The 72,089-nt window shown below is 35.5% G+C and overlaps 3 protein-coding genes across 6 annotated transcripts in view; 1 reads left to right on the top strand and 2 right to left on the bottom strand.

Annotated features, from left to right (window-relative positions):
- The window catches only part of MS3_00002702 (uncharacterized protein), a 16,520-nt gene extending 3,599 nt beyond the window's left edge, over positions 1–12,921 (bottom strand). The window contains exons 1-6 of one of the 3 annotated variants that reach the window (XM_051210310.1): positions 12,796–12,914; positions 12,644–12,752; positions 12,421–12,610; positions 11,095–11,217; positions 5,123–5,274; positions 4,356–4,508 (exon numbers count right to left, since the gene is read on the bottom strand). In XM_051210310.1, the coding sequence (XP_051070298.1) occupies positions 4,356–4,508; positions 5,123–5,274; positions 11,095–11,217; positions 12,421–12,610; positions 12,644–12,752; positions 12,796–12,822 (754 nt within the window). In that variant the 5' untranslated portion in view covers positions 12,823–12,914. Of the gene's footprint in view, positions 1–4,355; positions 4,509–5,122; positions 7,657–11,094; positions 11,218–12,420; positions 12,753–12,795 lie in introns of all 3 variants that reach the window. The other 2 variants (XM_051210311.1, XM_051210312.1) reach the window with 2 other exon arrangements.
- A 5,173-nt stretch (positions 12,922–18,094) lies between these two features.
- On the top strand, positions 18,095–47,634 carry MS3_00002701 (uncharacterized protein). Of its 2 annotated transcripts, XM_051210308.1 has the most exons (14): positions 18,095–18,456; positions 18,489–18,823; positions 22,369–22,560; positions 23,650–23,794; positions 24,905–25,198; positions 29,669–29,875; positions 34,606–34,792; positions 35,327–35,499; positions 36,590–36,841; positions 38,810–39,063; positions 40,377–40,485; positions 43,319–43,576; positions 45,798–46,004; positions 47,371–47,634. In XM_051210308.1, the coding sequence occupies exons 1-14, from the start codon at positions 18,313–18,315 to the stop codon at positions 47,548–47,550; spliced, it is 2,937 nt and encodes a 978-aa protein (XP_051070295.1). In that variant the 5' UTR covers positions 18,095–18,312; the 3' UTR covers positions 47,551–47,634. The 2 variants fall into 2 exon arrangements, with proteins under 2 accessions (XP_051070295.1, XP_051070296.1); XM_051210309.1 differs by lacking the exons at positions 34,606–34,792; positions 35,327–35,499; positions 36,590–36,841; ... (3 more) ...; positions 45,798–46,004; positions 47,371–47,634 and having other exon boundaries at positions 22,369–22,583; positions 29,669–30,385.
- A 2,257-nt stretch (positions 47,635–49,891) lies between these two features.
- MS3_00010294 (uncharacterized protein) lies at positions 49,892–71,113 on the bottom strand. Its single transcript, XM_051218654.1, has 18 exons — positions 71,054–71,113; positions 69,565–69,833; positions 67,851–68,084; positions 67,270–67,489; positions 65,445–65,814; positions 63,894–64,161; positions 62,758–62,925; positions 61,893–62,092; positions 60,536–60,698; positions 59,542–59,878; positions 58,230–58,325; positions 56,739–57,155; positions 54,179–54,471; positions 53,515–53,636; positions 52,765–53,047; positions 51,662–51,957; positions 50,899–50,980; positions 49,892–50,142 (listed from the first exon to the last, which is right to left on the bottom strand). Exons 1-18 carry the CDS (start codon positions 71,097–71,099, stop codon positions 50,086–50,088), a joined length of 3,921 nt encoding a protein of 1,306 aa, XP_051070294.1. The 5' UTR covers positions 71,100–71,113; the 3' UTR covers positions 49,892–50,085.
- Positions 71,114–72,089: the final 976 nt, after the last annotated feature.

Raw genomic sequence — 72,089 nt, 5'->3', positions numbered from 1 at the left:
TTATTATTATTATTTATTTCTTAATTATTTGAACACATAGATATTGGTACGAGGCACCAAATACATATACGCCATACACATCTCATTGGATTTGTGTGAGGGCTGTGATACTGCCAGGGTGCCCGGACAGAAGCAGTTGGTTTTCTTAGGAGGCCACACCCCGAGCTTTCGACCTAAAGGTCTAAACCACAAGGCAATGGAGCAACGTCAGGAGATGCAGTCCCACAGCAGCCGGTGAACAAAGAATGGTTCATACACCATATGTTCCCTTAGGATATTGGAGCCCATGTGCACCATTAGTTGGAATCAGGGTTTTCCAACTCCCCTAGATGGACTCTCCATGTCCATTAGCCCGGTTAATGCGCCGGACATTCGCTTTTCGTCCTGTCAATTTCGTAAACAACGCTGCCGCCACGAGGAGGCAGTGAGTAGGACTTTCCTGGCAGAGGCTATATACGCGTGGCCATGTGGGCATTTCGAGAGGGTGAGCGGACTCTCCCCACTCTCTGCCGTATCAGGGCATTTGGGGGCCCAAAAATCAGAAAACGTCTTTCCGTGAGAAATTTAGAGGATTAGCTCCGCGTTTCAAAAGACCACAGAAATCCGTGAGGTATGGGATTTATGGAGCTAACCTTTTAACGCCATCTTTTCGTTGTAAGAATGAAGTATGTATGCAGATGATGCTTATCTGAGGGAAACACCTTACTGCTTTTACCCCTCAGTACAGTCAGCAGTGCGATTTCGCCTCCAAATCTTAAGTTTTCTGCTTTTCACCTTACTGCTCCCCAACCGACCTGCTCGGAATGATATGACCTAAAAGAATAAGTGTTCCAGGTAAAATAGCTCAACTGCGTCATTACGATAGGTAATTCCGACCACTACTTCGAGGTAGTAGTTACGGTCGGAAACACTTCATCGAACAAGGTCAAGTTGATCAGTACAATATGTTTTGAAACCTTGAAGATTTATTAGGCTATCACATAAAATCAAGTGAAATCTATTCCATGAAGTATTTTATTATTAGTTTCATCATCAAATACCTGAATTTACCATATAATCTTTCTTGGTCAATGAACATTTTTTAATTTTACACGAAAATCATTCGTAACTTATTGTGTAGAGAAAAGATATCAAATATCAAGTTAATTTAACAGTCAACTTTGTTAGAATCTTCAAGATTTATTTTAACAAGTTAAAATATTGTACAAATAAATGTATACAATGGTACATTAACGTACTTTTAATTGTATACGTATTATTTGTTTTTGAACTAGTTTTAAACACATTGAGAGCAATAAATTAAGAGATCACTTGACAGGAATGTTATTGTTTTTTTCTTGATGTATAATGGATGGTTTTAAATACTTTTATCCCTTTCACATATATATACTATGATATGTTAGTACGATGAGACTAGTGTCACGATGTTATATCAGATCCAGGATTCATAAACCAGAATAGAAAACCTAAGTACAATCTAGATAATACTTGATCCAATAAAATTACAAGTAATGTATCTCAATGAGTTCAGAGTAGTAAATCAATGAAAGGAAAGGAAATCACATATATTTGACAGTCTATAAGTTAAGTGCATATTTATCCACGCTCAGTGAGCAATCATATATGAATTTCAGTATCACATATCGATTTTTCGCTTTAGCTTTTGGATTAATATTATGAAACTCGACCGTTGTTGCTACCTTGACGTGGTGGTCGGGTTTGCCTATCGTAATGAAGCGACCGAGCTATATTGCCTGGAACAACCGTTCCTCAAGGTCCGAAGGCGAAGTCGTACTGCCGACTGTACAGAGGTGTGATAGCAGTAAGGTGTTTCCTTCTGTTAGCGGGACATAGACTGGATTAAAGCATACCCAATTCACGATTGCTTTGGTGCACGCTGATTGGCTAATTCTTATCCTATCAGCACTAGTCGATAGTTGGAGAATACTCTAGAATCTTCTCATGTAAAAAAACTATAAATATACTGACGTTTTCTCTATTGTGCTTCTGGCTTGCATCTTACTTCCATCTAACCTTGTTATTTGAAATATAATCTCTTTCCTGTTCAACCGTGTTCTGATTTGGGGACTTGTCGACTGAATCGGTATCCGAGAATACTAAGCAATAGGAATAGCTGGGTCATAACCGTAAGAAAAGCGATTTATAACACCTTCAGACAACCACCATGACAGCGATGCTGCCTTCCCACAAGGAGAGGTGGGGTTAGAAAAGGTCGACCCTAAAAATGCACATCTCGCCTTATTCCATGGATATCCGTCTCCAGCGGTAAGGTCTCAACAAGTACGGAGCTAACACAAAAACTACTCATAAAACGGTCGGGTGTGACGGACCTCAAGCAGTTGTCTCTTGGGCACTGCGGTCACGCTCCCGGGTCACTAGGACCACCTCTAATCCAATTTCCTTTTCAGGCACCTCCAGAAGAACCCTCCCACGGTGTGGGCAATCGGGAAGTGATAACCGCCCTCATACCTCTAACAGCACTCAAGACCACTGACTGAATACTATGAAACACTATAACAATACAATAATTTTAATAGACCGAAGGTCCTGGATTTGAATCTCGCGTGCGGGATCGTGGGCGCGCACCGCTGAGAAATCCCATAATACAACGGAATGGCCGTCCATCGCTTCTAGGTTTTCAATGGTGACCTAGCTTACATCGATTCACGGATTCAACTATTAAAATTACTGCAATCTCCACAAACCCTATTCTGATTATAATACGATAATTATCATTATGATTTTTTCCATAATACTGTCGTGAACGAGAACACCAATGAGGACAATTAAATGTATTTTAATACATTACAAAATAACTTGGTAAAATCTGAGAACCATACAGTAAATACTTCATTTCCAAAATATCCATCAACTGTCTCAGACTTTGTTATTCCTTCATTTCCATATCAATCACTCTCTGTTCTCGTTTTCTTCTCTTCGAATTCTCTTAACCTTTGCCATCAGGCATTCCACTTTCGATTGGTAATACATGCTACTTATATCTGTCGTCATCAGTAACACACACCACAATACAATCAACTGTTTTTATATTAACTGTGATACATAAAAAGAGTATATTTTTAACTGGTTCAAACACATTTATGATTAAGAGTAGATAGAGTATATTAGTGGTTAAAATTTATTCAACTTTCAATAATTAACTCTTAAGTTAAATCTCACAGATAACACTGATTTTGATTTAAAACATTTATGCAATCGTATCAACAACTCTTAAACCAAATATTTACAAATATGCACGAATCTGTACTTAATTATTGGAGAAAAAGACTAGTCGAGAGAAAATTGTTCAATATGCTTAAGCTATTTAAATGAATAAGGTCACAAACCAGAAAATTACATGTGATTGAGAAAAGTCAGTCGATTATAATATTAATGTGAAGCCTGACATATTTTTAAGAAAAAAACACAACAGAAATGCGTGCATTTATGTTTGATGAATTGAACATTTAACATAGACTAGTAATCAGCGTTAAGTCTAAAAGGAGAATAACTGGAACATAAAGCTTAGGATAGAGTTAATTTGAGATTTTTGGTTGATGATTAATATTCAACGAGGGATAACAGACGTAAGTAAATAAGCAATGACAGAAAAACATCCGAAAAATGTTTTTTTTAAATAAAACTGAGCTAAATAACTAAACTCTTGAAATATCTAATTTATATTATCATTTCAGTTTATAATCTAATCTAATGATTAGAATAATAAAAAATGTATAATTAGTTAAAATGCATCAATATTCGCAATAACTTCTAAAGAAAATATACATTACACGATAGATTTCTAAATGATACATTTTTTTCTCATTATAGTATATTTTTAACTGAACAAATTTTATAATCTTAACCATTTTTTTTTCATTTCGGGGACAAAAAAAAGATTACTTTGATTACTAGAACAAACATACATATATGTCAGCTATGGCACAGTTATTCACCGTAGGGAATAGATGAAGACTGCGCAATATCATGAGTTAATTGAAGTTATACATTAACACTGTCGGTTACCGGTTCAATGATCTATAGGTTAAATGTTCGCACCCGAGACTGAAAGTCCTCGATCTGATTCCAGGATGCGCGGGTATGTGAATGTATATTGCTAAGCAGTCTTATACTAGGACGAAACTGCCGTTCAGTTCCTCCAGGGTTTTCAATGATAGTCTGGCTAAGATCAATTGATGATTCAAAAACTATAATCATTAAGAACAATCACATGTTTAACAAGTTCAGCCCTTCATTAGATGTAAGGCGGTGAGTGGATTTATCAATAACGAAACAAAATGAAAAAGAAGAAAATAAAGGTATACACAGCATACCTGTAATATTAGCAGTTTGCATTCTTCGTCTAACAATATCTAGTGGATAAGAAGCAGTTTGTCCTAAAATTCCAGCCACTGCACCGCAACATAAATTTTCAAATGGATACAGTTTTTTAGGCCGTTTACCAGTGATGGGATCTTTGTTTCTGTCTGAATAGAAAAGTAAATAAACATTATTTATGTAAATATATACAATACAGATTCTTACGACCAATTTATAATAATTACCACACATGAAAATCATAAAGTAACATCTGAACAATTGACTTGCATCAGTTAAACTTAAATATTTCAGTTAGAAATAAACATGACACTGAATAACACAGACAGAAAGAGAAAAAACAGTGGTGTTATTAGTAGCGATGACGTAATGTAAGATGCTTATGTTATAGGTGTTCTTATCCTTTACAAACTGAAGTCATACCATAATGGTAGACATCTTTAAATCATAGAGGATTCATTTTCTTGACATTGTGTGAGAGAAAACAATACATTATGGTTAGGTAAATCATAAAAAATGGATTTAGACGCAAATAGAAGACAAAACTTGGTCGAAAACTGAGTGATTAACTGATTTAGAGTTACCTACAGTGTGGTGGACAACACCAACAAACAATGAACCATTACACACATACACGTAAAATAATTTTAAAACAATAGTTTTAGAAGAACAAGAGTTAAAATAAAGTGCTTGATAGGGAGGAATAAAAAGAGACGATCAATCGTAAATAGGTAAAGAAATGATATAAAAAAGGACTTCTTACCTAAACAAGTTTCTTTCAGTGTTTCAAACGTAAAGAAAGCTGTCCCAGCATATGGGATAATACCGAGGAGAGCAGGGGAAAAACCACGATACAATGCACTTAATCCTTCTTCTGTATAAAGAGCTCGTATAGCATGAAAAAGACTAGAATATCTGAGTAAATGAACAAAAGAAATCATATATGGCGGGAGTAACGAAATACAGATCCATAATAATGAAGTATCAAACTAGGGATAGTCTTTGCTTAGACAACAAGCAAAAACAAAAGGGTACTGACACAGCTAGTGTGAGACTCAGTAACAGTAAACATCCACAACCCTAGCTGGGGTCGAGCACGGGGCCTTCAGATTTCGGAGCGCATGCTTAACCTTCACACCACTACGTCGATAACCCAGTGGTTGACATTTTTAACTTCGGTTGCTTCGCGATATAGTGCAATTATTATCCACTGCCTAAACATAGCCAGTCAGTAATAGGAAAATTCAAAAATCTTCACAGGTCCCTACAATAACGGTCATCATGTGATTACTGGTGACTAACCTCTAGGTAATTCCTGGAGTTTAAATGGAAAGTAGTAACCAGTAGTGTTCAACCTTGTTAGTAGTGAGACATATCAACAAAGGCAGTGCACGATAGTTGCGTAAGATCGTGAATTGTTTAACGTCAGAAATAAAAACCAGTGGATATAAACTTAGTGATTCTGCATTCAATCACAGGTGGGGCTGTGTATGTGCACTACTGACGTGACCTACACCATGACGAAACAGCTATTCAATGCATTCTGGTTTCAAATGGTTGTTTAAACAGATATTTCATAATGTGAAACTTCAAATTCAAAAGTCTTAACAACACCCCACAAAAATAATAATAACAATAATACTTTTATAAATAACTAGTTTTAATGATAAATAGAATAATTTGACGGTAGAATTAACTCAACTAACGATCACAAGTACATCTACTAAAAGAAGTATACTGTTAAGTATACAGGTTCACAGAAAGAATCATGATAATTCATAGTTTTATTCCATTGACAAAAATGTAATTAGATCCTATAGATTTATGCTTATTCCATTGTGATCAAAAGTTAAGTTTTATGAGTAAATCTCCATGTTAACAGGATAGAGCATTGATTAGTATATGTCGGATCATGTTAATTGTTTTATTTTCAACCAGTCAGGTATTACTGGATAGATTAAAAAGATAGAAAATTCCTATGTAAGTCATACTTAACATTTTACTACACAATATTTTCTTGTTTCAATTCTCAAATAGACCCCTGTCTGCTTACAAGTTTCATGATGATTTAAGACTAGTCGAGTAAAGTATTTTGCTCAAAAAATACTAAGTAGTAGAGTAATCACAGTCCATTTAGCACTAGTAATATTTATTTTTCATAGATGGTTTCAAAGTTTTATTAATCAATTATAAGTAACTTAACAACACAACCGTTCTGATTGTATTTTGAAGTTGTTTGTAAGGTATTAGATTGAGACATAAAGTTTGTTGATCAGACTGAGAAGTTGTATCAACTTGTCAATTAGAATTTGTAGTACACATCCTCAACACACTATACTGGCTAACATATAAATTGGTAGAAGAGTTGGAACAAAATATCACAATAATTCACAAATTCATTTAATATTGGTATAAAATATGTTGAGAGATACAGACGTTCATGTTAGAATCCGTTAGATAATCATAATCTATATTTAGAGACCTTGGATGATAGTGGGTCGATATCAATCGCAGTGGTATGGGTCTATTCATTTTTCATTTTCCTGTAGATTATGAGTTTAATATTACAATTTCATCCGTTTTGTTTCACAAACTATGTATTCGTCATGCTTGATAATTTATTTGTTATGAATGGCACAACTATTGTTTCAACTCATCTAATTAACATTTCCATAGCTATATATATATACTAATTTAAAATAAGTTAGTGATTACATACAAATGAAAGCCAGTATACCACTAGATTTTAATAAATGTGGTTGTATTTTGTCTGGAGAGGTTTTGGGAATTAATTTAATTTATAGTTGGTACTGATCATGAATTAACTTCAGTTCGAATACTTTTGGAAAACTAAGGAACACTAGCTTACTGAGACTACTCAGAAGTGTATATTATCCACTGTTTCGTTAGGGTTAAAAGTTAGAAAGTTCAAGTTTTGTATCTTAGATGTAGAATAACTTTCGAATGGTTACCAGTTATCAAAAAAAAAGATAATTAAAAGCAGTAATTAAAGGATAAAAGGTTGTTTAAAGATCTTGTAAACAGTAGTGCACATGAACATATGGTCAGTAAAATCTTAATGCTTTGAGAAATTTAGGAAGATTATAATCTGAATAATAGGTTCCAAAGATATATCTTGTTGTGTATGGAATTAGTTAGGTTAGTCAGTCAGCTACAACGTAGGAATTGAAGAGGGAGATTGATTATGAATACAGTGATCTTGAGTGCTGTTGAAATCATGAGGGCGGTTATCACTTCCAGGTTGCTCACACCGTGGAAGGGTTCTTCGAGAGGTATCTGAAAAGGAAATCGGGTTAGAGATGGTCTTAGTGACCTAAGTAACCTAAGATAGGTTAGTGGACGTGGATTAATTTAATTTTATCCTAGCTTTAAATATTTGATCAGTTTATAGTAGTTAAATCAGTGTCAAATTAATCTGGATATCAAATAATCATAGTTCACCGGGGTGATGGCAGTAGTGATATTGGTTATGATTAAAACACTTGACTTTCAACCAATAGATTCCGCATAATAACCCCCCCATTAGCATTAGTTTGAACAGTCAAGTAGTATTATTAGCTCCCGTACAAACAGTGTAGGTCAAAGTTAAGTAAATACTTTTGTACTTGATAAATGAATAGCAAGAGAATCATGCGCAAAAATCAATGTATCTCCATAAAATAACTGGGTAATTTTGAAAAAGCAGTACATGGTTGGATTTACTACTTATCCTTCTCTAGATCCTGAGTTTCAATACCTTTCCGTACATACCTCTGTTTGGACTGTATTCTCAATGTTCAGTCTTTATCGCAATCACTGTTACTATTATTACCTGCATGGTTATTTTATCTGATTGTGTTTATATTGTATGGCAACTTGAGTCAACATGAATCTGTACTAGGTTCTGAGTTTTATGGCCAACTCCCCAAGGTAGTTGAATCGGAGTTTGAATCTATAATCGAATCGAGTGATTAAACCATTAAGCCATTGCGTCTTACGTTAATCAAGTATCTTAACTTATCCCGTTAAATCTTTAGCAATAAGTTACTACAAGTTGGAATTTAGATATCATGAGTTCATGCAAATGTACCATAATTTTAAAAAATCAGCAACGTTTAAACAGAAAACACTACTAAATTTTCTCGTGACCTTATATATATATAATCACGTGTTTATCATATGCTTATACGATCATTGATATATATTAAAATAGGTTACGAATAAAGATAGTGAATAGGATAATCTGTTGTAAATATAATTACGATGGTGACTGAAAGTAGATCATTTAATAAGTTGAAAACCTTATCATACTAAATTAAGTGATTCTGAAATAGGTTGTCAGCAAGAAAATACAAACATGGCTTCATTTTTAGATTGACACCGAAGACCACTGAACAACATTTTGATTCTAGGTTGAGACTTTTTAGAAATTATGTACACTAGCGATCCTGATATGTTATCACAACTTCTCGATACCAGAATACAACTATTACGCTATCGCATAGCCCCGATTACTCTAAAACACAAATCTTATGGGGAAGATTAGTTTGGTGAATACTAACGAACAATACTTCACGTTCGAATTCATCCTATTATATACCTATCGCATTCAGTGATTATTAGTTAGAAAGTTTGTCACATGAACAGAAATCACCTTTAATAAATGTATGAATCTTAAGATTGACTTCATAGTACGTTACATTTGAAAATTTAACGTGTCCTAACAAACCCAAGGCACGAGTGCCGAACTCAAGATCTTCATGTTTTGCTGAGACCATAATATAATTATTGTACTACTGAGTCAGTATTCAGCAGTGTGCACACATTTTGAACAAGCTCAATTCACAATTTATAGTGATTTCATCATAATAAGTAACACCGGCGATATTGTGTCCCATCCATATATCTAAAACCTATGTTCCTGGATATGAGCACAACTAATATCTAGTTATGTTAAATTCAATTGAAAATGTACACCTCAAACAATAAGACTTATCTAAACCACAGCTATTTACAGTTCACATACAACTCTGTATGACAATTTTAGACAACTGATAGAATGAGTTAGGCATCTCGACAGTATTCTCATTTGCCATAAATAAAAATTTGAGTAATAATTCTAAATAGAAGAATCACAAACGGTCGATTGGTTGATCAGCTTAAAAAGAATCCAGCATAAATGGTTGGAATAATGACTTTACTTAGGCAATAATTCTATGCATAAATTAACATCTATATTGGAGCCGAAAAATGAGTATTTAGGAAGATGTCAATCGCTTTAAATTCCCATTAAGTTCTAACTTTAAATATGCTACACAAACCAGTCGGTAAGACAACTTTAAAGATTACACAGTGGAGATAACAGTGCGTTGAATAATGATAAGTGAGAGAAAAATACGTCAAAGTCAAATTGATCAATTAATTAATTTTTTTCGCTGTATAGGGTAGTAATACGAAGAGTTGGATAAGCTTACAATGAGGAAATGAACTAAAAAACCTTTACCGAACCGAATATTTATTCACTTGGATATTTTGAGTTGACTATCCACCCCTCTCACACCAGTGAATAATAGGCGAGAAAAACCTAGTTTCCTAGTGATTTCTGAGAGAATGATATTATCAAGAATGTTTTGATTTAAATTGCCCCCGAATGTCGGGTTACGGCCAAGAGTAAGGAGAATCAGCTCTCCCTCTCGAAATGCTCTCACATGGCCACGTACATACAACCACTGCCAGGGAAGTCCTACTCACTGCCTCCTCGTGGCGGCGGCGTTGTTTACGAAATTGCGAGGACGAAAAGCGAATGTTCGGCGCTTTAACCGGGTTGGTGGATATGGAGGATCCACCTAGGGGAGTTGCGAAACCTTGATTCCAAACCAATAATGTACATGGGCTCCACGTTCCTGAGGGAACAAATGGTATATGAACCAACTGCTAGTCACTGACTACCATGGAATTGCATCTCTTGGCGTTGCTCCATTGTCTTGTGGATTAGACCTTTAGGTCAAAGGCTCGGGGTGTGGCTCCCCGCTTCGGTTTGTGTAGCCGGCCAGTATCCCAGCCCTCACACAAGTCGAGTGATTTGTGGGGCGCATATCTATTTGGTGCCTCCGTGTACCAACATTGATGCTTAAATAAATAAATAAATTCAACTAAAATTACTCAAGAAGACGTATCTATCGAATATTTATGAATAAACAAAGAAAAAATATCAAAATCGAGACCCGATTTAAGTTAAACCACCACTGAAAACCTGGCAGCACTGGACGGCTGTTTCGTCTTAGCATGTGATTCTTTAAAAGTGCGCATTCACGAACCCATCACAGGCTATAGAACCCAGGAACTTCAGTGTCGCGCTCGAGAATTTAACCCCTGAACCACCAAGCCGACATTCGGAGGTGTTAAGCGTTTGTGCACGAGATCGGAGGTCCTGAGTTCGATTGCCGCGTATGTAGTTGAGAGTGGACACAACTGGGGAGCCCCATACTAGAGCAAAATGGACTTTCGGTGTCCCCACATTTTAGTGAAACCCTACAATCTCCATATCCAAATACTGGCGAAAAAATACATTATATCCCAAGGTGGGAACTCTGAACCATTTGTGAGAGTTTTCTTTCTATAAACTGTGGTAGTATATTGCGAAGAAGGTCAATTACATTAAAGCACAGGAGCTTAGAAAAAAAGGGTTTGTAAACATGAATGATTTTAATTTCAACAAAATGTCAATCAACTAACTTGGAAGCAGTTGTAACTGCCATACGTGCTCTAGCAACATCAAGTGGGTATGTACAGGTAACCGATGTTGTCCCAGCTCCAACACCAGCAAGAAATCGCCGTAAACGTATATACGAAATATCTCTATACATCAAAGGAAAAATAAAAGCTAACGAATAAATATAGCAAAACTAAAAATGTACGGAGCTAGGTAGAAATTGTATCACGAATCAAACTGCATAGACTCGTCTACATGCAACCTTGAACGACCTTTATTCATGGGCATAAAAACTCATAACAAGTAGACCAGAGCAACGAAAGACGTTAATTGGCGAGAAACAAGTAGTTCTCAGCATTAATTTTGACATTTCGTCAGCTACCAAGCTATTAAGGTTCATTCGAGTATAGAGAAAAAGCAAACAATCGACATAACCTTTCTTCTCATAAATAAACTAGGCAGTGACATAAAGCAGTTGCGAAACAATATTTTGCCATCAGATCCAGAGAAATAGATCCTAAAAATTCCCTGGTTATAGAGTAATGCATTTAAATGATTCTACATTTCACTAGCGTCTTATTCAAAACAACGTTATTTGTTTACTCGTTGTGTAAATGGCTAATGTTTGAGAAGTTGAACGAAGTACCATTACTTCCAGAAATAAATCAAGATGAGAAAAATCTCCAGACAATAGAAATTTCTGAAAGAAAAGAGATAGAACGACTAGTCCTAGAAGCATACCAATAATGGTTATAAAGTGAAGTTAAACAGTACGCGAATTGTGATAAGGGCCGGGGAAAATCTTGGGAGATTGGACGATTCAAAGTCAATAAACTGTCCGTCTTTCTTTTGTAGACCCTTTGAAGTAAATACGCAGCCAAAAGATTGTACCGAACTGGTTTGAAATTACATTTTCCAGAACTTCAAACAGATACACTTCTTATTTCCATAGAATTTATCTGTCATAATTACATCTGTAGAGGACCAGAAAACGAATTTTCTGACGTAGATATTACTATTTCAGTTCTCCAATGAGGATCTCATCAACAACTGGAGAGAAGGGAAGCACCCGGTTTCAAATATGAGGATGGCATCATGCGCATTAGTGTCCTGTGTTCGATTGCGGCTAGAACTACTTGAAAATAAGTAGATGAAAGGCCATTGCTCTTATAACTGTCGATTTGATCGAACTTCACAAACATAAGTTCACGTGTGTCGACTTAAGGCATACTACCGGGCGAATAAACACTTGAGTAATATGGATATAGAGATTAGCAATCGAAAGAATACTTTATTTATTTATGAGACATTCACAAGGAGCATGTTGTAAAAGACATCAGGAAACTCACGAATGGCTAGTTGAACCAATCCCAAGTAAATGTTTGTAATGATCATGAGCAGAGTACTGAATAGCAGAATAAGGAAAAATTCTGGCAAGAGTTGCAGTGTGACCACGCCATAAGCACATGAAACCTTGTTCTTGGTAAGTGTTTTTGAGAAACTGAATAAGACTCCGAACATTAAACGGCATTCGAGTAGCTAAAAAGACCAAAATAAGTACGAGAGCCTTACACTGAAAATTTATCTTGGCTCTGTCTAGTGGAGCAATTGCTGTCTTTGCAATACATCCTGCTAAACCACCTGTCAAAATATTTATGCCGATTGGGACTCGATGACTTGACTTTATGTTATTCGTAAATAAAAAAGTAAGGATTAAAACTCACATCTTCAGGCTTAGTAGCAGGATGCATTAATATGTTTGTTATGAGCTTCCTATGTGAGACGTAGAAACCTAAAGAGTCAACCAAACATCATGACCTTCAGTTTCAAATATTGACCAGTCCTACAATGATGAGTGTTTCAGTTGACTTTCAATAATCTTCACAGTTTATTTCACTGTCAATAGCCAGGTTATTACTGAAGACGCTGGTAATTGTTACTGATAACATGTGTTTCAGTTACCATTCAAAATGACAAGTATGAGAAGGTAGGACCAGTGAAATGTCACTGAGCCCTAGACAAATCATCCGGCAGTTGGATCACTGAATGTCGAACAGATCATCGCTCCATGCCAAAGTCAAGTACAACCAACGCGCATTAGTTAATCATATGCCATGGACTAGCCCATGCGGCATTGGTCTTACTTTCGCTTGTATCTACTTTAACTAATATATTTCTGTAATAACGTCCTCTGTGTTGTACAGGCTTCAAAACATCTATGGTACATTGATAAGTCAATTGGGGTAGTTCACGTAAAGCGCTGACCACGAGGTGTGACTTCGACGTTAGCTAGTTTGTCACACCATTCACGTCTAACTCGAGTAGGCGTCCAATCATTCAGACATACAATCACCTACGTTGGTGATCTACAAGAATAATCACGTGCTTACAGTTAACAGGATTTAAAACAGGTGTCCAGTACTTTGAGATTTTAATTTAAGGAAGAAACATATGATTATAGTCTCCACGAAGATGGTAGCCCATAATACCAGACGATCCCCCGAACCTTAAGATGATATTCAGTAAACCTTAACAGTAACAGTGGCATTCATTATTTTGGAAAACAATACATACAACTTATGTATACAAGTGCAAGTACAGGCAGTTATCAGGCAAATTGAATTGATCTACTCTTTATGTTAATAGAAAGTTGTTCTTCGTTCGGTAGAGACATTTATTATATTTTAGTTCGAATTCTTTACAGTCTGATCGTTTAATGCCGTAAGGTTTGGTTTTACCAGTGAAGATGTCACTGGTATTTGGAGTTTGACAAGGCTTTAACCATTAACACCCTCTACTACGAATCGTATCCACCAAGTGAAATCAAAAGATAGAAGCGAGGAGGTTTGATGATATATGTGATAAACTATCAATATAACGATGATCGGCAGATCTAGACTGGCTAGCGATTGCAGGGGAAGTTGAGTACGGCTTTCCAACTCGTGATTTGGTGCAGATGCATGATCGAGCGCCTTTAGTTAGGTGAGTCTGTTAAAAATAATGTGGTCAGCATCTAATGTCGAAGACTTACAGAGCTATTTATTTTTGGGATTTATTTACCGCTACAGATCACTGCCGCCCCCTAGTGGGATAGTGATGAACCTAAGATGTGGCCAGCCAGAAGTTGGTCTTTGATAAACACTATTTTCCAAAGGAGCTGGAAAAGAATAAAAATATGTAATTGCATGTCAAAATACACTCGTACGTGCGTAAAGACACAAAGCAGGCGAAAAAAGGAAAGTAAACTCATACCCATGCAATAGCGTAAAAGCGATTTTGAGGAAATTTCTTGGTTTTTTCTAAGGAAAAAATTAAATGTGCATGTATTCGCAAAAAATTTTGTTTATTTTTGGAATAAATATATAAGTATAAGCATATTAATCTTTTTATTATATATAATACAAAGGAAAATCGAGATGGAGTAAACTGTTACCTGGTGTCTCACGTGCAATAATCGTTCAAAAAATCTGGAAACCTTACTCTTTCCAGAACGCGTTGTTTTAGGTTTATTTTCAGATACTGCCGAAGTGTGAACGTGCGTGTTGGCTGTCGGATGATGTTTTATAAATGTCGGAGTTGTGTCGTTCGATTATATCGAAGAAAAATCGACGTGGGTCCGATTTTCTTTTAAATACGTTGCTTTGATGCAGCCGATGCTGATGCTGTCGTTAGTCCCATTCTTATCGACTATTTAGTACTTAGGTTCGCGTCGAAGTTCTTTGAAGGGTCCTTCGTATGCCGATTTGAGAAGTCGTCGGTGTGAGCCTCAACGAACAAAACGTGTGTACTATATCGTAAGTCATGTTGAAAGAAAACGTCAGTTGATTGCGGTCGAGTGGAAACGGGTTTAACTGAACGCACTGCGTTTGTAAGCCTGTTCCTGTAGGAGGGTAGATCCATGTTCATTGAAGAAGATGAAGGATCCACGAATTCTCCTGGAAGTCGAAGTGTCGTTCCATAAACGAGTTAAGTCGCAGTGTATCCAATGTCAGCTTTCACTGCATTGTTAATACCTATTAGGACGAGTAGAATTGCGTCGATCTGCTGTGAAACGTTTGCAGCTGATAGTGAAGATTTTAATTGTCAGTGAAAGAGTCCTACCAACCCGTCTGTTTGTGAGTGGTAGGCGATTGTTCGAAAGCGAGTGATCCCTATTAGTGTGATTAGGCAACGGAAAAGTCCAGATTCGAACTGGCGTCCACGATCTGTAGTGATGGTTGAAGGGCAGCCGAAGTCTGCTACCCATCGTTCGACGAGGGCGCAGGCCACTGTTTCAGCAGTGATGTCCTTGATAGGTACTGCTTCTGGCCATCGAGTGAAACGGTCTACGCAGGTTAAAAGATAAGTGTATCCACTTGAGTCTGGTAGTGGTCCTACTAAATCCAGATGAACATGGTCGAATCGAGCATCAGGAGTTTTAAATAAGCCTAAGCGTAACGACCGAACAACCAATATTCGGTTGGAACACCGGACCGATGAACCAAAAATTTATTCGATTAGACCAGATCATGTTCCTCTTTATAGCGCACAAAGCGTTTTTGAGATACTCGTATTATATATAAAAACACAAACTCTGTGCTCTATATAAATGGTCCTAATTTAGAAAACAGAACAAATTATATCAAAAGTCCGAAACACCACAAACGGTACAGCCTGTGCTATACAGTCAGAAATTTCTCTAACGCAATGTAGCGCACTAAACAATGAAGGAAACAGTCAATACCAAGAGGCTCGATACCTGAGAATCAATAAAAATATTCCCAATAAGACGGGATCAAATATCTATCCGCAGGGATTCCAGCAATCCTCCCAGGCAGAGAGTCAAAAGGTTAACAGTCACACACTGAACCACGCCGACCTTGAGCTTAGTCAAACATGACTTTACTGTCAATAGTCCGGCAACATGCAACGGAAGTTTGGGTAACAAAAGATAAGTCTTTAATCAAAATCACATAATAAAGGCTCAGACGAGGAAGACTGAAGGACAAAAGGTGTGGTTAAACGAGATCTGAATAAAGGTTAAAGTACACGACCGGGAGAAGGAACAAATAAATGACAATACTTTTCAACGAAGAAGCTGCGGAAGGATTTTCATCGTTTTCTTTCTGTCACACTAAGGGACATTTGTTGTGCCTAATCAATTTAGATTTCTGGCAGCTTATACAGGAGGGTGCCCATTCCCTCACGTCTTTATTCATACCAGGCCAGCAAAGCCGATTTGCTATGAGCTTGATGGTTGCACAAACACCTGGATGAGAACGTTTGTACAACGTTTTGAAGAAATTGCGTCGGCACGATTGGGCGATCCCTACCTGTAGATGTGTCACATAGTAAGGTTTCCTTACCTGTCCCTATCTATTTAATAGGCAGTTTAACGGTTGCTGAAGATAACTCGTGCTGAAGACCGATGTCTTCTTTTTGAAGCTGGGAGAGTTTAAGAAAGTCGATTCCTTGGAAACTGTTCAAGGAAGTTATGCGAGACAAAGCATCTGCAACCAGATTGTTTGCTCTAGAAATAATTTGAGTGTCTGAAGTAAACTGCGAAATGTAGTCTAGTTGTCGAGACTCACGAGGTGAATACTTGTCTGAAGATGAGCTCAAAGAGGAGTTAGGAGGTTTATGATCACTGAAAAAAGTGAAGTCTCGGCCTTCGATAGTGTTGAAAATGTCGTACAGCTAGCTAGCTAGGAGTTCCCTACCGAAAGTGCTATACCTCGACTCGGTGTCTAGCAACCATGTCGAGAAAAATGCTAAAGCTTGCCAGTGGTGGTTAACCCATTGTTGTAAGACTCTTCCAATTGTTGAGTCGGATGCTTCTACTGCGATACTAATGGGTCATTTAGTGTTCTGATGTGCGGGCATGGTTCCCTTTGTGATGGGTTCCTTAACTGTGGAGAATGCTATTAGCGTGGTATCGTCCAAATTGATGGATTTCGCATTTCCATGAAGTTGGTCAGTTAGCGGTTTCATAAGTGACGTGCAGTTTGGTATGAACCGTCTATAGAAACTTACCAAGCCGTTAAATGTGCACAATCGCTTAATGTTGGTCGGTTCTGGGTAATCCAGAATGGCCGCCACTTTGGTTCAGAGGGGTCGGATGCCTTGCAGATCAATAGTGTCCTAGGAAATCTAAGGAGTCAGTTCCGACTTGGCATTTTTGAATGTTTATTGTAATGCCATGTGTTCGCAGTTGTTCAGAAACAAGGTCCAGATGCTGGAGATGGGATTCTCTGTCAGGACTTGCTATCAAGCAGTCATCAACATACACATGTACGAAGTTGAGACATAGAAAAACGTCATCTATGAACCTTTGGAATGTATGGGCAGCATTTCGTAGGCCGAAAGTCATGCGCATTAATTCCCAACGACCGAAAGGAGTAATGATGGCGATTTTTGGGATGCCGTCAGTGGTCATGGGAAGTTGGTTATAAGCTTTAACAAAATCGATTTTCGAAAAGACAGTTGTACCTTTCAAGGTAGCTGTCAAGTCGTGAATATGAGGCAACGGGTAACGATCGTAAATACTTTTGCATTCAACCGCCGATAGTCGATAGTTACTGTTGGTCACAGTGTCTGTGCTTATACTTACTTTTACAGTATCGCTTCCCCATCAGATTTACGCCCTTTTAAATCATCATTCAAAAACACTCACCGGTATCGTCTTTTGATATGCACGAACGAAAAGGCTACGAAAACCAAACTAGAATGTCTTTATTTAGCAGTTTGATTGAACTGACGTTCCTACGGACGTTGGTGCTAGGAGAAATCATATGTAGCAACTTAATGCGGAGAGATTGAGACCTTGGTTAGGCGAAATGAGGGTCACGAGTAAGTTAGAAAGTTAAAAATTATGAACTACCTACCTGAAACACCCGAGACCGACTCGCTCTTGAAGTTTGTGAGTTGAATGTCGGTATGAGGTGATTATTTCTACAACCCAATTTTTTTTATATGCTTTCCATATGCATCAAAACCATTTGAAGCAAGTTCAAATTATGCAGTTGAATTAAGTTGTCTAAGTTATATTTGCTGTTTGACATACTGCTATAGACCTGTACCCTACTATAACGTTGAGAAGCATGAGGAAAGAAATAAGCTAGTTTATTCAACTCGTCACAAAATTATTGGATATTGGAAACGAGGGGTATTTGGTCGCCGAAGGTCGTCTACAGCTGACCTTCATCCACTACGGAAGTCACACCTGCATACTACGTGTATTTTCTACTCAAATAGTCCCCACAATGAACAATAAAATCACTGCAAAGGAGTTACGACAACAGTTCTTCGATTTTTTCAAATCTAAAGGACATGTTTATGTCCATTCTTCTTCTACTATCCCTCATAATGATCCCACACTCTTGTTTGCAAATGCTGGAATGAATCAGGTAACTGCTCATTGAATTTTGACTTCGCTCAGTACAAACCGATCTTCCAAGGAACTGTAGATCCAAATAGCGAACTAGGCCGACTCAAAAGAGCATATAATTCTCAAAAATGTATCAGAGCTGGAGGAAAACATAATGACTTGGATGACGTCGGACGTGATGTTTACCACCATACATTTTTTGAAATGCTTGGAAATTGGTCGTTTGGAGATTATTTCAAAAAAGAAGCTTGTGAATGGGCTTGGGAATTATTGACGGAAGTGTGGAAAATACCGAGTGAACGTTTGTATGTTACATACTTTGGTGGTGATATCTCAAATGGTCTACCTGCAGATGAAGAAGCGCGTGACATTTGGATTTCAATTGGGTACTGTTTTGCACCAAAAATTCTCTTGTTTTTTAAACCATCCTACGTGAAACTTGATATACCTGCAGATCTTCGATATTAATGTATTATTATGAAATATACACGTTTATCGCGTGATAACTACCTTGAACTGTGTACCGTAATGGTCTTTCGAACATCTGGTAGTTATTGTAAAGAAGTGTTACTCAGATATTTGGCATCCTACTAAGAACTGAATCAAAAGCACCTCCCACTGACACCTGAGCAGATAGTGTCATCGTCTGCCTCCACAGGTATAGTCCATTTAATTGTATAGTGACAAAAATTAGCAGCCACATGTTTCCGGACTATTTTATTTGGGTGATTGTGTCTGAGTTAGTTTATTTAGGAAAGAGTTAACGCCAGTTCCTGAAGTTGCTGCAACACGATGCTTTCTACTTGAATGTTCTAGTTTGAAAGTTTTACCAACAGTTCATTTCTATACTTGATGTTCAGCATTTTGCAGAACCGTACATTTAATAGGGAATACTAGTCAGACACAAGGAGCTAGTTGAACAAAATTTTGAATTATCGCAGATGTAGATACTGTTTTAGTACTAATCAATTATTGAGGTCTAGTACTCAATACGCCACTTTGGATGGCCCACGAAAATCAATTATGAAATTGTCCAACTACTCGCGAATTTTGTCTTGAACAGTCAGACAGGCCGATTCAAGGAAATTATCGAGGCATTCATTACAGTAGTCCATCTACACTTAGTATTCGCTGATTACGTTTCGGAAACTCATTACGCGCCACTTGTTTCTGCTTCTCAGTCCATTTATTACTAGCAGTTATTTATTTATTTAAACACAAATATTGGTACAAGGAGGGACCGAATATATAGACACCACCCTTCGTCACTCGACATGTGTGAGGGTTGGGATACTGTTCAGGTACCCAAACCGAAGCACGTGGTTTTCTTAGGGAGTCATTCCCTGAGCCTTTGACCTAAAGGTCTAATCCACGAAATAGTAGAGTAACGTTGGGAGATGCAGTTCTATGATAGTCGGTGACCAAAAGGGGTTCACACGCAATTTGTTTCCTCAGGATCGTGGAGCCCATGTGCACCAGGGCATTTGGGTGCAGGTATTTGTCTTTCTGCTACTGCAATTCAGGTTCAAACGCTGCTTTGCTCTCTTTAGCTTTGACCATCTGATAGTATCACTGGCCTCGGAGTATGAGTCAAAGTCAAGTACACGAATCTGTAATTTGTAGTTATTGACAACAGTGGTAATAATAATAATACTAATGGCCACGTCTTATTTACTCCTATATCTTTCTATTTCTGTAAATTTTATTAGGTAGAAAGTGTGGTAATCAAAAATAGAACTTTTATACCAGGTTTTTTATTGCCTTGTTGGTTTTTCATAAGTTCTGTTCACTTTCGAAAAAAAGATAACGAGTTGTTAAGTTTCTGCAATGAGAATATTTCATCCTGTGATCTTGAACTTTGAGATTAAGAAGCAATTTCAACAGCATGAAGAACTTTGACATAAGTTTGATGACCGTACCATCCACTAAACCTTGGAATTAACAACAACCCAAGCAGTTACTTACTGCGCCTGTTACTCCCAATGGAGCATAGGCCGCCGACCAACATTCCCTCTGTCTTGAGCCTTTCTTTCTAGTCCTATCCAATTGTTGTTCATTCTTCTCACGTCTGTTTCCATTTGTCGACGTAATATGTTCTTCCTTTGGCCCTGAGGGTCCTAGGTGGATGCTTGCCTTGTGACGCAGTTGGGTGCTTTCTCCTATCCACTTCCAATTTTTTCTTCCTGATTTCTTCCTCCACTGGGATCTGGTTTGTTCTCTCTCACAGTAGGTTGCTGCTGATAGTGTCTGGCCAACGGATTCGAAGTATCTTGCGTAGACAACTGTTAATAAACACTTGTATCTTCTGGATGATGACTTTCGTAGTTCTCCAGGTTTTCGCCACATACAGTAAAACTGTCTTGACATTTGTATTGAAAGTTCTGACTTTGATGTTGGTTGACAGTTGTTTTGAGTTCCAGATGTTCTTCAGTTGTAGATATATTGCTCTTGCTTTGCTGATCCGCGCCTTGACATCTGCATCAGATCCACCATGTTCATCAATGATGCTGCCCAGTTATATACAGGTTTTTACACCTAAGTAGTTATTAGTATAAATATATGACTCCTCACATATTTTTTATGATTGTTTCCTAGATTTTATTAGATAAGCATTTTAACTAGTGCGTTTCCATGGTTCAAACATAATAGTTTGTTCTTGAATATTGATACTGTGTAATACTGGTTAGTTGTGTAGTTCCTGGTTCAAGCCACTAAATGCCCTGGTACTGCCGAGAGTGGGGAGAGTTAGCTTTCCCTCTCGTAATGCTCTCACGTGGCCACGCATATATAGCCGCTACCAGGGAAGTCCTACTCACTGCCTTTTCGCGGCATTACTGTTTTTCACGAAATTGAGAGAACGAAAGGCGAATGTCCGGCGCTTTAACCGGGTTGGTGGATATGGAGGATCCACCTAGGGGAGTCGCAGAACCTTGATTTCAAACCAATAGTGTACATGGGCTGCTGGATCTTGAAGGAACAAATGGTGTACGAACCAATCGTTGGTCACCGGCTTCTATGGGACTGCATCTCTTGACGTCGCTCTACTGTCTTGTGAATCAAACCTTCAGATCGAAGACCTCGGGTGTGGCTCAAGAAAATCACCTGCTTTGGTTTCGGCACTCGGGAAGTATCCCAGCCCTCACACAAATCAAGTGACTTGTGTGATGCATATGAATTCTGTGTTCGATCATCGCTGTCTCCGAAGGATTGCTGACATTCAGTGGCAACACCATGTCAGTAATGCAGAGGTTCGGCATCGTGTGTTCGGGCACAGAGATGATAATTCAATTGGTGTCACCATCTTGAAACACCGACTTCGGTGGCTTGGACATGTTCTACGAATGTCGTCCCAGAGAATTCCACGTCGTGCATTATTTGCCGACCCTGGGACTGGTTGGAAGAAGCGGAGAGGTGGTCAGTGCATGACATGGTGTCGTGGTATGAAAGAAAGCTGCAAAGGACTGGCTTGTGTTGGTCCTTCACGACTCCCTGGTTGGGGTCCGAGAGATGGTGCTACACAGTGGCTAGAGACGTTATCAGATATGGCTCAGAATAGAAGCCAGTGGCGATCCTGCTGTAACCTTCTTTTACTTTCTTCATAAAAAGTGGTTGTGTCTCCCTTACCTGAAAGATTTCTTCTGATTGTACCTTTCCGTTCCCTCATTACTACCACACTACCTTACACCAATCTCTTCGTTATTGTTCTCTTTTTTTTTGCGCTCCTTAGCTTTTTTTTCTATTTCTCTTCGAATTCTCATTGTTTTGTGTGGCGCATATATATTGGCGCTCTCTTGTACCAATATCCATGTGTTCAAATAAATAATAAATAAAATTAAACAGATTCTACATTGTACTGATGTTTTTGTTTTGTATTATCCTTGAGAATATACTTAAACTCGACTTCGACATTCTTAACTTTTCTGATTTCAAGATTACCTAAGGATCACGTGCTTCCGTTTGGTATGAAAGAGAACTTTTGGGAGATGGGTGAAACAGGTCCTTGTGGCCCTTGCTCTGAAATACACTATGATCGTGTAGGAGATCGTGCTGCTGCTCATTTGGTTAATCAAGATGATCCAGATGTACTGGAAATATGGAACCTTGTGTTCATACAGTTTAACCGGTATTCTAACATAACTTTTAAGTGTATGTATATTTATGTTTGTTTTGTCCTTTAAAGTTGAAGATACGATAATAGATCATACTAAATGCAATTACGTGAAAAATGACCTAACTTCTGTAAGGTACATTTGTTGTATATTGCCAGCGTTTCTTATGAGGGATCTACATTTTTCGTCCCATCGAGCTTTGATGACGTGATCTAAGCTTACAAATCCAAACCAAGTTATGTGTTCATGTTAACTCCAACCAGTTTGTTTGCTATTCCTACAATATTACATTCAATCACTTTCCTTCACAAATTTAAATGAAACAAAAATGACTTTAATTGTGGATTACGATAAATTTATTGTATTTGGTTGCTTGTTCTTCGGCCACATGCAAAATAGTATGTTTAATTCCAATTATTAACATGATTTAAAAAAAAACTAATTGTCAGTCAATAACAATTGTTTGTAATATGAAAGAAGTTAGAAACCAAAGTTTCTTAAAAGAGGGTTATTCTTATAATTGTCTAGAGTGCTTATCGCAGAATATTAAGATAATTTGATTACGTAATGTAGCAAAGTTCTAGAGGTTTAGAATGGGCTTTATACAATGGTTATGACTCATATTTTGGTATACGCATTCTTATTTAATTAATAAGTTATAAAATCAAAATTAGTTCGAGCATATTTTCATATCACACATATCCAATATTTTTGGAATGTTTGCTAAAGCTGGAAAAAATCTGTTCCGTAAGAAAACACGGACGAAATACTTTAGAGCGAACAATATAAGGCTCTACTGATTGAGCTACAAAACGTAACTACGTATGTAACTTCTATTTCATGTCTTAAAAATACACCTTAGAGATAATCTTTATTTCGGTGGTTTTAATTCTTTTCTCATTTTCTCTTAGGTCTTATCATTCTTCTGTACACAAGGTTGTGTCGTGTAGCATAAGTACTTGTATATACTCGGTGACTACAATATACGATAGGTTTTGGCAAAAATCTGAACTATGAATAAGACGTTATTTGTGTTTAGTAACCCATCTTTTCAACATTTACAAGACAACCTGACATTTCTATTTCTATAACTTTTGTTTAAGGGAAGAGGGTGGATCTTTAAAACCTCTACCGGCAAAACATATTGATACAGGCATGGGATTTGAACGGGTCTTGTCAGTTCTTCAGAACAAACGATCTAATTATGATACAGACTTATTCGTACCTTTATTCAAGACAATCGAAGCTGTAAGTTTTGTTTTGAATATTAGAAATTCGTTAGTTAAGAATTTAGTAATTTATTTAGGGCTTATAAATTGTAAACTTCACGATTATAGAGAATTCCTCATTTCTTTAATGAACAATACATGTCGAGAATATTCACCCCTTTCTAAAGTATTTATATTAGTAAGTTCTTAACAGTAATATAGCTTTTGCTAAGTAGATTTTGTCCTATGACTAAGTAAAAATATTTTACATTTCATCTCAACTTTTTATTCACTAATAAAGTTGCTTAGAGGCACTTAATTAAGTTTTCGCTAGAAAAAGTTTTGTTGACCAATAACCCGGCTCAGAAGCCGTATGTGTGTTCATCTATTAGACTGTATGCTACATCTGTTTTGTCAGCTTACTGAACTAACTGACTATCCTCACCACTATTGATATCGAAATCCTTAAAATACTGTTAGATAAGAAAATATTCAAAATGAATGTTCATCAACTTTACGGGACCAAGAAATGTCTTATTGTATGCTGTCTATTACGCTAATTAGCTTAATATTGCTTTATCCTTGTATGCGTAATTTTTATGCGTGTTCATGAGTCATCTCACTACAGGTAAACTAACTTTTTCAAACACAATACCCTTGACGTTTTCTCTAGTCATAAAATGTAAAGTTTAGTTATGTTCTCCTAGTTATTTCTTCAGTCTGGAGCCATATACATATGTGTCCAGGTTGTTACATTCTTATATCAGTCAATCATCTTGTAATATTGTTTTTCAGGTCATAAAATAATTTTAAGCATTTTCAGAGTAATACTTTAGTGGTGTTTTCCATAATCGACCCAAGTTTAAACCACCATTAAAAACCTGAAAGCAATGGGCGGCCGTTTCGTCGTAGTGTGGGACTCCTCAACAGCGCAAATCTACAACTCCACACTTGAGGATCGAGTTTAAGACCTTCGGTCGCGCGCGTAAACGCTTAACTTCCAAACCACTGAGTCGGTATCGAACGATGTTAATGTCTTAATCACTTTTTTCACCCCACTTTTTAGTGTTCCTTATTTTTGGTTTTCTGGCTGTATACTTTTTGCAAATATTTAACATTTATTTATTTGCCTTCTCTCTTTATCTTGTAGGGCACTAATACAAGACCCTATACGGGCAAAGTGGGAGTTGAAGATACTGATAAAATTGATATGGCTTATCGTGTACTAGCTGATCATGCTCGAGTTCTGACCATTGCTTTAGGCGACGGTGGACGTGCTCAGAACACTGGTCGAGGATATGTGATCCGTCGCATTTTAAGACGTGCTGTTAGATTTGCTATTGAGGTTTTAAACGCGAAGCCTGGGTTTTTAGCTACTTTAGTTGACGTTGTGATTGAGACGTTAGGAAATGCTTTCCCAGAAGTAACCCGAGATCCGGATACAGTACGTTTACTGGTTTACCTCTCGAATTTCTCAATGACACTGAAAGGACATTTGTAAATTGTACACATCTCTATTTTGTATATTTATTCATTTATGTAAACACAAATATTGGTACAAGGAGGGTCCGAATATATATGCAACACCCTTCGTCACTCGATATGTATGAGGGTTGGGATACTGTTCAGGTACCCGAACCTTTGACCTAAAGGTCTAATCCACGAAATAGTAGAGTAACGTTGGGAGATGCAGTTCTATGATAGTCGGTGACCAAAAGGGGTTCACACGCAATTTGTTTCCTCAGGATCGTGGAGCTCATGTGCACCATTGGTTTGGAACCAGAGTTCTCCAACTCCCTTAGGTGGATCCTCTGTATCCATCAACCGAGTGAAAGCACTGGACATTCGCTTTTCGGTCCTCTGAATTTCATAAAATCACCCTGCTGTGAGAAGGCAGTGAGTAGGACTTCCATGGTAGTGGTTGTGTACGCGTGGTCATGTGAGAGCATTTCGATAGAGAGAGAGAGCTGACTCTGCCCACCCTCGAGTGTATCAGGGCATTACATGTGCAGGATAACTTTTTCACACCTGTTTTTATGAGAAAAGGATTATCTAATTAGTACTTACTTCACCTAATTAGTGTTTTTAGCATAATCGGTGGAAAGCCTGCTTTAAAGTCCATACCTTGTTTATATTGAATTAAATTGTTACGATATGCACATATCTAATATCCATCACCTATTAACCTATTTAACTGGTTTAAAATATTTACCTAATTATCTTTTACAATACAATGGACAGCTCGAAATCAATTAGACGATTTGGGCTTCGCAGATGACCTAGCCCTCCTATCGCATCCACACGAACAGATGCAGACAAAGACAGCCAGTGTAGCAGCAGCCTCTGCATTAGTAGGCCTCAGCATACACAAAGGAAAACCAAGGTCCTCAAATTCAAGGCGGAGAACAGCAATCCAATCACTCTTGATGGCGAAACTCTGGAATATGTAGAATCCTTCACATACCTGGGAAGCATCATCGATGAACAAGGAGGCTCAGATGCAGACGTAAAGGCAAGGATTGGCAAAGCAAGGGTCGCATTCCTACAATTGAAGAACATATGGAACTCAAAACAACTTTCAACCAATATCAAAGTGAGAATCTTCAATACGAACGTCAAGGCAGTTCTACTGTATGGAGCTGAAACTTGGAGAACTACAACAACCACCATCAAGAAGGTACAAGTATTTATAAATAGCTGCCTTCGCAAGATACTCAACATCCATTGGCCGGATACCATCAGCAATAGCTTTTTGTGGGAGAGAACAAATCAGCTTCCAGCTGAAGAAGAAATTAGGAAAGGACGATGGAAATGGATAGGACATACATTACGCAAATCATCAAACTGCATCACGAGACAAGCCCTAACTTGGAATCCTGAAAGGAAGCGGAAAAGAGGAAGGCCAAAGAGCACATTGCGTCGGATAATAGAAGCACATATGAAAAAGATGAATAACAACTGGAAGGAGCTGGAAAGGGTTGCCCAGGACAGGGTTGGATGGAGAATGCTAGTGAGCGGCCTATGCTCCTTCAAGAGGAGTAACAGGCGTAAGTAAGTTATTATAATGTTCTGCTGTGCGATGATCATACAATCCATTTCCATCAGTAAAATATTATCACAGCTACTGATAACCTGTAAGCAACTTGTAAGAATTCTTTTTGGAACCTCAAAGCTAACCTTTACATCTCAAAAACCTGATTTTGAATGTAAAGTAGCCATCGAAAACAGACAAGTTGCTATAAATGCATTACTGTCGATCTTCTAGTTCATCTCTTGTGTATATTACAAATCACTTGCTGTGATTTTATGTAGCGCGTGGTACATACTTCTTTAAAATGAAGTCCGGTTAAACGAGGAGGGTTAGCATGAGGTCAACAACCCTACCCCGTAGAAAACAAATTCACTCAGGAAACGCTAACCAGAATAAACGATTCAAGCCATTTAAACTCTGTCCTGGAAGTTGAAGGATATTCATTTGGAATAATCATAACGCCTCATACTGAAAGTCGAAATTCTTCCTAAGTCACAAGACCGATACCTCTTCTGACAACCAGAGCAACAATTAATATAGGTACATGGAATGTTCGGAAAATGTGTGAGACCAAGAGGACCAGTCAAATAGCTACAGAGATGAAGAGATACAACATGGTAGTGCTCTGAATAAGTGAAACTTATTGGACCCAGACCGGGCAGAAAAAAAACAAGAACCTGGAGGGATGCTGTTGTACTCTGGTCATGAAAAAGAAACTGCTTCACACACACAAGGAGTTGCACTGATGCTGTTCAGAGAAGCACTTATAGGATGGTAATCTCATGGATCAAGGATCATTAAAGCATCCTTCGAAACAAAGAAATTTGGGATTACAATGAATGTTGTCCAGTGTCATGCTTTCACCATTAAAAGCAATGACGACGTTAAAGTTCAGTTTTACGAGAGGCTATAGTCGGTCGTGCCCAGGAAAGGATCTGATCATCGTGATGGGAGACCTAGACGTCAAAGTCAACACCAGGTATGAATATATCACTGAACGACATGAACTGACTGGAGGAAATGAACGAGAACGTAGAGATATTTGCAAATCTATGTGACTCCAACAAAATGGTTGTAGCTGGCACTATATTCCCTCATAAACGCATATACAAAGCTACATGGGTCTCACCGGGTCACATTACAGAGAACCAGGTTGATCGTATCTTTATTACTAAAAAATTCAGTAGGTCAATGGAAGACGTGAGAATCAGAAGAGGAACTGACATAGCTTCATATTGCCACTTGGTCGTCGTCAAGATGAAACTCAAGCTAAAGAAGCAATGGACAACCCGAGAAACAGCATTCAGTCAGTCAGTAACAGCATAGATATTCGTACGTCCGTACATCAGTTCGAGTTGCCATACCACATTAGCACAGAGATACAGTTGTCGATTCAAATCCCGTAGTGGTAGAGGTAGTAAGAGTATAAGCAGTAATCGGAAAGATTAGGGTTTGAAGATGTTAATTAAGGAGTATAATCCAGTGAAATAAATTTGGAAAGAGAAGAAAGGGACATGAAGAAACATCATTACGGATGTTTAATATAGCCTTCCATCGAGATACTGCTAAACTCAACGAATTCAAGGTAGTTCTCAGTAGCAGGTTCCAAGTCTTAAAAGATTTATTCAGAGAAGAGGAAACTAGTATGAAGCACAACTGGAAAAGAGCCAAAAAGCACTAACTTCCACATGTCAGGAGGTGCTGGACCGCAAGAAGCATCATCATAAGGAATGGGACAAGAAGAGAGCAATTAACAACAGTCGAAGAAGAGCAGAGAAACTCAAGGGACAGATTGAGTGCACAAAGAAGCAAACAAGAGAGTGGAGAGGAGCATTAGAGCCAACAAGCGGAAACACGTGAAAGACCTATCAGCGACAGCGGGAAGAGCTGTAAGAGTAACTAGCAGGAAATATTAAGATCATATACATAACACTAGATGCAGGTGAAGACAGCCAGTGTAACAGCAACTTCTGGAACAGTAAGCCTCAACATGCACAAAGGAAGTAGCGAGATCCTTAAATATTATGACACGTGCACTGACCAAATCATACCTTATAGAGAAGCTAAAAAGGAGGTGGGAAGTTTCATATACCTGAACAGTATCACTGGTAAACAACGGGGATCTGATGCAGATATGAAGGCATGGATTGGCAAAACAAGACCTGCATTCCTACAATTGAAGAACATATGGAACTCAAAACAACTGTCAGCCAACATCGAAATCAGTACCTTCAATACGAACGTCGAGACAGTTCTATTGTACGGAGCTAAAACTTGGAGAACTACTACAACCATCGTAAAATATAAACAATTGTCTACGCAAAATACTGAATTTCCATTTGAGCGGATACCATCAGCAATAGCCTATTGTGAGAGAAAACAAACCTGCTTCCAGCTGGAGAAGAAATGAGGTAACGTCGCTGGAGGTGAACAGGACATACATTGCGGGAATCAAACTGCACCACGAGACAAGCGCTAACTTGGGATCCTGAAGGGGAACAGAAAATAAGAAAACCAAAAAACACTGCGTCGGGAATTGAAAACAGACATCAAAAGGATGAGTAGCAACTGGAATGGATTTCCCAGGACAGAATTCGATGGAGAATCCTGGTGGGTGGCCTATACTCCTCCACGAGGAGTAACAGGTGTAGGTAAGCAAGTAGTTTTGTTTGGATTAAGAATCGGCGAAGAATTAGCTCAGATGGATCGAAGCCAAATCACTCGAATTTTAACCAAACGCTGATTAGTTTTCGTACCATTCACAGAAAGTATGGCTGTAAGCCGAGCTCATAAATCTGTATGTGACTGTTAGATCATGTTTCATTTTATCGTTTTACCCAGTTTAATTTAAATATATTTCTATTCTATTCATATTCTTTTTAGATAAAAGAACTTATTAATGAAGAAGAAGGACAATTTTTAGTTACTTTAAAGCGTGGCCGACGTTTCCTTGATCGTGTAATCAAAGATTTAGAAGTATCAGGGAGTAACATCACTACGTTGTCCGGTGAAGTTGCTTGGGGTTTATATGAAACCTACGGTTTTCCTTTGGATTTAACACAAATACTGGCTGAAGAACACCATTTAAAGGTACTTTGTTCTGTCACAATTTTTTTTTAAGGCCAGATACACGAATCTTTATCTAGTAGATGAGTTCAAAGCTTACTTAGAGTATTGTTCAAAAAATTTAGTAAACAGCTGTTCTTTTTAAGGGCTTATCACAATATATGTATACGAATATGTAAGTCAAAGATGCATCTTGTAAGTGGGTATTGTACATAACTACATGAAATATGACAAACAGCCGATTGTTTTGCTGAAGTTTTTTGTGTGTGCAACATTATGATCTAACTAATAATCCAACTTTATGTAAATCAATGTAAAAAAAGTTGGCTGATGTTTACTACCTTCCCCTCGTAGGTATATAACTCATCCTTGACGAGACCATGACTTCAATACTCTAATATTTATTCCACTAACTTGTTAGAACTATAAGTTAATGGACTGTACACTTAATAAAAGCTCTGTTATTACAAATATTGCTTGTGAATTTATTTTTCTATGTAGAAAATACGATTTCAATACATACTTAAAGATTTGGATTTTTATGTTTACAAGTAAAAAAAATCAGTAGTATTATTTTACAGACAGAAGTTCGTTTAAGTAATATATAAAATGATAGAAATGAACATCTAGTACTGTTAAATAATAATTGCAACTTGATACATCTGTTTACTCTCAACACACTTGTATTTGCCCTAATAATTTTATTAATACATTCTCTTTTGGTAGAGTTTTGTTCTCTGAGCTGGATGGTTTGGTCGTGGAGCTTTCATCGTTCTTCTGAACGACATCATCAGCACAAACTTCAAATAGAAGTGAAGTGTTTGAATTTCTCCATATGTGTTTCAAAGCTTGTTCTGTACACCTCGATGTTTCTTTTGCTAATTTTGGTTCAATTGAGGTGAATAGTGCTGTTACGTCGAAGGATATCATCAGTTCGTCGTTGTTGGTTTGGATGTCCTTAATTTGGTCCAGGAATTGTGTAGGGGATTTGATGGAGTGGTTGGCTGAATCTACTAAATGTTTCAGTATTCTTGAAATTTCTTTTGACAAATTGTACGTTGGTGTTCCGGGGAGTGCTACAATTGGACGTAGTGGGATGTTTGGTTTGTGTATTTTGGGTCTGCCGTAGAATCGAGGGAATACTGGTCCGTTGGACTTCATTCAAAGAAGAATACGTCAAAAAAGCCGAAGAACTACTGGAAGATAAGAGTACATACAAACTGATGGATACAAATCCCGTCAAAAAATTAGACAACCAAATCTCAAAGACCTTAAACAAACTAGTCAAAGCAGGAGAAATAACAAAACAAGAACAATGGAGAATGAAATCCAACGGACCAGTACTCCCTCGATTCTACGGCAGACCCAAAATACACAAACCAAACATCCCACTACGTCCAATTGTAGCACTCCCCGGAACACCAACGTACAATTTGTCAAAAGAAATTTCAAGAATACTGAAACATTTAGTAGATTCAGCCAACCACTCCATCAAATCCCCTACACAATTCCTGGACCAAATTAAGGACATCCAAACCAACAACGACGAACTGATGATATCCTTCGACGTAACAGCACTATTCACCTCAGTTGAACCAAAATTAGCAAAAGAAACTATAACCCTGCTGCTCAACAACGACACAAACCTCACTAAATACACGAAGCTTCAAATTCAAAGTCTACAGGAACTCATCAATTTATGCTTAACAACATATTTTCAATTCAACAACAAAATCTACGAACAAACGAAAGGGACACCAATGGGATCACCAATATCAGGATTGATCGCAGAGGCAGTGATGCAAAGACTAGAAGCCGCTATATTACCAGTGATCAAACCAAAAATTTGGATTCGTTATGTAGACGACACCTTCTTTATCGTCAAAAAGAATGAACTAGAAAACACTTACAAACTGATCAACAACGTCTTCGATGACATCAAGTTCACCATGGAACAGGAGTCAAACAACAAACTACCATTCTTGGGTATATTGATCACTAGAACCGACACAAGAAAACCGGAAACTCAAGTATATAGGAAACCAACCCATACAGATCAAATTCTCAACTACAATAGCAACAACGTAAGAGCTCACAAAATCAACTGCGTACACAATTTGTTCAAGAGGACGAGAACACACTGCAGCACACTGGCAGCACGAAGAAATGAAGAGAAATACCTGAAGGATGTATTTCAGAAGAACGGCTACCCAATCAACTTCATCGAAAAGTACCAACCGCACGCAGCATTAGAACTCAAGTCAAGCACAAAAGTCAACAAAAGGATCACCCTACCATATATACAAAGAATATCAGAAACCGCAACAAGACTGCTGAAAACCTTCGGAATAGGTGTAGCACACAAACCGACAAAATCACTACAATCAATCCTATGCAAACCAAAAGATGAAATAACAAAGGAAAACAAATCAAACATCATCTACAAAATAAATTGTACCAACTGCGACAAACACTACATCGGACAAAGCGGACGCCCCCTCCACCTACGCCTACATGAACATCAATTAGCAGTCAAACGCCATGATATCTCTTCACTTATATCAATACACGTGGATAACTACGGACATTCATTCGATTGGGAAAATGTAGAAATATTAGACAGAGGAAACTCCAAAAACACCAGAGAATTTTTAGAAGCTTGGCACTCAGGTCAATCAGCAATCAACAAGCATATTGAAATCAATCCAATTTATCAACCAATCAGAAAAATCATGCGCAAACATAAGAACAAAAATCAAAACAATGGGAGACACAACCAAAACAAAGAAGTAAACAATGACAAATTTAAGGTCAATAAGAACCAATCAACATCGAGGTGCACAGAACAAGCTTTGAAACACATATGGAGAAATTCAAACACTTCACTTCTATTTGAAGTTTGTGCTGATGATGTCGTTCAGAAGAACGATGAAAGCTCCACGACCAAACCATCCAGCTCAGAGAACAAAACTCCACCAAAATCATCCACATGAGCTACAAATCTTCTCCACCATCTCAAAATACATTCTCTGTTATCTTTCATGGTGCTTCAGATAGAGATAGTAACTTTACACGTATTCTTTTGCTTTTTCTGCTTACTCAATTAACTGATATCGAATAGAGTGTACTTGAATAGTATGTTCGTTTTGGGTGATTCATATGTCGTCTAATTAAATGTTATTTCTTTTTAGTAACCAGAAGAAGAAACTAGGTTCGTGATTCTATACTTTTAAACTTGAAAACTTACAACGTTATAAGTGATAAAATATGAGAGCGAAAGAGAGAGAGAGTGGGGTGTCTAATCTGTTAAGTTAGTTATAAAGTCGATATGTGAATCGTAATTAAATGTATTTCAGAAAACGAAACCACCTAATTACTAGCTGGATATATATTATAACATTTAAACTGTCATTAATGTACAAAATAAAAATTAGCATTGAAATGTAACTAAACAAAGTTATACTTTTGCTTGTTGTATATCAAAGAATTAATTTCATAGACCAATAAACAGTAGCTGAAGGCTATTAACACACTAAAATTAATTCCTATAAATCTCTTTCTCTGTCGTGTTAACTTTCTCTCATATTGTGTAACTGACAATTTGAATCAACGAATAATTCACAAATCTTACATTCATAATAATCAACTGACTTACTAGATATACTTTTATAGCAAAAGTTCCAAATAGTCTCATTATTATCAGAAGGGGTTTTGTGGAGATTGTAGTAATTTCAACAGTTGAGATCATGAGTCAATTGGTCGTGTATGCGCACTTCTGAGGAGTCCCACAATAGGACGAAACGGCCGTCCAGTGCTTCCAGGTTTTCCATGGTGGTCTAGCTTCAATTGACTCATGATCTCAACCGTTGAAATCTCATTATGTTATTTGGAGTTACTTTTCGTAATTACATCTTAATTATTTTAATGATCTTGTTTGGACGATTATAATTCTAAATGATTTTGTTTTCTTCTTTACATATCATCTTGTTGTATACATGAACTTATAATGTATGGTACTACGTCAAGCCCATATAGGTTACTGTGGCTTCCGAACAGACCGATTTATTCATTATTCTAGAGTAACATTTGACCTTGTCACTTAATCGCTTATTAATTTTGACCATTTTTATATGAATGTGTATGTGTGTGTATCGTCTACTCTATTCATCTTAGGTCTTTAGCTTATTTTTGTCTGTCTATAAATATTGAGTCACGCTTGATCAAATCTAGTTGACTTAATCACCTTCTCCACTTCGCTTCCCGACCATTTACTTTGAATTTCTGTCTGGATGAGTGCTTGAAATAAATTCACCCAAAATAACCCGTATTTGGATTCTTATTACTGCCATCACAGAAACGGGGTTAGCCTAGGTAATACACGGAGTTAAATGGAAGATTTATGTTTATAGCATATTCATCGTACGTCCATCTAAATCAGAGTCAGGTCAGCGGAGTACAAAAAAAAACTTAATACTGTCTGTAAGTATCTACCAAGGTTTGAATTGATAATTTCGAATAAATTGAGCATTATTAGATAAATACATTATAAATACATTAATATATTTGTAATATCCCAATAAGTAGAAAAATCAGATTTTCTGACGTTTGTTGACTCAATGTAAGCCACTTCTTCAGAGAATAAATAATCATTATTTGGAATGTTACAAATATATTAATTTACTTAATACTGTCTGTTCAAAACCAATGAACTGTATTATTAATGTTTCGTCAATCTCCTGTTTTGTTTGTTTCAGATTGATTTAAATGGATATGAAAAAGCTAAAGAAGAAGCTCAAATTCGTAGTCAGAGCAGAAAATGTACAGGTGGTTCAATTGTGGATCTTGATGTACATGCATTAGCTGAACTAAAAAGTAAAAATATATCAGTAACAGATGACTCAGACAAATTTGTCTATACATCAGATCTTAATGGAAATTATGGTAATTTCTTTTACTTTCTATGAAACATTTTTTTTTCTTTTTTATCGACAGATTTGACTTTTCGTGACTTAATGTAATCCACTTCTTTAAAGTAAATAAATAATCGAATTTACTCTGAAGATTAGAGTTACATGAAGTCACGAAAAGTCAAAAATACAATTTTTCTACTCACTGGGATATGACAACAAAAATTATTATTATCAATAATATAGTTACAGGTTTGTACACTCTTTTGCCTACTTGAGTTTGCTTAGTCACACAATATCACCAATAACCTTCCTACAAATAGTTTGACTCGAAAGTGATTGTGTATATATTTTGAAAGTATATTTAGATCTTTAAAAAACTCATGTTCAAGTTTGTTATTCAGCATATTTATAAACCATAAACTGGTAGATTTTCATAGTGTTCATTAATAAAACTTATATTTTCATATTTCTAAGGAAGTGTTTTTTTGTTTGTGATTATTTTCACACAAAATTGTTGTCTCATCTTCATAATCAATATTTTTCTATTTATATTCTGTCAATTTAGTTTTCCCAGATTCTGAAGCTACAGTTTTAGCTATTCGTTATGAAAATAAATTTGTCGAGAGTGTCGATTCAAGCAGTCAAATGTGTGGGATTATTTTGAACAAAACTATATTTTATGCAGAATCTGGAGGACAGTTATATGACCATGGTTTTATAACAAGTTTAACAGATGAGGTAACTAGTCACAATTATTTTTTCTTCTCTCACGAAATAGTGTTTTATTGGTTACATCGTTCGATCATCAACCACTAAGTCCCAGGTCTGAATTCCTCTCCATGTGTTCCACTTCGGGTAACAGGGCAGTGTAATCAGCCTCCACATTTAACGTGTGGCTCACACCCAAATACCTGGCAAATGAATTAATTTATGTATTTTCTAGGTGTTCTCCTTAAAATTAAGATAAATTTACCTAATAATATGGTTCGTTTTTGTTGGGGTGATCCAGAAAACTTGCAAAAGACAAGAAAGGATCAGGAAAACATTAAGAAGCATTTTATCCAATCAGCCTTCATTTGAAGTTTAGCCCGAAACATCAGGAAAGTGAAAAGTCACATGTAGAGTTTCTGATTGGCTGATTACTATACTTCTACTATGTTTAGTAGTATTCCAGAATTTTCGGGAAACCCAAGTACATCTAAAATACCATAAAATCCTATATTTTCTGTACTAAAACGAACCTTTGGAGTACAGTGCTTCTCATATATTTTGCGCCTTTTCTGTCGTGTTCAGATCGCTGTGTAGTTCTAGCTTAAGGGTTATGAGAATAGCTTAGGAACCGAATATAGCGTTCACTTAGCAAGACTTATCAGTTTTATGATTAGTGGAAAAGAAAGGAACATTGGTTTCTGATTATTGTCAACTGATTAATTGACTGGTCGATCATGTACTACTGGTTGGATATTTGTATATAAACAGTAGTGTTAATTGTCTAGTATATATATTTATGAAATAAATGAAATATGTAAGAAATTTCGTCTAAAATAGTTTCACAGTATTTGGGCGCCGAGTTGATATGAGACATTAAAGAGGAAGAATGTATTTGTAAAATCTCAGCGAAAGAATTTGAAGTAAATCCAAGAAAAAAGCTTGGACCAGAATGCCAGGCGAAACGTTGGATTTACTTCGAATTCTTTCGCTGAGATTTTACAAATACATTCTTCCTCTTTAATGAAAGATGATTTGTGCAGAAGTTGGTCATTTTTATTTTTTAATGAATTATACTTCTTGTACAATCAACAGATATCATTTTAATTTATTGTTTTAGGTTACTGAATTTAGCATTTTAGATATACAATGCCGTGGTGGTTATATCTTACATATTGGAACTTTACATGGCAAATTAAATGTTGGCAGCAGAGTACTTCTTTCATTAGATACTGTACGACGTACAGCTTTAATGCGTAATCATACTGGAACTCATGTATTAAATTTTGCTCTTCGTGAATTAGTAGATGAATCAGAACAAAAGGGTAGTTTAGTTGCACCAGACCGTTTACGATTTGATTTTACCGCCAAGGTAAAAATATAAAATATTTGTAAGATACTTTTTCTGGACATTTATTATAAAGATTTATTCAATGCTTTCATTGATTCATTATTAAATGTGTAATAATTATTTACCATTAGAGTAGTCCTAATAGATAGGATAAATTTAATAAATCATTCTATTGGATGAGAATAATCATTAAAGTTAAATGAAGACATAAATTTTTATTGAATTTGCATATTTCCTTCAGGAACTAACCGAACCTTAATCAACATCTAAATTTTAGCACTGAACTGTTAATCTGTTCACAATAGTAGTTAGGTTATAAACTTATTATTATTCTAAAAGAATATGATTTTACTCGGCAATTAGATGTAATAACAAACTAATACTTTAAAACTATTGATTGACATTAATACTGGAACTGTGTTTTTGTTTCGAATCTCAATTTAATTTTGAAATTATAAACTAGCGCTAATTATTTTTGTTTTGATTTAATCTACAGTTAAGATTGTTTAATGTGCATTAGTTTTTACGCCTAGGAATTTCATGAAAGTGTTGTGTAGCAGACATAAACTATTTGTCTCTAATATTATGATAATTATAAGATTGCATTTACTGATACTGATTTCATTGCCTTTTTGAGAATAGGTTGAGATGTATAGTAGTATTCAAAAATTGTATCACAGATTTGATTAGTCATTCTACAAAGTTTTGTCATCGGCTAATGGGATTATCTTCATTTTCTTATTTGATAATTGTTATGTTATTCAATCGTCCCACTCTGATACTGGTAAATACCTTTTTTTATGTGCATACCCCAACCAAATACTTAACATAAAGTGAATAGTAATGTTTTTATTTCTCAATCGAATCAAGAATATACGTACAATTCATTTATAAATATATATTTTTCCTTTAGGAAATAAAACTACATTTTCAGTCAATAGCGTATATGTTCTTCTTTAAAAAATAAAATCGAACATTGAACAATAGCATATACCTGTTAGTTAGTCAGTCAGCCAGCTACAATGTAGGACCAGGTACATATATGCATCGGTCCAAGTTGCCATACCTCATTAACACAACAAGATGAACACCGGATTCATAAAAGTAGTTAATTCAATGGTGGTAATATGTAAAAGAAAGATTGCATGTAAGGAAGAAAGAATTAGTTCGTAGAAAGAAAGATATGAAGCAATTTTAATATCTGAGTTTAAGGGAAAACAGAGAGTGTATACACCAACGCCATTGTGATCGATTCTGAGCCATGTCACCAAGAGTTTCCCGACCGTTGTTGCTACCTTGATGTGGTGGTCGGGTTTGCCTATCGTGATGAAGCGACCGAACTATACTGCCTGGAACAACCGTTCCTCAAGGTCCTAACATGTCAGACAGGTCGGTTGAAAAGCGGTAAGACTAAGAGCAACAAACTCAAGGTCCGAAGGCGAAGTCGTACTGCTGATTGTATAGAGGGGTGACAGCAGTAAGGTGTTTCCTTCAGACAACCACCATGACAGCGATGCTGCCCTCCCACAAGGAGAGGTGGGGTTAGAAAAGGTCGACCTTAAAAATGCACATCTCGCCTTATTCCACGGATATCCGTCTCCAGCGGTAAGGTCTCAACAAGTACGGAGCTAACACAAAAATTACTCATAAAACGGTCGGGTGTGACCGACCTCAAGCAGTTGTCCCTTGGGCACTGCGGTCATGCTCTCAGGTCACCAAGACCACCTCTAATCCAATTTCCTTTTCAGGCACCTCCAGAAGAACCCTCCCACGGTGTGGGCAATCGGGAAGTGATAACCGCCCTCATACCTCTAACAGCACTCAATATACCTGTTAATATCTCATCATTTGGCATATAAGGTATCCTTTCAGACATATTGGTATGTGTCAATAAAACTTCTTGCTTCAAACGTTGTTATTCATATTTTTCTCTGAATTTACAAATGGATATATGTTTTAATCCCATAATCTTCTTTTTTTATTTTTAAGCGGGGTATGACTCGTGATGAATTAGCTAAAGCTGAGGAAATCTGTGATACGATGATAAGCAAACGTTTAAATGTCTATTCATCAAATGTTTCACTGTCATATGCTAAAACTATTCAGGGAGTGCGTGCAGTGTTCGGTGAAGCGTATCCTGATCCTGTTCGAGTCGTTTCTATTGGAGTTCCTGTGACAAGTTTAGTAGCTGACCCAGAAAGGGGATATGGTAAAACTACCTCAGTTGAATTCTGTGGAGGAACGTACGTAATGTTCTTGTTCATGGTTTGTCGTAAATTTGTGTTAATTAGACTAACAAAATTGATTTTTGTTCTATAAATTAGCTGTTGTGAATATAATTGAAAGGGTATTGTTTATAGCTAAATAGTTCACACAACATTGTTTAAAAGATTAAGCTAATCAGTGAATAAACAACTTAGTGGATCAGTGCAGACAGAATAGGTGAACAAGATCCATAGGAGATAATAGAAGTATCCTTTGTATACATATAAATATGCATATAAGGACACAGAGAATAAAGTCCGGAAAGAACCAATGAGGTTCAGAATTTGGAAGTTTGCAATATTTTTGCCACAGAAGAACTAGAGTAAGATAAAACATGGAATGCATCTGTAAGGTTGCGACCAAAATCTTCAACAACTGACTACCACCATGCCATGTACCATAACATGACATCAATTCTTAATCTTCCTTTAGATGTTAAGTGCCAATGTTCCTTGATATGTACGTTTACATTCAGCCATTTCTAACTATTCTTAACATTCGGTCTTCCTCATAATTTTTATCATAATTCAACCGGGTCTGTTGTGAGATAGTAGCTCACTTAAGACAATGTTGGACGGTGGGGCAATTTCGTGGATTGGTTGAAGTTAGACATTAACACCATTGGTTAAGCGCTCGCGCGCGAGACTGGTAGGTCCTAGGTTCAAATTTTGCGGGGCGGGATCGTGGATGGGGATTGTTGGGGAGTCCCATACTAGGATGAAACGGCCGTCCAGTGCTTCGAGGTTTTCCATGGCGGTCTGACTTCAACTGACTCATGAATTCAATTATTAAATTATCTAGACTCCTTTATTATTGATCTTTTTGATTTAATCTTATCGTTTTGATCTAGTAGTGGCAATTTGGACTAAAATACATTTCTACCAGGCTCTATGTTGTTTACAACTGAGTCTGCTTGTGTTTAATGACTAATGAAGTTACTGGGTCGCCCAGACTGAAGTTTGTAGGATAGAGTTTACACTTGTAACCGGTTAGTTGTAATAATTTAATTATTGAACCACTTTGTGTCGAGTTTTGTCTTGATGCTTAAACATTGCACTGTACCACAATAAAATTCAATGTACAATATCCCACTCACTCGATTTTAATCTGAACAACCAATTACTATCACTAACCTTGACTCCATGGTCTGTAAACTAAAGTAAGCTAATGATTTATGACTGACAATTCACTTTAATACCTTTTATGAACTGAGTGTTAAATTTGTTTGTGAAAACAGCAAATCATTAACAGATTACTTTTTTCATCTTCTGGTATTTTTCTTTCTCTACAGTCATGTTCTTAACACTAAACATATTGGAGTTTTAGTGATTGTTAGTGAGGAGGCCATATCTAAAGGTGTTCGACGTATTATAGCTCTTACTGGTCACGAAGCTGAACGTGTAAGTGCTCACATCAAGTTGCTTATTGTCATTACTATCGCATGAAATTAGTGTTTTTATTGTCGTGTTTTTGTGTGGATATTTGCTTTAAATATGAGGCTATTTAATCAATGAATCAGTGGTGGGTATTGGGTCATAACGTAGAGATATGTTCGTATCTCTCTGTATACTACTCAGCTACCTTACTCGTTTAAACCTTGAGTCAGAACACGGTTGAACAGAAACTAAATTATATTCCAAATAAACAAGTTAAATGAAAGTAACAATCACAGTGCGAAAACTTTTGGTTAATCTATCATTTACACGCAAGAATATTCTCAAGTCTTCTAGCGATGATTAGCTCATTCTTAGTTAATCAGTGTGCCCCTATATTATTCCATCTATGATCTGCTAACAAGATGTCTCTTTGTGACTGTGTTTAGAGTTCTCGGAATTTGTATTCAATAGTTTTTTCAATCTCTCTTGTTATCCTTATACATTGGAATATATTTACCATTGTTAGTTTAAATATGGGTTGTTATTTCTAAAAAGAGTTTGATCAACTGTTGCATTGTGGTGTGTACTACTTATGTTGACGGACATAAGTGGTTTGTAACATCAGTCAGAAATGAAATGCTTGGGAGCAGAAGATTGAGAAGATTGAATTGAAGAGAACAGGAAGGTAAACAGAGAGTAACTTTAATAACAAAAGAATTGAAAGAATCATGAAGCATGCAAATGACAACTGAAAGATGTGAAAACGAGGTTTTTAATGTATGGTTTCCATACTTTTACCAAAGTATTCTGTAATTTTACATTAAATAATAAATTGATCTTCCACACCTTCATTCTCATTCACTACATTATGAATAGTGCAAAGTTAGCAAACAAGTTTGTGTATAGCCTTAACCTACCTATTAAGAATGTTCGCAATTTTTTTATACAATGTACTTGGGTCAATATTATGATGGTGACCTTCAGAGAAAGTAAAGATTTTTAACTGAGCTTGGAGATTATTGAGATTTTTTTTCTATTCAACAAAATGTCTTTTTGTATAGTTCTTTCAACTTTCAATGTTTCTTTTGAGAATAAAATTTTCCTTTTTGTGATACTATGACTCTCAACGGAGTCAATCTGTACAGATCGTTTGATCAAAAACGAATTTTAGGTTAAACGGGAAAATCACTTTGTTAAATGTGTAAGTGGCGGTAATGTCTCTTACGGGCAACTAATAACCCCACGTTCTGACAACTGTTTTTCTTTTCATCCAGTACCCACTTCAAATACCAAAGACATCAATTGTCTTGACAACTTTCGGCATTAATAAAACGTTTGATTGTATAAATGGAGTATATCTTAATCAGCTACTATTAAAAAGAATCCATTGACCAATATCGCTATCTTTGGAGCTTAAAGATGAAAACATAAATTGTTAGTTTATAAACAACATCGAGTGAATCACTAAACCGATTTCCATACCATGGTGGCTCTTAGGCCTATTTTTTTACTGTTACAATATCAACATAACCGGAATCGAAATATTTAGAAAAAACCATTTAACGCAAACTAACATAGAATTTATTCAGTGAATTTAAACAATCAATAAAGATGTGTTCGACTGGAAATGCAATGATGAAATATTACAATAAGGAGTGGCTTTAACACCTGTCAATAAGGGGGAAGAAGTTATTAAGATTATGATGGAGAATGATCGACTAGTGATATATTTTTAAACAAGTCGATGGATCAATGAGTTGTGCATTTCCAGAAACTGATTAACAGACCATTTCCTTCACCGGAGCCATCGTTAATCACTTAGATCGGGTCAAACGATGAGATAATGCAAAGAAAACTATGTTCAATGAAAATACAATAAATCATATTTTAAGAATATCTAACTATTATCAAAGTAATCATGAAAATATCTTAACATAGTTTATTGTAACTCATTTACCAGGCACAGTTTTATGAAATTGGGTTTAATAGACACTTTTTATGTGAAGGCTAATAACACATACATTATTTGATTATTGAGTTGTAGTCGGTGTCATGTTTGCTTAGTCTTTAGCGTCAACTAGATTCTATTTGTAAAGTTCCAGTGTCGCCACTCGTGTAAGTGAATCGAGATCACGTGCACTATTTTGATATATAAGATGGTGGTTGGAGGTAGTCGATAAAAATCGATAGACCTGGGTTTCGTGCGACCTGACATTCGTTAACAAAGCATAATTGGGATTTAAAGGGAACCAAAACTTTCTGATGGTTCTGGACTTCGGTCACTCAGTTTCGAAGTTTTAACAGTTACAACTAAAATATTCGGGCCTCGATTGACTGTGAAGCTACTGAAACTAGTGACTATATTGAAGCTTGGTCCATAGGGGTCAATCAGTGTTAAAGAATAGACAAAATTGACATTAGTCACTGCTCAACGACTAATCAGTGCAAATATTTCAGCCCCATAGGATGTCGGTCACGGTTTAAATAGCTCATTAGTAATATCTCAGCCTAATATTAAACCTAAATCTATGTTTTCTTGCTAATTACCTCCAACTACCTATCCCCATGTCTCGTATTACTAACTGTATGTTTATGCAAAAAATAAATGGAATAGTATTACAACTGGCTACCTGTAGGTTAAAAGACGCATACTTTAACCACTACCCAGAATTTTGAGAAATTATATATCGGTTCATTCTGTTTCCTTGTTATATTACCAAAGGTTTGTTAAATGAAATATATATCCTACTTAAATATACTTTGTAATCAGTTCATTTTGTAATGTTTACATTTTATTATTTTATAAAATTATCTCACACATTTCTTCTCTACTAAAATCCAATTCATCATTTTAAAGGCACAAAAAGAAGCTTTACGTCTTGATAATGAAGTTAATGAATTAATTCAATTTGTGAATAAATCAATTTCTCTTAGTCAAAATAATAATGTAACTGATGACTTCAATATTAATCGACAAATATCCAATTTATCAGAACTTGTTTCACGCGCCGTTATCAGTCAACATCATCGAGAAAATTTACGTGAAAAATTGTTTGAAGCAAAAAAATTATTAGATGCACGTGATAAAGCATCGAGAACAGCGACTACTTCTAAGGTTCAAGTTCCTTTTTTTTCTAAAATCCCCTTGTTATTGTGTTTTTCTTTTGTTATTATTATTAATATTATTTTAATGGTTGAGATCATGAATCAATTGAAGCTAGACCACCATGGAAAAACTGGAGGCACTGGACGGCCGTTTCGTCCTACTGTGGGACTCCCCAGCAGTGTGCGTCCACGATCCCGCCTCGCGAGATTCGAACCGGGGACCTACCAGTCTCACACTCGAGCGCTTAACCGTTAGACCGCTGAGCCGGCTAGTATTCAACGGTGTTAATGTCTAACTTCAACTATTCCATGAAATTGAGCCACCGTCCACCACTGTCTTCAGTGAGTTGATATCTCACAACAGACCTGGTTGAACTCCACTGGTAACGGCTTCTCACTAGAACTCTAGGAAATGCCTCTTGAAGTCAGTCACCAGTGAGCATATGTTGATTATTATCAGAAGAGGCTTTGTGGGTATTATAATAATTTTAATAGTTGAGATCACGAGCCCTGGGTTCGAATCTCGTGAGGCGGGACCGTGGATGCACATTGCTGAGGAGTCCTATACTAGGACGAAACGGCCATCCAGTGCTTCCAGGTTTTCCATAGTGGTCTAACTTCAATTGACTCATGATCTCAATTATTGAAATTTCTATAATATCCACAAAAGCCCTTCTGATATTATTATTTAAAAGTGTTCTAGTAGAGTTTTATGGAAGGTTTTATTTTATTTTTTAATGACAATGTCCATTACAATCTAACATCAACGGAAATAGTATTAATTTTAACATGAAGCACATGGACTAACTATTTCATTTTAGATTGAAACTTCAGTATCGCGTATAACTCACTTTCATGTTTTGCAGTGCTACGTTCGAAGAGATGACGATATTACTTAAAACAGGCGAACGGAACGACATCAGCGACACAACTACAGAATAAGCTAAACTATTCCACTCTGCCCCCAGCCCTGTTAACTAGAGGGAGAAGATCAAATTCAACCGAGGGAAAAATATGTCCCACATGCAGTAAGAAGCACGAACGAACCAGCACACAACTCATGCGTATTTATATAGTTCAAAAGTGTCCTTCGAAAACGTCACAAAGTAGCGTACTGAAAGAGGGAACGAACGAATGACGTTTGAGGTCATTCGAAGTGGGAAATATAAACTAAAGGTAAAAGTGGGTGCTTTAGAAGCAAAAGTGAGAAATTCAGATTTCAAAAATGAGAAGTTCACTAAGTAATTTCTGACGATTTAGCATCCCCAACACACTGTGAACCCAGCGTTATTTCGTCAAAATGCAATAGTTTCTCACATAAAGGTTAGTTGTAGGGGAAATAGAATAAGAAGATACTAGGTAGTAATTACGTGTTGATTCTCATCTACTTGAAATTCAGCGCAGGGACACAATTTTATCACAAGAAATAGAATCCAGCTACTGTTGCTAATACGGTACTTTAAAGCTTACTAATCAGATCCGAGCATGTCAGTTCTTCAGCTGTAGAAATTTTCGCTATTAATATAGGGTGTTGTTGGACTTGAAACTTGATATTACGGACGAACTTTAGTCTAAAGGCAAATCACCTACTGCGACTCCTAAATGTCATTGTATCATGTGAATTGTACTTCAGCATTACTGCGGTGTCCCAAACTAGAACGGAACAATTGTCTATCTTTTCTTGGTTTTCATTGGTTGTCTTTCCGTGATGCAAAACTCCAAATTCTCGTTACAACACGACTGTCATTCAGTAGCATCAGGAAGTTACTGATTCGCTCCTGAACTATGTCTCAATGTTGTATGTAGTAGATTAAAACTAAACAACACAGTTTGCTATGAACATTCTAATTGATACTGATAGCCTTGATATCCTAGCCTGTTCTCTTTTACAGCTATAAATATGAATGAAAAAGATATTCAAAGATTGGAGAGTAGAACGCGTTATGCTTTTTTTATCTTGCTACTTTTTCAAAATTAACATTGATCATTTCGTTTGTAACAAACAATATCTGTGGCAGGAAGATCCGTATAATTGGAGTACCCCATTTACGGGATTATTTATATTTGTAATGATTAGTGCTCAAGTAACAAAAGAACACAACAGTCATCATCAATCTTTTTGTACATTTAATTTGTGGCGTGTAATTCAACTAAGTTGTGCTATTCAACTACCTTACTAATTTTTAAGCCTAAAATTACTCACTTAATCTCTACCTTCTACATCATTCTAGGTTTTAGAAGAGGCTCGATTATTAGGTGAAACTCTTTCTAACTCTCCCAGTAATTATATCATTCATGTGTTCGATGCTCAATCGAATACAAAAATTATGAATTCTGCTATAAAAGAAATAGAACGAATATGTCCAAATAAAGCTGTAATGGTAATTTCTTCAGATCTCATTTCAAAGAAATTGACTGTTCTTTGTCAAGTCCCAAAAGTAAGCGATATTTTAAATTTAAAGGCCTGAACCTATGCGTTAATAAGGGTTAGATTAGAAAAATTTATTATGTTCTGGGTCATACAATTCAGATTATCACTTTTCTTATACGCTTACCCATCCACTTATGTAAGTGAAGTGACTGACAATTGACTGGAAAACTTAAGTCAGTGAACAGAATAAACGGATAAATAAATCATTAGTGTATTATACATTTGTCCTTTTGACTCGGACAAGGATATATAGACTGAGATCTCTATTAAGAGTATAATTGGCTCCGTCCAATAGCGTGTCTTATCCATAGTATGACCCTGAGATGATATGTAACTAGACTCAGTCTAACGTATTGAGAAGAAAAGAATTTTCATACCATCTATATCACCAGTAGCTTCATTCTGTTGTTGTTAACATTGAAAAGTTATCTGTTCCATCACCATGTAGGTCAACTTTTGATAGTTTATTGTACTCTTAAGTAATGGTGATATTTGACTAACTGAAAGGATGAAACGTGATTACACGATTACAGTATCACTAACATATCAACTGTAAAAAAACAGCACTGCGCACATAAGCAGAGAGAAACAGACCAGTTTTAATGGGAATGATTTTATTGCCCTAATAAAGAATCGAAATAATTGTATTACCAATGATAGTGAAAAAGACTGAACAGTTCGAAAAGAATGGATAAATTTGATGGGTAAAAAATTACGAAATAATATTAAAGCTCACTAGGGGGGGGTAGTTGAAGAAAACTCTGCATTATGTCAAGGTCTTCACCTAAGAGAATTTGATTATTCTAAATGAATAAGTCAATCTCATAATAGAAGGCCGATCTATAAAATCCAAGCATAGAAAGCATTATATTTCTAAACGGATCTGTATAAAGAAGTTAAATAGAACTCGAGAAATATCGGGATTCCTGACGAACACGAAATATAGGGAATGGAAAAGTATTTACTTCACTTCAATTTACAGGGGGGATTATTTAAGTCATTAATCTTTTCACATCAATCCCCATCTTATTAAGAACATTTTGGCTTGATACAGTGACACCAAATAAATGTAATCTTAATAAAGCACTGTGAAATAAACCATAAAATCTTCTTATGTTTAATGATTATGGTTGGTAGTGGAATCCAGGATAGGCGTTTTATCCTAACTAGTATTCGTTATCTAGGTGTATGTGCACCTCAGTGTTAACAAGTCAAAAATAGAGAAGCAAAATTCTCCTTGGTTTCCACTTCTGTTCATAACCTAATTTTACCATATATATAATGATTACAGTTAACATAATTACCTAAACAAAAAACTTGGATAATACACTGAATTTTTCATATCTTTATTTTTCTGCTCTCATTTTACATAGGTACTTGTTTCACATGGTTTAAAAGCTAATGAATGGGTTACACATATTAGTAAAACAATGGATGGAAAAGGAGGTGGTAAAGAAAGTTCAGCTCAAGCTGTTGGCAGTCGTATTGATACTTTAGAAGAAGTAATTCGTCTAGCTGATATATTTGCTAGTACAAAGTTAACTAACAATTAACAATGTTTCTATTGTAGTTATTATGTGTATACACATATCTATATTTATAAAATATAGGAATTTATAAATGTATTTATATGATGGAAAAGAAAAGAAAATTTGTTTTATAAAAAGACGTACCAGTGAATTAGTGACAAAGTAAACTAGCGTAAATAGTTTGTTATCATTTATATCGGATTAATTTGACTTAGTTTTTCTTTTTTCAAACAGACTGAATATAATAACATGGGAGCTTCACAATTTATATATATCACTTATAAAGTTGTGACAAGGTTCTAAATACATTTAAATCTATACGAACAATTTCTACTGTACTGTTAAAATATGTATAAATGTAATGCATACTGCATTTGAGATGAGATTGTCATGCCATTTCATTTATACTAATCTTTAAAATCCAAACATAGAAAGTATTCTATTTCTAAAAGGATCTATATGAAGAAGTTAAATAAAACTCCAGAAATATGGAGATTTGCACCGTTTTTCAGATGATATTTTCTTCAGAGTGTAACACTTACAGAAGAATGATGATATTCTGTTGTATTGTTGAGGAGCGACTGAATAATGATTACAGTGTTCGTCATACGGTCATTATGGCCTTTAAGAGTAGAAGACACTCGTAAGTTACTAGTATTTGACCACAGATGCCTTAGAAATATTGCTGACGTCTGCTGGGATAACCGGGTAAGTAATAGTGAGGTTAGATGCAGGGTATTAGGGAATGATGGTAAATCAGTTGATGAGGTTGCGAATCTCGTGTTGGAGACAGATGGAGGAAAGTTAGGAGCGACGAAACCAAAACGTGGCGTCATTGCTTGAAGTCACTAACCTCTGATCTGAACCATGTTGCTGAATGCAGACTACTTGGCTGGGGTCCGCGCGACTATCGTAACCAGTGGTTGGAGACATGCTTAGAACCGATCACAATGTGAGGATTTGTCTGATGGCGATCCTGATTTCTTCGACTGTTAGTGGCGTGACCACTATGGTAAGGTCTGTGTGTGTTGTTTCAATGTCTGTTGGTTTGGTCTATTTAGGAGTTTCTCAGTGTTCTACCCGCATGTTTGAGACCTTAAGGGAGTTTAAAGCCTTACTAATTTACAGATACGCGAAAGAAAAATGAACTATATGGAGTGACCAATCATATACATGACTTTCGAGTCAGTGATTTAAGAATTTTTAATTGTTTGCAGAAATATCATTGAAAAGTTTTGAGATGGCTTTAAAGTTGCTTATGAATGTCATTATACAGGACGCATGGTATATCTACGTTTTGAGATGCGCAAACGCGTTTAGTGAAATGAAAGATTTTGTACTTTCGAGCCATTATCAAGTGCTAAAAACCCCTCATTAATAGTTTCTAACTTATTTCAATTTCGTCGAAATTTATGGTTGATTTTGCTACTGTTGTCAAGTCATTTAATTCGAGCTTCCTAATAAATTACGATATTTAACGGATTTAAGTGTTTCGCTATGCTTAATAGTCCTGTACGTCTTGAGAGATGCACAGCAAACTAAAAACGAGTTTGTGATCTGATAGAATGTGTCAGTGGTATCCACAAAACTATTACTTAAAAAGGTATTTCAATCAGTAACTTACCATAGTATGCAGAAGGTCCCAGTCAGAATCCCTATACAGTGGATTTTTGTATGGGTTGGTTATGAGAGGGGCAGATATGGAGAACACTAACTACTATTTTATGCTCATTGCTTTCACATTCATTGTATACTTGTATAGATAGTGGGATATCTCGTTATAAAGTGGCAGCTTAGGCAGACGCACATTTGTCTCAGGCCAAAAGCTGACTATGACGCTTCATTTCTTGATCAGTATGTGAGATGGTGGGGATTTGAAGCTCAAGTGGAAAAAAAGGTACACTCCATCTGAGTTACAAATCTTCACCATCTCAAAATCATATGAGCGTGATACGCTTCTTGTTGTTTGAAAATGGGGGAATTTCGCCGAAAGGCAGGCTTCCACTCGAAAACAACTGTATTTTTCGACGAGTGCCTTCGCCAGCATGTTTTACCAACTAGTGTAAAATATAGACCTCCAATCAACTGCCAATTGAGATGGAGGATAGCTGAGCAAAGTGGAAGAAAAGTTGATCAGTATGTCTTACAATTGATTGTTTGAAGCAAGCAGAAAGTAAGAACCTAATATCTTCGATATAATCATTTCTTATGATCTTGACACCATTTAGTTATTTATTATCAGCTTAAATTTTCTGCCAACATCCAACATGGTATATTTAATGAACAGAGAAAGCGTTAAATTTTGTTATAAACTACAATTTTTTATCGCATAAAAAAAGTAGTATACAATAAATATTTAAAAAAACTTTTATTTTGCAAATACAGACCAAACCAAAAATGAATTACACAGTTTCTTATATTAAAGAGCAAAACAAAAAGATGATAGGAGAGAAATGATCACAGAGCACAAATGAGGGATTATCAAATCATTTAGACATACAGGCCGATTTCATTCATTATTATAAACTAACATGTAGATGATCAAAGACCATCAAATTATTAAGAACGATTTGATCGAATTACTAACCCCTGGTGTTCAATGCCTATTTCTGTAACCTGTAGAAGATAAATAACAAAATGACTGATTTAAAAAAAATAAGTAATTGAAATCATACGATAAAATTGTGTAGCACCATGATTCTAGATCTTAAAAAAACCATTTTGGAAAAAGGTTGGTGTTATGCGATGTAAACTTATTTGTCATCTGCAGATTAATGTAATGGACTTAAAGTCATACTGGTTGTTTGAGTACTACTGATACTATTTAGTTACGTAACCTGTCATAAATGAAGCTGGGGTTCAAACCTACACATTACTTGTCGAAGAAGATTGAGAGATATGATAAAGCACCTAACGATTTTACAGCGATGATTGTACTAATGTTAATTTTCACTAGAAAAAATATATATGAGCACATAGATGGAATCACAAATCGAATAAATAAATCCTTACTTACAGATTGAATAACAAAGATGGCTAATTTACTGCTCAACTTGATAGTTCATAAAATTTTTAATTAACTTGTATGTCACAGCTTGACTTATTCTAATTCAGAAAACAATTCATATGATGTTGATGGATATGTTGATAAGTAAAAGGAGATTTATTTTATAATAGTGTTACAATTTTTCTTAAACTGGAATTTAAAAAGTGATGATCCATTCTTATGAGTTCTTTACCTTTATTTCACAAATGATCAAACTGGTAGTTGGGATGCTCAGAAATGGATTTTTGCTAAGCCATATATATATATATATATATATATATAGAGAGAGAGAGAGAGAGAATCACATGAACTGTATATTTGCTTACCCCAGTTACACGGCATAGTTGACCCTTCATCGTTGGTACATAGTATGCTCCGCTTAGAGGATCACGTACAGAATCTTTACCACTGAAAAAATACATGAAAAACAAAACTGCAGATAACTTGTAGAAAATCAAATGTCATAAATCAAAGAAAAAGTTAAATGTTCATCTTCAGAGATTAGTAAATAGATGAATCAACACTTTTATTTACTTAGTGAACTAAGATGTCTATTGGATCGTCCAATGTTTAGATATAATCTACTGATTCATTTCACAAGAAAGCACGTTCTTAACATTAGATACATCGAAATAAAAATATGAAATGACAATTATTTCTGGAAAAACTACAATAAGTTCCTATTTGCCTTTCATAGAATAGTGGCTATCAACGATTAAAGATACCTTTATTCGTATAGAATTGATCTTTGTCGTATTTATTTTCTATTATCTTCTAAATATCTACTTGAACATTATTCCTTGATTTCTACTTGGTTCTCGTTTGTTTCGCTAACACCGCAGTTCTTATGTTTGGATTTTCATTACAGTTCATATTACTACCTTATTCTTTTTGCTTCTCAACTCAGCGGTAGTTTCTTTTTTTTACTGTGCTGGTAGACATTTATACTATAGGGATTTACGTTACTCATATTTGATTGTGATAGATTGCAAAAAATATAATTCATGATTACTAACCAACAAAGGAGAACTACAAAAAACATTTATAATCAAGAAGTATCTAAAGAGAAAAATAATTTTTTTCACTAACCGATAGATAGGAGTATAAGTAGCAGCACATATATCGAAAGGATTTAGAGGATCATAACTTAATGCATGCGAATCTTCATTTGGTGTTACAGATTCACATGCTTGTAAAATTTTACGTGTTTGTTGAGCAACTTCTAGTGATGGTGCCAAATCTAATAAACGTCTTGCCATAGTTGCAGCAGATCGATAGTTCTTCAGTTTGTACAATAAATTCAATGCTGTTCTAAGAGTTAATATAAGATGTGGTGTCTCCAAACGACAATGTGTAAAATAACATGCTAATTCAGCATTATGAATCTAATCAAATAAATGAATAAATATTGATGATAAATAATATTATATTAAACTATTTATTTATATTTATTTAAACACATGAACATTGGTACAAGGAGGCATCAAATAGATATGCGACCCACAAATCACTCGATTTGTTTGAGGGATCGGATGCACAAACCGAGGCAGGTGGTGTTTTAGGGAGCTACATCCCGAGCCTTTGACCTAAAGGTCTGATCCACAAGACAGTGGAGCAATGTTAGATGCATTCCCATGGTATCTGGTGTCCAAAAATAGTTTCATATGCCATTTGTTCTCAGGATACTGGAGCCCATGTGCACCATTAGTTTGGAATCAGAGTTTCCCAACTCCCCTAGGTGAACTCTCCGTACCCACCAATCCGGTTAAAACGCCGAACATTCGCTTCTCGTCCTCGCAATTTCGTGAACAACAGTAATGCCGCGAGAAGGCAGTGAGTAGGACTTCCTTGGCAGTGGTTGTGTGCACGTGGCTATGTGAGTGCTATGTCAGACTATGTGGTAATTTTTATTAATAGAATTACTATTAAGTGATGACTTCTGTTTAAATAATTTTAGGTGGAAATAGCTATTTTTCTGAAGACATTAGAAACATTAACCGACAATAATATGTTTAAATATTTACCATTAACAAACTCCTTGAATAACTCGAGAAATGCGTCAGTTTTGTGAACTGAATGAAAATCTGGCTCAAATATTTATATAATTTGAACATTCTAAACACACTATGCAAAACTACAAAATACATAATTTACAAAAAAAACATTATACTGTGAAGTGTATTCCGACTTACTTGTTCAGTTATTGTATCCTTTGGCATAGATTTACGTGTCATTTCCATGGATAAACCTACAATATATTCTCTACAAATATTGATTAAACTACGAGCTTCGGATTCTTCCGATGGTGAATCAACTACCAATAATGGAATAGATAATAAAATTATTCGGAAACGATTGATAGCATCTTGAAATTTTCCTTTAGTTGTTAATTGATATGCCGTTTGTAGACGAGTTATTAATTCATTTAAACTTATTACAGGAGCTGGTAAAGCAGATGTTGACGAAATCTTCTTCCTAGTAAACACATTAATGTAAATATATTTTAAAATTATAAAATGTTACAGTAATATGAGTAGAATAAAAGTTATAAACCTAAAGAATGCTGGTGAGTTCCATGCTAGAACGAAACGACCGTCCAGTGCTTCCAGGTTTTTAATGGTGGTCTAGCTTAGATCGGCTCGTGAATTCAACTGTTAAAATTAGTGATAAATGTAAATAAAGCCTTAGTGTTTGATACACGTATACATATGTAACAATGTGTATTTGAATAGCAGTCATTCAGATAACCTATTTTTATACATTCCACTAAATATATTGTGAATTTAATACAAAATTTTCACAGTGGCTATTGAAAATAATTATTTACATTAATTCATTGAAATGTTTGAACATTAAACGATGAATAGTGAAATGTGTAAGGAAATAAAACAAATACATACAAAATAGATAAATTAATTAATATGTGGAATGAATAAATTTACCAGTTGCGTTGAGGATATGCAAATTGTGATGGTACCAATGGTAAAGCCGTACACATTATACGAGATGCACTGAATAAATTCATAAAAATTGTTTTATACGGTTCAAAGTTGACAACTCCAACCTGAAAATTGAGAAAATACTTTAATTATTCTTATTTTATTATGTGAGAAAAAGATGAAATAATAAAAGAAAAACTGAATGTTATCAAAAAACACACGGTCGGATATGCGTGTATATCAACTATTTGTTAAATGCCATGAAATATCTTCACCTATACCAAATTAACATGGACATTTGTGAACACACATTCAACTGAGAAAATGTTGAGATTTTGGACAGTGAGAATACAAAGAAGACTGAAGAATCTTTGGCGGCTTGGGATTCAGGTCAATCAGAAATCGATTATTTCGGAGACCAGTTGAGCGAAGTAAAGTGTCTGAAGAATACTAATCGATAAGAGTGGTTAGGTTGGTTAATGAAAGAGCTAATAGTTATGGATCTACAAAAACCACATTATGTTTAACTAGATAGTAGGGATATTCAAAATTTTTGAGTGTTTGTAAACGAGAAAACATTAAGTATACCATTTTTTTAACGAAAAAAACTCTAAATACAATGAAATACAATTTGACGAAACATAAAAAGGAAGACAATAAAATTTACCTGAGCATTGAGTAGACGCATTGCATTCATCCAATTTCCAGCCATAATTTGATCAGCTGGTAAATTAGAATTTTCACTCCACAAATAACTATTAGGTCGACCAGGTGATGGAGCAACATATACATTCTCATTTTTATTTGTTAAAACCGCATTGGAATTTTGAAGATCTGATGGCAACTCCAAATCGGCATCACTAATATCCCAACCACCATCCTCTGGATTTTTATCACCAGTTTCATTTGAATTTACTGCATCACTACCAATGTCTAATTCATCTTCGAGTTCATTTGTTTCTAATCATGAAAAGAAGGATTTTTGGATATTAATCGTTGTGACGAAATTTTTGACAATGAATTAAAATCACTATGGGGTTTTATAGAGAATATAGAATTTTCATAGTTCCTAAGTCACATGAACTGATCCTGATGAGACTAACATTGAAAACCTGGAAGCAATGGACAACTATTTCGTTTTAGTATGCACAACCCTCAGCAATGAGCATCCACGAACCCACTATACGGTATTGAGCCCTAGCAACTTCTAGACCCCTGAACAGGGACCCAGTGGTGTAGATGTCGAGCTTCGACGAATCCACGACATTTTGCGACCATCTACCATTGCCTGAGATGGATAACTGTCTCATACATGACATAGTTGAACGCTACTTGCCGCAGTTCTCACTGGAACTTTAGTTGTATTCTGAAGCTAACTCACTGTTTCCAGGAGATGGTTTAGTCAAGACCATTTCGTCACTTAGAAACTATGAAAATGAATTATAATTCTAACTTAGTAGGGACTACTCGAAACTAAGAAATAATTTTTTCCGGTTCTATATTGACTAAGTCATACTCTTCATGAAATTTATTGGATAGCAGATAACAGCGGAATTCAGGATGTGTATTTTGATGCAGCTGAAAATAGTTTAGTAGTTCGATATTCATAATAGGATTCGAACTAAATAATTACCGCTTCAAATACTAACATGTTATCCAATAAGATACAGAATTACGACGTTCATCAACTTGTCCAAGGAGTGTGATATATATATATATATATATATATATATATATATATATATATATTTAGTTAGCAGTTACTTCGAGTAGCCCATATGGTAACAGAGGCTGATAAAAATCATTTTTAAATATAGACAACAGGAAAACATAAACTTATTAGGGAAATAGTAACATCAACAGTGTGGATAGGAGGACTTTATAGAAGCTTCTTCGACACTATTGTGTATCTTGGAAAATCATCAACATCATCCGGAATTCATATGACGGACTAAAGTGCAAAGTTGTGCATGGAGTACAGCTGACATTCACTGCAAGTAAGGATCGGAGTCAGACAAGACCGCTTACTGTCCTCCTTTCTCTTGTTTTTGGTAGTTGAATGGATTACGGAGACCTTCAAATTAGAGGGGAAGCAAGGAATATAATGGACAGCTCGGAGTCAATTAGAAGAATTGAACTTCGCAAATGACCTGGCTCTTAGATCCTATACACACAAACAAATGCAGATGAAGATAACTAGTGTAGCAGCAGCCTCTGCCTCAGTAAGCCTCAACATACACAAAGGAAAAAACAAGATCCTTAAATACAACAAGTAGAACACCAATCCAATCTCACTTGATGGAGCTCTGGAAGAGATGGACACCTTCACGTACCTGGGAAACATAATCGATAAACAAGAAGGATCCGATGCAGATATGAAGGCACGGATTGGCAAAACAAGATCGGCATTCCTACAATTGAAGAACATTTGGAACTCAAAACAACTACCAGCCAATACCAAAGTCAGAATCTTCAATACGAACGTTAAGACAGTCCTACTGTACGGAGCTGAAACTTCGAGAACTATTACAGCTATCATCAAAAAGTTACAAGTATTTATAAACAATTGTCTACACAAGACACTCAATGTCCGTTAACCGAATACCATCGGAAACAGCCTACTGTGGGAGAGAACAAACCAGCTTCCAGTTGAAGAGGAAATCAAGAAAAAACGTTGGAAAAGGATAGAACATACATTACGGAAATCACCAAAGTGCATCACGAGGCAAGCTCTAATACGAAATCCTGCAGGGAAACAGAAAAGCGGAAGGCTAAAGAACACATTGCGCCGGTAATTAGAAGCAGACATGAAAAGGATGAATAACAACTGGAAAGGATTGAGCAGGACAGAGTTGGGTGGAGAATGCTGGTGGGAGGCCTATGGCCCACCACGAGGGTAACAGATATAAGTAAGTACAGGCCTTTACATACGCCAATGTACTGTGTCTCAGATTGATTATAACCACGATTACCTCCTACATTATAATTTATTTTTATTTGTTTCATGTGAGAAAGAGGGTCTCTTACTTCTCACGAATCTTATGAAAATCCATATACATAGAAAAGTTCAATATATAGCACAATATAAGTTGAATAACTTCCAGAACATTTATTGTCTTGATTACATGACAAATCAATAAACAGAAAACTATTAATTTGATGTAGTTTAGAGTAAAGAAAGATCAGTGAACCCAATAAAATTACAACAAAAAACATAATAAATTTACCATCAAGTTCAAGATTGGCATCTTTTCCCCAAGCGCCTTCAGGTACATCTTCTGTGTCTAAAAGTAAACTGGCTGATGCCACAGAAGCACCAATTATTTTGTTATCTTGTTCATCATTTTTATTATTTGATTTTAATGCAGCATTTCGACGTTGAGCTATTGCTGTTTCAAAGAAATCTAATTGTATACTTAGAAGAGGCCAATCAGTTTCTGAAGGTTTCCCCTCAGTAATTTTATCAGCTCGAAGGATAGGTGGTGATGGCATTATTAAACTAGCATTTGGATCAATTTCTGGTACAAAAGAAACATTTGAATCAACCGGTACAGATTGTAGTGATAATGCGGTGAGTTGTTCCTCCAACTCTTTAGTTTCCTGTTGAAGATCGTGTGTAGCAGAGGTAAGATAGGCAAGTGGTTCTATAGAAAGACAATAAATATTTACATTAACTAAATAGCATTGCGTATAAAACTAATAGAACACATGTGCCCGCTTTCCTTTTTTCTCTCTTACACGTACACGCATTACAACTACATATTTACCAACTTAGTCCATGACCTGTACGGTTGCAAGTTATCACATTCCTTTGGTTACGTTGAAAAAAAAGTAGTTTCTAAAAGTTTAATTAGAGGAATTTTATGGAGTTTAGAGTGTATTGTGACACGAAGCTATGATATGAAAGATGTGACCAGACGTGGTCTACAATAGCAGCTAATGGCGATCCTGCTGTCATAAAAAAACGAAAGTAACTGCCTTAATTGAAAGAAATTTTCCCTGAATTGTATCTACAATTAAGTAACATTCTGATTCGCTTTTTTGACTGTATTCCCCTTCCCAGATTGATTTCTTTCATTGTTATTTTGTATAGAGCATATTCATTTTAGTGAACAGTTGTATCAGAATATATGTGCATCAAATAAAAGTGCGAAGAAGTTTCACTGACTGTGAAGTAGAGAAGTTTAGTTAGTGCAATATATACACGACCAAATCAAACGACAAGGAATTATTTATAAGAAACAAATATTGATTCATATGACTGACCGAAATTTCTACGATTCATGACTAATTAAAGTATAATGAGTGAATAAAAACAATTTGGATATTTCATTCAAGTCATGAAATGATCTAACTCAGACCACCATTAAAAACGTGGAAGTACTGGACAGGCATTCCGTCCTAGTATGAGACTTCTCAGCAGCAAGCATCCGCGAAACCACATGCGGGAGCCGAACCCAAGACCTTCGGCCACGCGCCCTAACAATCCTCGAGTCTAGAGATCACAACAACTGCAACATGAAATTCCTTATACCTTGAAAACCGACAAATGTGTTTAAGTCTTTCAAGATATATTTTGAGTAGTTCAATGGTGAATATGAAGTAATCAAGAAAGATATGGTCTTCTGACGTTTTGTAGCATGACACATACTAATAGTTTAGTTGATTACTTTCATTGAAAAAAATTATTGGAAAGTTTTCCACAATTTATTACTTACTCTGTCCACAATTACGCAGTAGTTTTACACGTTCAGCAACATCACCCAAAAGTAATGCAATATGATAATGACTTGATATGTCCTTTCGAATTTCAGCTACAAAAGAAAAAGAAAAGAACTTGTTACAAAAACGTTTTTTTATTTATTCTACTGATGAAATGCCTTTAAATGCCCTGGTACGGTCAAGGGTGAGGAGAGACCGTTCTCCCTCTCGGAATGCTCTCACATATGGCCACGTGTATGTAGCCAATGCCCGAGAAGTCCTACTGACTACTTTCTCGAGGCTGGGGTGTTGCTCACGAAATTGAAAGGATGGAAAGATTATTGATGCTTAAGCTAGGTTGGTATGTACGGAGGATACACCTAGAGGGGTCTGAGAATCTTGACTGTGAATCAATAGCGGACACGGGCCCCAGGATCGTGAGGGAACAAATGGCATATAAATCTATTTTTGGTCACCGGCTACCATGCAACTGCATCTCCTAGCGTTGTCCCCCTCACCCTGTGGATCAGACCTCTAGATCAAAGGCTCCGAGAGTGACCCCCTAAGAAAACTACAAATTTAATAATAAATACTTTGTAAGGCGTACATATATTTTATTGGCCCATTGAACCAAAGCTTATGTGTTTAAACAAAAGTCATAAAACCAAGAAGTTTAGAGGTAAGTAATGGTAACCACTAATGCTCAATTGGATAGATTAGGTTTAGCTTTACCACAATATCAATATTATGAAATGAGCTCCCTCAAAAATAAAAATAAATTAGTGGTGATTGTAATCAGTGTTTATCATAAGAGGATGAAGGAAAACCATAAAAATAAACAGACCATAAACTACCATAAAAAGTACGGTCAATTTAACTAATCATTTACTCATTATTAAATATAGTTAACTGACAACAACAGGGAAAACACATTCATTTAATAATTAAAGTTTAAGAATAGAACAGCTAAAAAAACTCTAATCTATCTGACGCCCCTAACCTTGATATTTCATATCATTGCTACCGTGGATGGATGGATGAGTGCAGGAAAAATGAAAGTACCAATCGAATAGTAACCAACCAGGAAAGTAATCTATGAATTAAATAGTTCTTTTTAATAGGCGTTTTATGTATAGAGCAGTAATAATTGGATAATTCAAAATTAATTTTCTTATTTACCCTACCTACCTACGGAAGTTTTGTTACAAATAGTTAACTGTAGAATGTAACCACTGAAATTTAAGATTATTATTGAAACTTAGTATTCATTAGTGAATGTATGAGTGTAATACAAGAATCAAGAAATACAAAATAAAAATCCCAACTTACCAATTTTCATCATTTTTCTTAATTTTTCCAAATTTCCAGTAATCAAATATAGGAATGTGAGTTTATCAAAATTTTTAACTCGTTGGTAAGTCATTTCGACTAACTGTAGTTTACCTTGTTTCAGAGCTAATTCACCAAGTCTTTCCCAGCAAGCTTTATCATCCAATGCTTGAGCAGCTTCTAAGCCAACATCTAATTGACCACAATCCATAGCTAATGAAAATCTTGTCCGTGTATCTTTGACAAAGTGTAGTGCGACTTCTGGATAACCTTTCTTTTCTAAGTAACCAATTATAGCTTGCCCGACAAGATTTGAATTACGAACCATATGAAGAACCTATGAATAGGAATTTTTCTCAATAATTAAATAATGAAATAGAATTTATTGTACAAACTGTCATATTGACGCATTTGAACATAACTTTACAAAAAATTGAATACATGACAAGATTTACAACACAGAGAGACTTGAAACTATGGCAGATAGACAGAACAAAAGGGCGACAAGATGACGTCTTTCGTTTAATGACTCACAAAAGATCACAATGGTGAAACTAGGTAATTTCTAAGGTAGTAGATAGGAAGCTTTGTTGCCTTTTTAGTAAGTGTTGTAAAACTGGATAAATAATGGTCCAGCATTGTTAGATAAAGGAATCACTTCAGAGCATATTACCTAAACCTTCGTGAAATATGTTCAATTTATCAAACGCGTACAAAACGTTATTGCTTGGTAGTTTGAGTTAAAAGTTAGTATTAGCTAGATAACTATGGAGAACAAGAGAGTCATAGATATTCATCTTCGTCTATAAGTGGTCCATGTATTATTCTGAGAATCTATAATTTACGCGTACAAGCAGGATTCTGTTTGCTAACAGATTCTGAAGGATTGGTACAAAGTAAATCATATTAATTGATATATTAATTTTTAAATGGTTTCTCTGGTTAATTCAAATAAAAAGATTAAATAGATATAACTTAACACATGATTACTCACTTCTTCATATCGACGATTAACTAGAGCTAATTTGAAACGAAACTCTGTTGGATCTATGGTGAATACAAGTGGTGAACAATCTCTATCTATACAATATACTGAATTGCCGCGAACACGTGTAATATAAACAGGTAACTCAAGTGTTCGAATTATTCCATAATCCCTACGTTAAAAAAAAATAATGTGAGTCCAATTATTCTAACACAATATTAAATGATATGATTTAACAATTGTTACCTTCCAATTTAGTGAAAATAACTTGTAAATAAAAATGTAGAAAAATAAAATAAACAATGCATCATCGAAAATAAAACAATCATTTCTGGTTAGAATAACAACAGTATTACCACTAGGTGAGAGTTATTCTAAACTCACTACTACGTTTATGAGAACCACTTTAAATGGAGTTGAAAGTTCCATACATTTGCTAAGACAAAGGGAATTGTTTAACTGATAAAGAGGTTGAATTGACTTCCAAGCCCAGTGAAACGGTCTAGAAAAAGAACCCTAATGAATAAGGTTTTCTAAAGGTTTAATTTCGCCTGAACCATTTATTCCAACATAGTCCATGACCTTACTATGTGAGTTTAGCAGTTTATGGAAAGAAGACAGAAATTAATAAACTTCTGGATTAGAAATTGCATTAGGAAAAAATTAATAACAGTAGGAAAATAAGGTGATAGCTATAGAAATCTGTCAGCGAAATAGTAAAACACTTATGAAAGTCTACATGTCTTTATGTACATCAGTCTATGAAAGCGAAAAGTGCAAGATACGGTCTCCATTAAGACACTACCAATACAATTACCTTAGAATGACCAACTTTAATGCTATTAGATCTAATTACATATCTATCTCGGGATGAGAATAAAGGTTTCCAGAGTGATAAAATCAAGCTAATACCAAACACTGTTGGGGATGCTAGATCTCAAGAAACTACTTGGTAAACTCCTGATTTTTGTAATTTTATTATGGGGATTTGAATTTCTCAATTCTGCCCCATAATCGCCCACTTTTACCTTCAGTTTATTTCCCACCTGGAAGGACCCTAAATGTCATTGGTTCATTTCCTCTTTTAGTACGCTATTTTGTGACGTTTTTAAAGCATATATATATGCATGAGTTGTGTGCTTGTAGAATATACTTTCCCGGCTGAACAGGGTCTTCCCCCCTGTAATTAGAAGGCCTGCGGCACAGAGTAATAGCTTAGCTTGTCCTGTTGTTGTGTTGTTGAATTTCGCTTCGTTCGTCGGTCCCAAGTGATATCTTAATATCTCGAACATAGCATACACACACAATTTAGGAACAGAAGTTACAAGGATTGGAAGAATAGTTTATTTTAGTGATGGTGACCTACCCATTTAGGAGACAGTATTTAATATGATTACTTGTTGTATAGATGAAAACGCCATGTTCTTCCCAAGCACCACTTTTAATTCTAACAGTTTCATGTACAGTAGCTTTGACTTCCAGATGTCGATCGCATAAATAAAGGTATAGTTTAGTGAACATAGCAACATATTGACCATCAGGTGACCAAATAACATGACGAATGTACTAAAATGAACCAAAGTATATAAAAAGTAAATAACTTAGTTTATAGTACAACCAGAGTTTGTCTTGTTACCAAAGTTGATAAGATGAAAATATATCGGATTTTCTCCAACTGTATGGATAACTTAGGTACAAACATTGGATATGTGAGGCTTTATCAAAGTATATGATTACGCTTTAACCTTAGGAAGCACGACTGCTTAACTGAACTATATAGAAAGGCTGCTTACGTTGAGCGATCGCCGTTTCGTGTTCAATTCCTAGTGATATTGACGTGCACTGATGAAGAGTCAAGCACTAGGATTAAACAGCTATTCAATGATCCCTGACTTTTATTGGTCGTCTATCTAAGGTTAGTCCTATAGAAAGAAAGCAGTTGGACATTTGAGATCCAATCCATTTTTTCTATGTCTTGTTTTGATTCTTTTTATATTACCAGAATATAATTAGTCTTAGGGTAAAACAATTTATCACCAATCTATTCAAAGAAGAAATGGATTGTGGATAGGAATGGAATTCAGGAAACGCATCTCGTCTTAATTAAAAACTCATTAGCTGAATTCAAACCCTTAAAAATTGTTATATATTTTAACACGATGTGGTGATATTACCGAATTATTTATTAAAGGTAAAAATTTATAGAAAAAGTATCAACAGAAAACATTTACCTTGATATGTTTCAATGTTGATAAAGTACGTTTATTTGCAACATCACATAGACTGATTCCATTAGAATCACGAATTAATAAATTACCAGTTCCAGCATAGAAAAATTGATCAACACCAGAATAAGATACTTTTTTAACATTTTCATTTGAAAGATTTTTTATAACAATCTGATAAAGGAAGAAAATAAACAAAATCAATTAACATATAGGAAACTAATGTCATATATGATAGTCATTTAAGAAGAGATTTTGAAACGATTTGACATATGTTCTGTCTACATATCCAGTTCCTATGTCGCCTGGCGATGTTAGCCAGTGTAAAAGTATGTTGAAAGAAAGCTATGAGAATCCATATCTGAACGTAACCGGAGTTCATAAAGTTATTGACTGCTGATCTGAGCCATGTTGGCAAATGTAAACTACTTGGTTGAGACCCGAGGGATGATTGCCACCAATGTTGTTGAATGAAATAGTTCAGAAGCATTCACTCTGCCTCTAAATATTAAGTTCCAGTCTTCCTTCGTACGTACTTTTTCATTCTGACTTCCTGAACACTATTGCCAATGTCAAGTCGTTTTCATTGTCAGTGCTGCTATATTCTTATTTCCATTCCGTTGCTATTCAGTTTTTCAATTTCATTTCGTATCTTATGTTGATGATTATTGCTGACTGACAAATATAAAATAAATCAAAGGTAATAACTTCCGACTCAATACGAAACAACAACTGGCGTTACAGACAATGACGAAGTAAGCTGAAGACTAAAATTTCTAGCTCTTTGTGAAACGATCTTATCAATGAGAAATTAATTTTTAAAAGTGGTTTTCAATTTGACAGTAGGACCAAATGATTTAATTGATGAAGATTAAGAACTCAGTTTAAACAATAAATAACTCACTCAGACCTATAATATTCACAAATGTTAATAGAAGTTTATTAATGAATCAAAGTGTGAAAGTTCGCTCAGTTATGTTGTTGTTGTCACTATTCAATGAAAAGTATGTCATCTAGGACTAGAAATTGTTACACAACTCCGTATTGTAATGATGCTATCACTACATTTTTAAAGTATTTACTAAAAGCAATATAATAGAACATAAAAAATAAACAAAAACGAGAAAATAAATACTACTTACTGATCCAGAACTTTCTAAAACTGCAAATCTATTACGACCAATCCAAGCGACAGCGATTCCGCTACCTGATCGACTTTCAACATGTTCCGGTTGAATATTACTACTACCCATTGTTTTGGGTAACATATACAAATCATAGACCATACTAGTTCCACTTGTTATAGAGATATTAGCTGATGAGTTTAGTTCACTTTGACGCGGCCGACTCAAGACTAACATGGCATTCTCAATTGGATTGTAACCAACACTTACAGCTTGACCACGACCTCTATTAAAAGGATAAAAAACGAAACTGATAACTTCCGTTTTATATTACTAAGTAACTATTGTCGGGTTAGACAGGTTCAAATCATTCTCATTTATGAAATTGTACATGAACAATCTCCATACGATAAAAACGGAACACGAAAATGAGTACTGCATCAAGTTAGTTATCAAGACAGTACTATTTTATTGAACGTAAGGCCAATTGATGTATCAGAACAAAGAGTGAAGAAATATTAGCTCCTAGAATTAATTTAGGGATGATTATTATTATGGATATTTTTATTGTACAATAACCAAGTAACTGGATTGCGGCGTTTATATATTCTGTTTATCACAAGTTCCCATTTAACCCACTGACCATTACTAAACTACTTATTCCTATTTTATTACTAGTCAGTTATTCTGAACTTGCCTTGTTTACAGCCACTTTGGGTTGATAACGTATAATTGTGATTTTTCATTTTATGATGTGATGTGGTCCAGTATGTTTGTACAAACCCACATGTATTTGAAAATATAACACAACAGAGGTTAGCTGCCGACTTCTCTTTGGGATCGAGATAAGAGATAGAGAACGACTTGGGTCGACTCAAGGTGAATGGTGCAGGTTAAACGTGTAATTGGTTAAGTCTAAGACACTAGGGTATAAAAAAAATAGTAGGTGCGGAACAGAAGAAAATTGTAGTTATAATTTTAATTAGTGACTTGAACACATTACATTATTTAGTGATTTCATGTCGTATAACACCAAGAACGTAGATAAATCTTCAATGAAAATACAAATGGAGGTAGCCAAATTTTGAAATTTACGTTCATACTTTCTACGAAAATAAGTATGTCATTTACAATCACTGAATGACCATTAGACAGAGACTAATATCATGTTTATCTCGTCCTTCTAGTGCTGATCAAATTCTATCAAGTTACAATGTGGTCTTAATTGATTAGATATTGCGTGGACTATTAAGTGGTTGGCATAAAACCCTGAAATATTTCTTATATACAAGTTGATGAACATAGATCGTCAAACCGTAGAATATTCCATCACATCCATCAGTCATGAATAATTCACATTCTTGTTGATGATATTACTTCACTGTAAAAATTATCTAAAATAAAAACTCATGAATTTATGTCAGTACTTGAACGTGAAATTCTCGCCGTTCGACTGAGCGCTGAACCTATACACCTGCATTGTGCGGAATGATATGTTTAACAGGATTAAATATAATTTGATGAGATTATTAGAATGATGTCAAAATATGTATATGCATAAAAACTTACTCTCGTAATTGAATAACAGGAACATCTTTGGTAACGGCAAAGTCAACTCGTCTCAAATGAGGAAGCTTCACATAGAACATATAATCTTTATATACTGTAAATGCAGGTCTCTCACGTTCCAACTTGAAAACAACAAATCCTGTATCATGACCAGCAGCAAATATATTTAGTTTTGGATGAGCGTTTAAAACCCAAAATCTATCTGAATCTCGACGAATAGTTGACACACAAGTTCGTTTGGCTAAATCCCATATTCTGATAGATTTATCTTCAGAATCAGAAAGTAGCAAATCTTGTCTGGGATGGAACACAAGACAGCTAACATTGTTAAAATGACCACGAAGTGTATCCAACTCCCAAGCTTTTGATTCTGTAGTAAGAAAATTTTCAGAGTTGTTGGAGTCAGAAACATTTAAATGGATATCTACAACATAACTCTTTCGGAATTAGTCAATCATAATCAATATACAGCCTCGGACAAAGTACGCTAGACATACCACATTATTATAAGATGAATAACAAAAGAGCCGAAATAATGTGGTAGCGATGATAAAGAAAAAGACTAAGCACTGAGAATACGGTTCGAAAAGATGAATTGAAGATATGTGTGAAGAAATACTAGAGTTGGAAATGTCGGAAAAGATAAAGCGTGAATGCGAATGAGGCACTTCACTTAACATTTTAAACCACTGATGAGGACTGTCGAGCAGACCCCAATCAGGTAGTCTGAATCTATCAACATGGTGCAGACCAATAGTCGACAACTTCACGAACTGATGGAATGTTTTATTTTGGCTACTCCTAGCTAGTTAACAAGTAAACACTACAATTTACGAATATATATATATATATATATATATATATATATATATATAACAGTAAGAACAATATGGGACTCATAATTAGTGGCCCTCAAGTTATGACTCATATTAATATAGAGAAAAGTAGAAAAGGAAAAGCTGAGATAAATAGAAAGTACGAATAGGTAGTTACGTAACAATGCGATTTACCGAACCATCTTATTAGAACTGCTTTTCAGTAATTTTGATGTCCCTAACGCTTGACTTTTAATATCTCTGGGAACTCAACAACAAATTCGACAAATTAGTAACATTTTCTAGCTCTAAAACTTCAAGGCCTCTCACGATCCCATCTCACCAACTTTGGGTGTTACAGTGGGTGATATATTGTGATATATAACATACGGTTATGCCGATTTAGAACTAAATAGATTAATAAAACATTGTCGTCTAAGGTCTTACACCTAAGCTTAGCGGTGCATATAGACAACTAGCTACAAATACGTTTCAACAAGCAAACTAAAAATCTATGAAAAAAGAACTGATAATTTTTTATTCAGTGAAAATGTGATGTGTTTTACTATATACATTAGTCATAATTTAATATGCTTGTGTACCAAGCTAATTATTCACAACTCCAACTCCAAAACAATGAATGACACTATTGTAACCCTTTTCTTCTTTGAATGGTAACTATAGTAGAAATTCCAAGTTTGTACAGAGACTTTCTCGATAGAGACTGGAGAATTAGTTTTTCATTTATTTAAATGTTATGCTTGTATTTAAAAATTTAGTACCACCTTAAATAAACAAGTCATTTAGACTACCTAATGCTATTATACATATTTTTTATTAATAACATCGGTCCACTTGTTTAAATTACTTGTTGTTAGCCGATTTTCAGTTAATATATTGGAACCACAAGCTTATCTGAGTGCTTACATATATATTAAAATATTATTGGGTCGAATAGTATTATCAAGGTGTTACTATACATCTGCAAAATTTATTAAAAGTGAACTTACCAGTCATTCTCCAAATTTTAATAAGTCGATCATCTGCTGCAGATACAACTATTGGCAAAGTTGGGTGAAAAGCTACCCAATTTACCCCACGGTCGTGACCTTCAAGCACATGACGAACAATTACTTCAGTTGTTCCAAACAACTCTGTATGACTTGGACCAAATAGATTTGAACCCGAAACACTAGGACCGGAGGACCCTGTGAAATGTCGCGAGTGGTCCTAAAAGTAGTAAGAAAACAAACAAATAGGTTTGAAGTTAATAGATATTTTTAAGTATCAAAAAGACTGATCATCAACTTTAGGAATTGGAGTTTCCTAAGGATGGTTCATGAAATTAATTTTTAGATCCACATGATATTTTATGACGATAAGGTTACCTGAACGCAATCACCTTTATAAAGTTAGCTCATGATTACTTGAAGATTAAGTATGAGAAAATAGAATGCAACTGTGCTTTCAATTTCACTTAATCATGAAGAAATGAGTGCTTCATAACTTTCAATAACTCAAAGTGGTATAAAGTGAGAAATTTTAAATATTTGGGTAAATGATTTAATAAAATCAATCCGAAATTAATTACCTCGATACTTGACAATGACGACGGAGCTACACTCTTCTTCCGCAGACCTGACATGTCCCAAACGCGCACAGTTTGATCTAAAGATGCTGATACAATAAGATCTTCCTTTGGATGGAATTGAGCACACATAACATAATGGCTATGTCCAGTTAAAATAGATACTATAGCTCGTGACTGCCAATTCCAAATACGAATTGTCTGATCATCTGAAGCGCTTAAGATCCACGGATACTCCTAATTTATACGATAAATTGTGAGACAAAATAGAAATTGCCTTAAGATTTGGTTACACGTCTAAAAGGATACTCATAAACTCTACCTCTACAAACGTGTATATTACTTAGTCTATTCAATAATGAGTATACACTGGTAAAACATAGTAACATGACTCGTTGATACAGCTCACGATTACGTAGACAAAACACTTAGTAAATTTTCTAATGGTAAGGTAAAGTGACAACAAACGTCAACATTAACAGACACAAGTGAGTATCATGATCACTCTACACATCACCCTGTTGTACTGACTACTTCACTTTAATGTTTTCACTACTATTTTTTAATGATGTCGATAATCAAAGAGAAAATTACACAACACAAAATCTCCTGAAGTTGATGTTAAATGGTGGTAAAATTATTCTTATCATAGTAGCCTATATTCTAAGGTACCTGACAGTCTACAGGAATTCCATGAGGCAACTGCAACAACCCAGGATTATCGTCTGGTCACAAAGAAAAGACAGTAATCACTGAGTCGAGACTTACCTTTTCGTTTACCTTAAATGAAAATTATCTAATTCAGTGCTGGAAAGTGAGATGGCTTGTTATGAGAAAAGTTGTGCACTAACCAAAATTGACTTTTGCATTCTTCTGCAAAATCAGCCTCGTTATTCAGTTCCTGCTCATAAGCATCCCTCTTTGTATCCATCGTACCATTTCCCTCATATTATTGCCTATCTTAGTTTATACAAATTACTGTTTCTGTGATTGTCAATAACGATTAGAATCTACGGAACAACCATTCTTGTTTGCTAAAACGTTTTACGAAGATTGTGTACTAAGATAGCGGTCGAATGGTGAAAAAAGTCTATTGTAAAGCCTTGATTAGCAATTCCGGAAATTATTCGGTCTACAATGATTTAAGGAGCCAAGTAAAATCACTCTTCATGCGAAAACTTTAGTTTAAAGATGAATATATAAACATATACAGGGTTAATAAATTTAAGAAAATATTAGTTGTTAACGTCGAAACGTTATGTTGCCACAAGTTTCTTTGGATAAAACCTGAATATTTCAGATGACGGATACTACCTTTCGAAGATATATATAACCCAGTTGCTCCATTAATTTAACTTGGCTAGTACAGTGAATCACTACGATCCACTAAACGAGTATCTGAGATCTAAGTGAATGCTTTCTTGACACTTCACAATGGAGGTATTGGATTAAATCCCAAAGAAAAAAGGATTGGTACCCCGTTCACCAGAAAGGCTTTACTAGAAATGAGAAAGTGTGTGGATAGTATGATAGCGGTTATTTAAATGTTTTCAGTGCACTAATTGATCACAGTCCAGAGTAAGATGTTTTAGACCATTTATTAATATCCAATTAATCCAATGAAATAACCATTTGTGAAATAGAGAATCTACACAATTGAGTACTTTATATGAAAAAAATTAAACACAAGTCACTAGAAAACCACAAGACAACTTACTTTATGAAAGAATGTTGTTCTTATGTAGTCCAAGTGACCAATCAGATTAAACAAACACTTTCGCTGTTTGTAATTCCATACTTTGATTTTATAATCATCTCCGCCTGAAACAAACAGAGGCTGATTGGCATGGAAGTCGATGCCACGAACAGGACCCTCATGTCCTTCAAACTTTTCAATAAGCGTACAACTTCGATAATCCCATAACTGTATAATTCCTGTATGCAAACTGCTAAGAATCCATGGTCTTTTAGGATGGAAAGCTAATCCTATAAAGTGAAGCATTTACAAATTTATTTCGTTATGAAAAGTCTGGAACAAATAGTACACACCACTGGAAAAGCATGTAGCAAGCAACTTTGGTAATGACTAAAAATACCAAACATGTCGCAACTAACTGTGTGTTCAGGAAAGTTGGAAAAGTTAAGTGCAGACTTGTACATAAGGATGGAAAATAATAATGGGACTACCACTTCAAATGAATGGGGCAAAGAGGTCAGAACAACTTGAAACACAACTGAAAATCACCCTGACTTAGTCTAAATATTACAATACAAGGCACGTGCTTGGTACTGTTGGATTGGTACCTGATACAACACCCCCCACAAATATAATAAAACCTAAGTTCCGCATCCACCCTAGAATGTCAGTGAAGGTATTAAGTAAGACAATACTTAGCAGAGCTGTCATCTTTCGGCTTCACCTTTTAGATACTGAACAGAACCCATATTGGATTGACACTATCATGGTGATAGGAATAGCAAAATAACTACAGGTATGTCGTAACACAACACAAAAAGAGTACTAAAATCCGAACCTACATTTACATCTTAAGAATTATCACAACTAGACCAAATTTTTTGTATATGGCAAATTTCCAACAATATCAAAATAAGGTCTACCTCTTTAGTTAACAGGATTATTTGTAAATAAGACTTTCCAGAGTCATGTTGCGAGCGATTTATCAACAATAGCCGTCTTGGAGGTGTTATACAATGAGTAACGTTATACTATGGTATGATATTTTATTCGTTATAACCAAAACAATGGTTTCTATTCCAAATCCATATTGGAATTATATTGAAAGTATTTGGAATGAACTAATCGTAGCATGTAGCACAGCTAAAACGATGCGGTTTTCCACAAACACTTGAATGTTCTTTTGTGTTGACATACCCAGTTTATGAGTAGGGTCTATTCAAAATATTAGCGGGTTGGATATGAACATGACATTGGTCAAATAAAAATAAAATTAACAGTGTGCGGTTTTATCATAAAATACTTATATGAGAAGAAAAAGCTCATAGTATTAAAAGAGAAATAGGCGGGTAGATGAATGAATGCCTTATTATGCAAACTCGCATTAACGTGTATTCACTCTTACAACTAAAGATACATTTCTCCCTAAAAGAACCACAGATTAACTGAAAATTTACTTAATGTTGACAAATCTGAATTAGTAATTTACCCCTAAACTAAAAAACATTACCTTTAACTCTAGCTGATTTGCAATCAAATTTTGACAGGTATGACATTCGCCAGGTTGGAAGACGTTAAAATACTGCCTCAAGTTTCAGCGCACATAAACAAACTGCTGGTGTTCTAACAATTACGAACTAGATTTTTCATGTGTATTAGAAGTGGAGCTCTTAGTAAATATATGAAATTTCCAATTTGGATCTCATTATTACTACTTATTTGTTAATATAAAGTAGTTTCTTCAGTTACTGTAATTACCTCCAACTCATGAAAATTGAAGGCAATTACAGTACTTTATTCTCCATGGAATCTAGCTTCTGAAAATGTCAGCTTCACTTTCGAAAGATGAGCAACCTATAAACTTTTCATAAGAACCTCTATGACTGGCAGACTGAGCAAATTTTTTTCATTTGTACCTTTCGTGATGAATTGTTAAATACTAATCTTTTAAGCTCTTCTGCACACCTAATTTTAGTAGCAGACTGTCAGGATGAGGGAATATGTGTAACGGTCTATTTGTCGTAAGAATAGATAATGTACCACTTAACCTGTTAGACGTCTTGATAGTATTCTCATGTATTTGGAATCGACAAAAAACAAAGGATGGTGGTTTTTTAGTGGCTCGGGATCTTACTCCAGTTACATCGTACAGTTGATTGTTATTGATAATATACGTATCGCCAATCCTTGTATATAATTATCGACTTAATACACGTTAGTGAATAACGGAATTAAATAAGTCAAGTACGAGGATGAATTTCGAATCCGTATATTTCATAAAATCGTTGATCCAGACGGAAGATCGGAAAAGCAAAAAGGAGAGAGCAAGGCTAAATGATGCGAAGTTGAGAAAGTTTGTACGACAACTACCTTTAATCAAGCGTTTGTCAGTATTTACAGTCACAGAAAAATAATCGACATATATGTGATGAGTAGAATAATATGTACATACACATACGTTCCTATAAAAAGTCAGTGTTGATAAGCGAATGATTAGTAAGGTCAAAACGTGACTCAAGAAGAATGGAAAAATTGGCCTGTCCAGA

Source organism: Schistosoma haematobium, chromosome ZW (assembly GCF_000699445.3).
Source record: "Schistosoma haematobium chromosome ZW, whole genome shotgun sequence".
Lineage (NCBI taxonomy): Eukaryota > Metazoa > Platyhelminthes > Trematoda > Strigeidida > Schistosomatidae > Schistosoma > Schistosoma haematobium.
The sequence above is the reverse complement of the archived record's forward strand: the minus strand, read 5'-3'. Positions and strand labels throughout refer to the sequence as shown.

Excerpts from the sequence above, each read along its gene's own strand:
- MS3_00002701 (XM_051210308.1), top strand. The coding sequence starts at position 18,313 with ATGAACAATAAAATCACTGCAAAGGAGTTACGACAACAGTTCTTCGAT. Across the intron at positions 23,795-24,904 it reads TATTCAAGACAATCGAAGCT|GGCACTAATACAAGACCCTA; the intron begins GTAAGTTTTGTT and ends TTTATCTTGTAG. Across the intron at positions 40,486-43,318 it reads CTGGTCACGAAGCTGAACGT|GCACAAAAAGAAGCTTTACG; the intron begins GTAAGTGCTCAC and ends ATCATTTTAAAG.
- MS3_00010294 (XM_051218654.1), bottom strand. The coding sequence starts at position 71,099 with ATGTCATACCTGTCAAAATTTGATTGCAAATCAGCTAGAGTTAAAG. Across the intron at positions 67,490-67,850 it reads CGTCATTGTCAAGTATCGAG|GACCACTCGCGACATTTCAC; the intron begins GTAATTAATTTC and ends TACTACTTTTAG. Across the intron at positions 62,926-63,893 it reads TTTTAGAAAGTTCTGGATCA|ATTGTTATAAAAAATCTTTC; the intron begins GTAAGTAGTATT and ends TTCCTTTATCAG.